This window comes from Spea bombifrons, chromosome 7 (genome assembly GCF_027358695.1).
Source record: "Spea bombifrons isolate aSpeBom1 chromosome 7, aSpeBom1.2.pri, whole genome shotgun sequence".
Classification (NCBI taxonomy): Eukaryota; Metazoa; Chordata; class Amphibia; order Anura; family Pelobatidae; genus Spea; species Spea bombifrons.
In genome coordinates this window covers 27,764,404-27,836,492 of record NC_071093.1, presented here as the reverse complement: position 1 = coordinate 27,836,492, position 72,089 = coordinate 27,764,404, and the positions used below count along the sequence as shown (strand labels likewise).

Below are 72,089 nucleotides of genomic sequence, written 5' to 3'. Positions count from 1 at the left end.
TGTATTATACATGTACATTGCCAATACTGTAGAAATGTTTTGGGCAGGTGTGACGAAATGGTGCAAAGTAATGAAGCTTTCGTAAATAGGGTTGTTAATAGTTTATTTTTATCACGTAACAAAATGTTAACAGTATTTTAAGGAACTTTGCAGGTAGGTTGTTCAAAACCTTTTTGGGGAACTAACCATGGTTTTTCTAGGAATTTTTGCAGCCTCAATTACGTCTCTTTCTTCATATAATCCCAGACAGACTTGATGACGTTGCGATCAGGGATCTGTGGGGGCCATAGCACCACTTCCAGGACTCCTTGTTCTTCTTTGCACCGAAAATAGTCCTTAATTACTTTACTTTAGGATACATTTGGGGCCGATAAGATGCCTCCCTGATGGTATTGTATGACAGATAAGTATCTGGCTGTACTTCTCAGCATTAAGAAAACCATTAATTCTGACCAAATCCCCAACTCCATTTGCAGAAATACAGCCCTAAACGTGCAAGAGAACTCCACAATGATTCATTGTTGCCTGCAAATATTCATTCTTGTACCCCTTCTGCTACAGCCAAACATTTCAAAATTGCACTTGTCATTGTAGCAGCAGCACCTGATGCTATTTTTCTGCACCCAGGTTCCTATGTTTTCATGAATATATGATTTGCCTGGCCTTGTTTCCATGATGGGAGTATGGCTTTTTGGCTGCAAGTCTTCCATGTAGACCACTTCTGACCAAACTTCTCTGGACAGTAGATCGCTGTACCAGTAAACCATTTTTTTTCTTCCAATGCTGAGCTGATGGCACTACTGACATCTTCCGATTGCAAAGGGAAGTAAGCATTATGTATCTTTTATCTGCCACATTGTTTCTTTGGACGACCACTGCATCTACGCTCCACAACATTGCCCTTTTATTTGTGTTTCTTCAAAAGAGCTTAGACAGAAAATCTGGAAAACCCTTTCTGCTTTGACATTTCCTCCTGTGAGAGACCTTGCTGATGCAGTATTTCCCATGTAGTCTTGCCTTGGTGTATAATTTTTGCAACCTCACCTTTTAAGTTAGTTCAGCTGTTCCTCACCCAATTGTTTCCTCCTACACAGCTGTTTCTGTTTCATTTAATGATTGTGTTTCAACTTACATATTAAAATGATTATCATTGGCACCAGTTTGGTATAATTATACAAGTATACACATACAAAATCATTGACGACATGCAAGTGTACCTAGACGAATTGATGCGTATTATGTTTATTAATAAATACACTTTTAACAGGTCTATTTTGAAAACATTCTTACCACCATACATTAACACACACAATAACACTATGTACATACACATTATCCCACTATGTTCCTGTGCCCCACTACCATCATCAATGTGATTCCTTTTCTCCCCATCCCATTTACCTTGTGAGGAGCCCTATCTTCAGTGCATCTGACTCTGTGCAAGCTGCAGTGCAATTGACATGTAGCCCATGGAACAGCACAGTTTAGGGGCCCTGACAGAGCTAGGATGAGGGCTTTCAGTGTGGGGTTTGGGATTGGTTGGGGTTAGGACTATGCAGGCTATTGTTATATATAGTTATATATATAGGTCAGACATTTTGAACGATTCCTATGAGTTGTTTGGGATATTTTTTCTATATCTTTGTTCTTCCTTCCACAGGTCTGGTTGCATGGATTTGGGCCACTCATTTGTGTCCTGGGCCAAGAGGAGAGCTGCAGTTTGTCTCAATGGTCAGCAGGTAGGCTTTCCCAAGGACCGTATTAGAGTGAAGTGATTTGGTTTTCGTGGTTATGTTTGGAAGTTTGGAAGTATATTTTCAGATTTGGCGTATGTTACCTGTTGACAGGTTGCCAGATTTTGTTTTATTTTATGCACGGGGTAATGTCAATTGGCTCAGGGAGCTGGTTATGGTTATTTGTTCTGAAATGGTCCCCAGGTTGAGTTGGAGGCACTCGAGGGACCATGCAGCCCTCGTGCATTGTAGGGGAAAGGTTTATAAGTTAATGGTGAATTTTACTAAAAAGGTTGGAGGAGTGGTGGTCAGACATAGGGAGCTTGAATCATTGTTGCCCGTATACGTTCAGAGAGACTACGTTCATCTGACAGGTGTGGGATTGGATTTTCTTAATCTGAGTTTTCAGGAAGGTCTTGTTATGGCTCTGTTTTTTGGTGTGGTGGTGCTTAGACGGCTTGAGGGTTCAAGGTCTGGATTGGTGGTGGGGCTGAATTGGTAAGGTGGGGGGTAGAATTGTTTTTCTTGACTATGAAGTGTTAGAAAACATGGTGTTCCTGCACACATATATTATTATTTTTGTTCAATAGCTGATTGTCCATTTTATTTCTCTCATGACAGCTCTGTCAAACCAGTGGGGAATCTTGCATAATGGCAAACTTCAATGGATCTTTCCCCCCCAGCCCTCGTTATTATGAACTAGGAAATTGCCTTGGCAAAGAAACAACTGGATTCATTGTTCCGTTCACAAACGTTTATGCTCTGTCCAAGCTAGAGAATCTCCCAAGCTAAAATCATCCAAAAAATGGCCCATGTGATCATTTGCCAAGGTTTGTCAAACCTTATTTCAACTTTTGTCTCTGTTAGATCATTCAATAAGCTTACCTAATATTAGTTTAATTACAGTAGTACAGTTCAAATAACAGGTGTTTTGGGGAAAAAAACTAGCATTCTGCTTAAACAACATATACAATGAAGCAATATTGTAAAATGTGTGCATTTTAGTTTGGCTACTGTATGTATGTATTTGTAATGTAACCTCAGATGGAATTTGCAGTTTTAAAGCCATACATCCGCTACCATTCAAAAGTTTGGGGTCACTTATCTGAACAGACCCAACCTTTCATTTAGGACTGGTTAGACGGCACTGCTTCTCCAGCGCATCTATCTGGAGGTGCCTCCTCTGCAGCGGACTGAACTCCCGTCAAGTGCACCGCAGAATAAGTGCCCCACGTAGATCTGTGCATTAGGCCGGCGCATTAGGTAACACTTGCCCTGTCTACTCCCGTTCTTTTTCTTTTGTATTTGTCCCACACACTTCTGTCTCTCTCCTCCCCTCACAATGGCCTCACACATATCTAATAGCTATAATGTTGTTAACAGGTTGCTCTATACAGTAACTTCTAATTAGAACTTATTGGAAGTGAATGTTACATGTTTATAACCACTATTGTGATTTACCAATGTCCCCAGGGTGATGATGTCTGCTACTGAAATAGAAAGCACTTTTTTTTTAATCAATTTTCATTTTATACATTGATCAAAAGGACATATGTTATTGCCTCTGTATCAAAGACTTGAACTACTAACATTTAAAATTTACATTTAAGATATTTTATTTTTGTGATAAAAATAAAAGCCATTTCAAGTATCAATTGTTATATTACATCCAGGGTAATGAAGGGATCAAAATCCGAAGAAGGTCCAAACCAGCTTGCCATGCTGCCATATATGGGCAGGTGTGTGCATATAAAGATAGGAGGTCTGGGGGCTTTTTAGTTGGCTTGGATTCCATTTGTACCCCTCTTTATGCTAAGCAAAATATTCTCATTGAACCGGACAAGATCATTTGCTTAGTTACATAGTAACACGGTAACATAATAAAGTCCATCAAGTTCAACCCTTCTACCTATCCTTCCTGCTTCTGATCCAAGTATTACCTAGAGGGTGTTACCAAAACCAAGCAAATGTTAATAACACTCAGCCACCATTAAGTCACTGTGATTTCACTCTAATGCACAGATGCATTAAAGAATATCTCCAGGACAGGCCATATATTACAGAGATCACTAGGTACACAGACTATTGACGCCCATCCATATGCTCTAGAAAACAATTCAATCAATAATCCAATTGATGGTGAGTCTTTGATTTAAGGTAATGGACATAACATGAAAAGATTTGGGTGGAAATTGCTTGAAAGTGGATGAAACATGGCCTGAAATAACTGCCTCTTGTGGCACCCCAAAAAATCAAGCTCTAGGAATGTGCGTTTTCTGCTTGTGGAAGATTCAGAGCAGAGTGCCTCATTCAACACACAGTAGCAAGAATGTGTACTCTGTTAAGAAGCTTCCGTATGCAGAGGTGCCTTGCATGGGCTTTCAGAAGAGGGAAAAAATCATATAAAGTCAATTTCGTATTCAATTATTGACCAAATGGTGGCATGGAGGTGGAATGGTCCTTATTTGGTATCCCAGTGGTCTATTTCCCCTGCCCCATATCATGATATATGTATTGCAGTAGCTGTCTTTACACTAAAAACATTGTGTGGCAATCATGTGTTCAATTCCTAGGAGTATGACAAAAGGCTAACAGATGGATCTCTGCTTAATAAAAATGAGCAATAATGTTATTTGAATGAATGTGAATAAATTGTGTTCTGACAGACTTTGTCAATTAGATGTCAGACGCATCGCAATCATTTTACCATTTTGTTTGGGAGTAGAAATTGCTCATAATCCTCATTTCGACAATGCACAATTCTACTTCCGTATAACAAGTATCCCATTAGGTTTTTAGTTTCACATTCTGATATTAAACTGTTTAAGCCATTCTGCTGTAAAAGACGAAGACCGCATTAGTATAAGTACAATATTTGATTGCAGCATTGTGAACATTAAAATAGCCAGAGAATAACTGAAATAAATGATTGCTTGAGCAGTCAAAACCCATATTTTGGGTTTATTAGCTGTCCTTATCTCTTGACCCCTTTTTATAAACTGCGGATATGTAATAGGAACTGTGATATGTGAATTACTATTATATGTTATTCTTTCATTGAACAATAAATTTCCTTTCCTTTGTCGAAGATATCGGAACAATATGTAGGTTGGTCAAAGCCAAGGCAAAGTACCTGCTGAAACTACTATTTTTCTTGTGTGTCAGTTAGATAAGCACATTGTCAGACATCTGCATGCACAGTGAATTTATGAGTATTAGAATAATAACAATACTCATTTATTCCTATAGTGATGACCAAGTTACTCTAACTTGGAGAATGTTAAATGCAGTTTCCTTTTGAATGAACTTGTATTACTACTGATAGCAGCATAATCAAATTGACAGGTTATGTCATCTAAAAACTCACACAGCCTCGCGCAATCCATCCTCTCACTAACCCTTTCAATGGCAATCAAGTTTGAACTAGTTGCGCTAGACACCTTCAGACCGTACTACAGGCTATAAGAATCCAGGACTACAAGGATGCAGACGCAAATACTGTCTACAGGATTTTCTATGGAAGACAAACAGGGTGGGAAGAAACATACAAGCACCATATGCTTAATTGTTGGGGATCACCTTGATCGTTTGATTGTTTATTATTTTGTTCTTTTGCATAGTTGGAGGGTATAGAGATGTATCACTGTCTTTGCATTCTTGCTTGGTACTGATGAATTAGTGATTAGAGGTGCTTGGGTATGATGCATCAGCAACCTTAGTAGCTTTAAGGATTGTCACAGAGGGGGTAAGGAAGAATGATGTTATCCTCAGACTAGTTTACTTGAACATGGGTATGAAGAGGAATCAGGTGCCATGCGTGCAATCTACCTAAACCTAAATATGGTACTTTAGTACTAGGCAGGGTACCAAATTATTGATCTAATTAATATGCATATACACTCAATTAACCAGAGAAAGGTTATAAATGTATAACAGCCTTACAGCCTGCTTCATTGCAGAACTGCAGCATTTATACAGAATTTAGACAGAAGATTAGGTTACTTATTGCATTAGCCATATTTGTTAACCTCCAGGGTTTGTGACAGATATGGGACTCGATCCCCCATAACAACCAGGGGGGCAATTGCCCCCAGGCCGCCCGAAATCTAATCTAAACGGCCGCAGGGTGCTGATGCCGCCGGCCGGCGCTACTTTAATACTTTTTTTTTACATTTAATATGTCAAGCCGGATCGGCTATTAAAGGAAAAAAAAATAGTATTAAAGCAGCGCCGGCCAGCGGCATCAGCACCCAGCGGCCGTATGCGATGGCCGCCAAGTGATGGGAGCAGCGTGAGGGGTGAAAGCTCCGCCCCCTCGCACTCACCTTTCACCCCTCACGCTGCTCCCATCACTATGCGGCCATCAGATTGCTGGAAATCGAATCTAAACGGCCGCTGGGTGCTGATGCTGCCGGCCGGCGCTACTTTAATACTTTATTTATTTATGTTTAATATGGCAAGCCAATCCGGCATATTAAATAAATAAAAAAAGGATTAAAGTAGCTCCGGCCGGTGGCATCAGCACCCAGTGGCCGTTTAGATCAGTTTTCCAGCAGTCTGATGGCCGCATAGTAATGGGAGCAGCGTGAGGGGTGAAAGGTGAGTGCGAGGGGGCGGAGCCACTTCACTTGACTTGCCCCCCAGGCCTTAGGCTGCCACCCCTCCCCTGATAACAACCAATGCTACATTGCTTTTCACAGAGATTATGTATGTTTATGGATACTTTGGCTATCCCTTCATTGTCTTTCCTTTCTGATTAACTGTGGTGTGAGACTTTGGGTGAACCCCCAGCACTGCATAGACCGAATATCTAAGTGCTTGAGGCACATGGTGCAACCAGAAATCCAATTTTAATAACTTATATATATCTGAATTTCCCTATTGGAGATGGGCACTAGGAATTCACCAGTACATTTACAGAAAAGAGTTTTAGAAACTCCATTCTCCTTTGTGGATCATATTTCATATTTCATATTTTTTTTTGCTTAGAAACATAATTCTTTACAAACGTGATCCAAGCTAATCTCTACCCAACACACACAGGACATGCAACAGATACCCATGTGTAGTAGATTACAATTTCCTTACGTAAAGTTTCTAATATATATTTATATTTATGCCCAGCTAAAAATTGTGCACATGGTCTACTGACTGCTTAGAAAGGAAATAATTACAAATAATAGTATATAATAATAAAAAGTAATAATAATTTTGCTGGTGTTGTTTCCAACTTCTTACTGCTCCTTGAATACTAATTAAATGCTGGACTACATAGTTGTTGATGTCTGTTTTTTTACACCAGGGAATTGGATTTCCCTTTACTATAATCACTATCTACGTCAAAGTTAGGTGTGGCTTCACGTAAAGGAAGTTAGAACAATAATCACAAGGTCACTTTTTTCTTTCCATTTCAGGAGCAGTCCTATTTTAATTTGTGTATATGTTTTTGCAGAAGAAACTCTGATATTATGTTTAAAAAAACTCCTTGCACTTAGTTGGACCATCTAATGCCCTATTTTTCTGCTGTATAAGCCCTTATAAGCCTTTTTGGTCCTGATTTTTTTTCTCCAAGGTTCAGGATAACCTTATGCCTACCCCATGCCTGTTTAAATATCCTCATTGTATTAGCCTCTACTAAGTCTGCTTTTTTTTTTTTTTTTTTTTTTTAAACCAACCTCTCTGTGAAATGAAACTGCCTTATATCACATCTAAGCCTCTAGTTTATACCATTGGAGAACCATTGTTATATGTAAACAAATGAGAAAAACATTTGGTATGAACTGTTTCTGGCTGCCTTTATTTGGCATTTTGGTACAGGTTACAGCTTACAGCCTAAAATGGAGTACAGGCTGGTCTATCATGCAATTTTCTCTACATCAAGCAAAGATTAACAGGCTGGGCCACCCGAAATGGCAGGAAAATCTAAGGCAGGGGCAAAGGGGATTTGGTAAATTAGAAGTCTATTTAACTTGACCCTCTGGGCCAGGTTTGTTATTACTCCCTTTGTTTGACACCCACCTATCCCATTGTGAGTGAAGTAGGAGCATTGGAAGCTGATCGGAAAAAATGCCAGAGAAGTCTCAAGCTACACAAAACTACTCACTTGTCAGCTGTAATGCGGCCTTCTGTCCTCCCAAGGGTGCAAGCAAACATCCTCTACAGTTTGGTTCTGGGCCAGAGCTGGGCACTGACTTTGCGGTGGGGCCTTGCAACGACATGTTGCTAGATGCAGGCGTACTCCGGTGATGTTATCAATGGCAAGCCTTGAGTTTGTGGTCTTTTGCAAGAGGCATGCCAGGTTGCGGATTTTGATAATGCCCTGGCAATCCTCCCTTATAGCAGCCCAGTGGGGTGGCCTTGCTCACTATGTGCTTATTTGGGGAGGGATGGATGGCTAGTTAAGCTCCTAGCCTACCTCTCAAACCCACGTGTCGTGCCAGATGCAGGATGATCTGAGTGCTGACTGTATGCTGAGCGCAGGTGACCCAGCAGCTTTCCTTGTGAGATAGGGAATGCTGCATTAGTTGGGGGGACTCCATTTCCCCAATTTTTTTTTCTCTTTGTTGTAAATAATAAAGACTTAATTTGGTACAATGTTGTTTTCAGTGTTTTTATTGTTATTAAAGTATGTTATGGTTACAATTAGGAACCGTGTCTAGTGAACATAGTGGGATATGGTCAAAAACCATAAGCTATAGGTGGTTTTCTCCACCTTAAATACAGAGGCTAGAATTGAAGAAGGGAGAACGCTTTGATTGATTGGCAGCTTTTGACACTGTATAGGCAGATATTTGTGCATAGTATTGGCTGCTAGCCACCATGGCAATGTGTGCACTAAATAAAATACCTGCATGTCGGCAGCTGATGTATTGCCTACCCTATGATGTGTTGTGTAATATCGCCCACATGGGATACAACTACAGTGGATACATTGTTGGTTGAAACATTTAAGAAAAATATATAATGATTATTTTTATTACGTAGTTTGGCAAGTATAGGAAAATAGTAACATTTTTTACCATTATATACCATTATATGATTTGATTTGCTACATGTCTTACAAACTAGGCATCAACGAATAACAAACTACAATGCAGGCATGTGTAGTTAACAGTAAAGTTATATCGTGCTACTAAATTATTTTTCATAAATTAACCATTTTCATTTTAAAAATGAAGCGTGTTTAAATGAAATAACATGCATTGCCATCTGTTGCTTCTTGTGCTGGTGTAGTAACTGTAGCAAAGCAGCTGACATCCCATCTGCTTCAATTGGCGTCCTTTTTCCTTGTGAGACAGATGATAGACTCAAGTGCAGTGGTTCCTTTTATTAGACAAAGGCCTGATATAAAGGTGAATTTTATTTTTAAATATACAGTAAATAGTGGACAGATGCAGAACTATTAAAACTTTTTTAATAATAATATTTACACATAAGGCTTTATATCAATATTATTCATTTATTGATTTATAAAGCGTCCTCACATTCCGTAGAACTGTATAATGGGACTTAACAAGGTATGGTACTATAAATGATACACATAGGTCAGATACAGTATCTAACAAAAGTGAGTACACTCCTCACATTTTTGTAAATATTTTATCATATCTTTTCATGTGACAACACTGGAGAAATGACGTTCTGCTACAATGTAAAGTAGTGAGTGTACAGCCTGTATAACAGTGTAAATTTGCTGTCCCCTCAAAATAACTCAACACACAGCCATTAATGTCCAAACCTTGGCAACAAAAGTGAGTACACCCCTAAGTGGAAATGTCCAAATTGGGCCCAATTAGCCATTTCCCCTCCCCGGTGTCATGTGACTCGTTAGTGTTACAAGGTATCAGGTGTGAATGGGGAGCAGGTGTGTTAAATTTGGTGTTATCGCTCTCACGCTCTCTAATACTGGTCACTGGAAGTTCAACATGGCACCTCATGGCAAAGAACTCTCTGACGATCTGAAAAAAAGAATTGTTGCTGTACATGACAGGTATCAAAACAGGCCTCGCTATGGTCGACCAAAGAAGTTGAGTGCACGTGCTCAGCGTCATACCCAGAGGTTGCCTTTGGACGTATGAGTGCTGCCAGCATTCCTGCAGAGGTTGAAGGGTTGGGGGGTCAGCCTGTCAGTGCTCAGACCATACGCCACACATTGCATCAAATTGGTCTGATGCAGAAGGAAGCCTCTTCTAAAGATGATGAACAAGAAAGCCCGTAAACAGTTTGCTGAAAACAAGCAGACTAAGGACATGGATTACTGAAACCATGTCCCGTGGTCCGATGAGACCAAGATAAACTTATTTGGTTCGGATGGTGTCAAGCGTGTGTGGCGGCAACCAGGTGAGGAGTACAAAGACAAGTGTGTCTTGCCTTCAGTCAAGCATAGTGATGGGAGTGTCATGGTGTGGGCCTACAGTTCATTGAGGGAACCATGAATGCCAACATGTACTGTGATATACCGAAGCAGAGCATGATCCCCTCCCTTCGGAGACTGGGCCGCAGGGCAGTTTTCCAATATGATAACGACCCCAAACACACCTCTAAGACGACCACTGCCTTCCTAAAGAACATGGGGGTAAAGGTGATGGACTGGCCAAGCATGTCTCCAGACCTAAAACTTTTTTAGTATCAGGATAGTTTGTTTCTATCCCATGCATGTTTTAATTTTGTTTATGTATTAGCTTCTATCACTTCTAATGGGAGGCTGTTCCATTTATCTACCACTTTCTAAGTAAAACTGGAATTGAGAGGCATGAGTTTCACATTGGGTTTTTTCAATACTTTCTTTTCCGTAACTCAAAATTACAATGTGCCTAATGTTCCATTATTTAGGGGAGGTATGATGGGATGGACTTATTTTCAAGTATGGAGAGGTGTTATATGCAAAACTGTTTGTAGAATGCAATAAATGTCTTTAATTTTTTTGGGATTTCTTACAAACCCTAAAGATTAAAGCATATTAATGTATAGGCTATATATAAGTGTGTTTGAAACAAAACACAAAAGGGTGAACTGTAAAAAAAGCAAATAGAGCAGAAGATTACAGTTCCATGGGAACTGTGCAGGCAAATTCTACCCAATGTGAATGATAGCTGAGTCAGCCACTAGCATGGGAAACAATACAACCAATACAATAGTTAGCACAGATGTGATAGAACAATGAGATCGGCTTCAGTCCAACTAATGCTTGTTTTGCTAAGGTGAACTCTGTTCATCTGCAACCCATAAAATAAATCATAATATATGGAAATGTTATCAGTCTGATAACACAGCTGCTGTTGAAAAAAAAACATCTCCCTGCTATCAAAGTCTGGATGTTTCAAGTATATGTGCATTTTGGACCCAAAGATCTGCACTTTTATGATAAAAACGATTCATCCTGTTAAATATCCTTGTTACATTTTCCTGAAATTTTGGTCATCATGTATTGCAATGGATTCTCGTCAGGTTTCAGGACCCGTCAGGACTCCCGTGTCCCCTCTGCTGCAGAGGTAAGGCAGTTGTGGATGGGTACATGAGAGAGCCCCCCCCAGCAAGTCCCCCCCCCCCCGGGAGCGACAACACGCAGGACAATGGGTATGAAATTCAAGGATGCAAGTGAATGAATGGGGCATATATCTCATCACAATACGTATGTAGCGGGCACTCTAAGAGTTAAACAAAATAGCTAATAGAGACAGTCTTTGTAAGGCACTATGGCAGAAACTAATCAGGAAGGGACCTATATTTTGAATGTAACTCCCGGAGATATTTAAATAGAAAACCAATGAAGATATAGTCGAGCCAAATACTATGGAAGTGACCGATCCCTAAAAGAGTCTATATTTTAAATGTAACTGGCAGGCCTTGGCCCCAGTGGGGCTTTAGGACGTGGAGGAAATATTGCACGCCAACAGTGCTATATGTTTACGGAGTGGAACACCTAAAACAAAGAACCAAAGACAGCACAAGATATATATATATATATATATATATATATATATATAGTAATAGTTCAACTGATTTAAAAAAAAAGTATAAGTATTCCAAAACAATAATGGTGAAGCCCCGATCCCTGGCATGTTAAGAGTCAAAGCAAAAAAAATTGAACTAATACAAATGGTTTCTCAACATAATTCTAAAAAAAATATATTAACATCAGAAAATAATAATTCTTTTTACAGCTTGAAGTGACATGAACTGAAAATAAATATGATCGTGTTTCCATCCCCCTTTGGCAGTAAAAACAAAGTTGTTAGCCCTTAGCTTTTTTCCTCATGGAAGAATGCCAGATAATTATCATACACATTTTTGAATTCCCCCGGTTGTACCAGCCTCAACTATCTCCCAGGCCCAACCCTATCTAGCTCAGCTACTTTATCATGAATACAATTTATATTTGTTCAGGATTTCCCTTGCTGAAAACAGCTGTGTGATCAAACTATATCCAATCACAATAACCAAGATCCAAATTAGAAAAACAATGGAAAACACTGCTAACAGATGAGGGGAAATAAAGGCCCTTTTGTTTTTTGCAATTCTTCCTGTGCTTGGGAGTAGGTCATTTTTATCCTGAGGTACAGAATGTGCAGTTTCGCACAGTTCCCCGTGCAAGTTCTGAAGATGCCTTTGGTATAAATCCAACGTTCCACTGAGCAGAATGTGAACTATCCACCTCTTAACATCACCAAGCTTTATTTTGGCAAAGTACAGAGAGTACTCTATTTATAACATTCATTTGTTTTGTTTTTTAAAAGAAGAAGGATGAGTGCTAAACTATGCTCTATTCTTGAAACAATCAATCTGCAAACTGGAAGAAAAAATTGGTGTTATTTCCATGTATTGGTAGTTCGCAAAATTCAGGTTACTCAGAAGGAATGCACTTTATATACATTATATGCTGATGAAGAAGTCGTGTGTTAAAATCACAATAAATCTCACCCCTAAAATTGCTTTCGAAACGTCCAATAAAGTTCAGCAGAACGCTGTTGCAAAACTAGTTTAATTTCAAGAACCTTAGCTGTATATGGCATTTCTTTCCACCACAGTATTACAGCAATTTCTAAATATAATAATAATCCAGAAACAAATACATGTACAGTCTGTGAATTACAGTTCATGTCTGGCTTGCTAGATATCACTGATAATGTACAATAATTAATTCTGAAATATTTTACTTTGGCTTTAATTCTGGATGTCATAAAAGGTCATATTTGATTGGGTGTCTATGTGGGATCTGCATAGTTTTTCTGCAGGCCTCCTTGGCAACCTTTTATTCAGTCACTTGTGTTAATAATAGCAAATGTCATTTTACTGCCATTTTGAGTAGATATAACAGTCATTTTGTCCGCACTTATAGTCGGGGCATTATGGTGGCGCTTGCATTGATGTCCTCAACGCTATTCTCCAGGCAGAGGAGAGCCAGTCACTGCAAGCGCTGCCATATTTCTCCGAATTCAAGGGAAGGCAAAATGAGTTATACCTTCACAAATGAGCTTGCCCTGGTCTGTAAATAACAAGCAAAGGTGTGTGTGTGTGTGTGTGTGGGGGGATGATCCAGCCCACTTATCCACTTAATACAGTGACCCATAACACAGTTGGTAGGCAAAAAGCTCAGGGCTCATTAGCCACTGCTGCCTGACAATGGACATTGTACTGAAAGGATTCAGTCAATGATGTCTAAATTCAACAGTAGAGACTAAATTCAATAGTAGAGGTAATTTTCCATTTTCCCTAGAGCCTACAAGATAAACATATGACCCCAATGGGCTTCCTTGTGATTTTTATAAATTGAATATTAAATTATTGGACTATCAAACATTGAATAGGAATTTCTATTGGACTTTTGATATTGTGTTAGCAAACAATTGTCAACTGATATTGAAGTTATTTGTAAATTGCAAATTGAAACTGCTTTGCTTCAGCACACAAACTCTTAATACAATCTGATATCACAATAAACATGGTGTCTTCTTTAAGTGATAATGTCAGTGATGCTCAATTCAGAATCAAAGCTGATTTAAACCTTCACAGCCCAGTCAGTATTGCATGCACTCTTTCAACTGGAGCTGCGTGGAACATTTGGTATGATATTGTCATGAATAAGTGACAGGCACATTTTAAAAACTATGTGTACAAATAAATCTTGGCGATTTACTTATTCATTTTGATAAAAGGAAAGGCAAACATTTTAACACAGTAAGTGTAACATGCACAGCAGGCAGAGCAACCAGCAACCCAGCGTATATAGTAGCATTGAATCTTAGCAACATTTTGACAGAATAGGGCAATTTGATCTGACCTATTAGAAGATCTATGAAAACACTATTTCAGAATATTACAGGAAATAAAAAAAAAAAACACTTTATGTGGGAATTTAGAAACAAAGATTACAAAGGTGTGGAGAAGAAATGGATGTGTCTTACTGTTAAATGTACATTATCACATTACAAATCTGTTCTAAAATATGATTATTTGGGGCTGTTTGGGGACAAAGATGTCGTATGCTGGGCTGTTTGGGGACAATGTTGACTCATGCTGGGCTGTTTGGGGACAAAGATGGCACATCCTATGTGTTTAATTTGGGTGCTGGTCAGGTTCTTTGTGGGGAGTGTGGATGCCAAGGCTGGCCTTTGGGGTGTGCAACCTGTGATCTATGTCTGTCATTTAGGGGTTTTTATCTATACCTTATAAGTGCTGAGTTTTTATGTGAATTCCAATTGATCTATACCTGCAAAGCTGTTTTTTTTGTTCTGTTGATCTATATCTGCTATGCTGTGTTTCCATACATTATTTATATACCTGCAAATACAGGGTTTGTATGTCTTATTCAGTTAATCAATACCTGCAGTGCTGTTTCCATGTGTTGTTTATTTGATCTATATCTTCAGTGCAGCATTTACATGTGATTTCCAGTTGATCTATACCTGCAATGCTATGTTTCCATATTTTTTTATGTATACCTGCAAATACAGTTTTTTTTCTCTTATTCAGTTGCATGTGCTGTTTATTTGATCTATACCTGAACTACAGGCAGGGGCGTACCTAGAGTATTTGGCACCTGGGGCGGATCCTGTATGTGGCACCCCCCCACACACACACACACTGCAAGCTGCATAGCTCCTATCGTTATATACTGGCATTGACGGTGGTATAGCATAACTGTTATCATTATATACTGGCGCAGACATTGATGGTGGTACAGCGTAATCTCTATCACTATACATTGAAGTCAGACACTGACAATAATGCAGCATAACCCTTATCACTATATACTAAGCTAAACATTTATGTGGAGTAGGCCTACCACTTCAGTGTCTGGCTTAAAGATGCACCGAAATGAAAATTCCGGACCGAAACCGAAAATTCAGCATTCGCTTGGCGGAAACCAAAACCAAAAATGACCCCCACCTTTAAAAAAAAAAAACACAACAAAAAACCCACACTTTTATTAAAAATAAGTAAAATTGGACAAAATTAATTCAATAACAATATTAATATATTGACTGACTTCAATGTACTGGCTGACTTGGCATGAGAGGAGTGTGATGTCTAATTTTGGTGTGTTCTCACACACTTACTAATCCACATTTACTAATCCACTCACTTAATGTTTTCCTACCCTTCCTCTATCACTGTCACTTTCCGCGCTACAGCTCCTTTTTCTCCTCCTCTTCACTCTCCCTCTTGGCTCTTCATCTGTGTCCTTCCGATGCAGTGAGCGCAGAAGGCGATGGGCACGGCTTCAGTGTTGTGCGCCAGGATATGACATCAAATCCCACTACACAGCATCAGTTGCCGTGCGCATCGCAAGGGAGCAGGATCGGATGTCTGCATTAACAGACCTCCCGCTCCATAGATTGTCTTTAAGCTGGTTAGAGGGAGATCAAGGATCTCCCCAACCAAGCCTGTTCCTCTAGCAGCGGACATTACTGTCCGTCTCTGGAGGGGTGGGGACGTGTTTGCACCACCCTGATGAGTGGCACCCGGGGCGGACTGGCCCTGTCCCCCGCTAGGTACGCTACTGACTACAGGGATTAAGTAAAAGAGAGGTGTGGTTTAGTGAATAAGGGGACAAATGGACTTTGGGGTTGATTACAGGGAAGATGACCTCTCAAAGTCACGGTAGGGTCAGAAGAGGGAAAGACTGCACTGACTCTCACAGTCTTCTAATCAGTGTGTGGTAGCGGAGGAATGATTACATGCTAGGGAGCGTGGAGTGGGGCCCAAGGAAATGCTTGGGTGGGGTACAATTTTATCATTATAAAATATATTGGCAATATGGTCCTATATTTATATATATTGGCAGCAGGATCTAATATGTATATATATTGGCACCAAGGGCTAATATTAATATATATAGGCAGCAGGGGCTAATATTTTTAGATATTGGCAGCAGCGGCTAACATTAATATACAATGGCAGCAGGGTCTAATATTTATATATGTTGGCTGCAGAGGCTAATATTAACATATATTGGCAGCAGGGGATAATATTTATATATATTGGCAGCAGGGTCAAATATTTTTATATATTGGCAGCAGGGGCTAATATTAATATATATCGGCAGCAGGGGCTAATCTTAATAAATATATATTGGCAGCAGGGGCTAACATTTATATATACTGGCAGCAGGGTCTAATATTAATATATATTGTCAGCAGGGGCTAATATTAATATATATTGGCAGCAGAGGTTGATAAATATATATATCGGCAGCAGGGTGTAATATTAATATATAATATATCGGCAGAAGGGGCTAATATTAAAGAATGAAAAATAACTGCCAGTTCAGCTGTTATTTTTAAATATTTTTTTAAATTTCAATCAAGATCTTTACTTCAAAGAGATAATTACTAGACTTGTGCATTCTTATTCGGGTGAACATAAACAATGAAACAAGAACACGAACGGTGTGTTTTCGTTGTTCAGCACGAATACCAAACATACGAACATGGCGGCGTCAAAACGTATATGAAAACTAAGACACACAACACGAAGAATCTTCGTGTTCATCTTCATTTACTAATCTCCTTGGTCCCTTCCCCATCTAGCCTACCTTATCTACACAGCATCACAGGGGTTAACGGGAGCGGAAATCTGTAGGTTCTGTAGGAAATCTGTAGGTTCGCTATCAGGAGTTAAAGGGCTGTGCGAGTGAGTCTATTGGTCGCCTGCAGGGGCCTCCTCTGGCATCAACCAATTGGTCGTTCGTACGGACCTTTAACTTTAACAGTGGTCTCCCCTGGCCAAGTTGTAAATTCGTAAAAGTCTGTACGAATGACTCTATTGGTTGCCGGCAAGGGGCTGGCTCGTCTGCCATCAACCAATTTCAGAGGAGCTCCCTGCTGGCAACCAATAGAGTCGATTGTACAGACCTTTTACTCTTGAGTGAACCGGCTACAGAGTCATTGGCAGTCAAGGATTATTGATGCAGTTAATGCTGGTTCTGATAGAAAGGTATCATTTAAGTTTGTTGCGTATGGGGTCACCTAGCCACAGACCAGTCAGGGTGCCCATGCTGACCCCTGTCCACTGCCTAAAGAGCCTACAATGGGCATGTGAGCATAATAACTAAATCACAGAGCAATGGAAGAAGGTGGCCTGGTCTACTGGCAAATCTTGGGTCCTGCCTTTGACATGTACCACCTACCATCCCTAAGGGATCTGCTGGACAAACAAGTCCGATCCATGGAGGCCCCACATCACAACTTAAAGGATCTGCTGCTAATGTCTTGATTCCAGATACCATAACACACCTTCAGACCTTCAGACCTCGAAGGGTCAGGGCTGTTTTGGCGGCAAAAGGGGGACCTACACAATATTAGTCAGGTGGTCATAATGTTATGGCTGATCGGTGTGTAAGTATATATTATATATATATATATGAAAATGTTCCTATGAGGAAAAATGTGCTCAAATGGTTCTTTAGTACAGTAACATTTTAAAAAATGTTTGTAAAAGTGGAGAGGCGTAATTTTTACAAACCTGAACTTATTTTTAAGTAAATATGATTACATTTTCTGTAAAAGGTTAAAAAATATTGCATTTTAGAAAAATAACAGTGATGAATAGGTTTGAAACTGGAAAGGCACAGGGACGAAAGAGCAAAGTAAATGTGCGTAGATTATTAAAACTGTGTCCATATACAGCTATATATACTACTAGCTGATCATCACAGTTTGATTTAATAAGTTAACTTTCGTCAAATGCACAATTGCTGATCAGTACATGAATAGGAACTGAACTAAACTTGGCTTTAAATATATTTTCACACAGTAAGGACCACTAAAGAATCGTTGAACTGCTGAAATCTAAAATTGTTTACATTCCTAGCTCCTCTGTGAGTAACTCTTATTAAACTCACCCACACCCTCCCACATATCTTCAAATCATAGTATGATTCATGAACATATGCCTCATATAACCATTGCTGGAAAATAGGGATGGGTGGAATTTTAATTTCCCAAAGCCAAACAAATTAAAAAAAAAATCTCTGCTAAAAAAAATATACCTGCACGGTGTGTGTATGCCCTGAGTTTGCATTTGCAATTCATTTGTAATAAAGCACATTATGTTAATAATATAGTTATTTACTGCGGATCTGTATATTTTCCCAAATCCTATATAATAGCACGGTACCTCATTTTCTTTCAGAACAAATAACAAGAAGAATGTTTGAAATGGAAAAATCTGTGGATGATCAAAATATTAAAGCAAATTCTAGCTAGAAAAAATATACAATAACCTTGGTTGGAGTATGGCAACCAAGCTGTTGTGTTTTGTTTTGATTGGGAATCTGTTACGCTATATGAAAGGAAATGTAATGAGAGTTAACCATGAACTGGAGATAAAAAGACAGATTTCTGCACAGAAAGTATGAGTCATAGTTTATCCTAATTAAATGTTGCCATGGAAAAGGTTCTTAATTCCACAGTCAACAGAATGTATTTTTGAAGAAAATAACAAATCAACTTCAAGCGTAGGTTTAAGCAGTTATTAAAGACACTCTTTTGTAACATTTATTCTCAAACAGCCTTTAAAATGTAGCCAACATTTTTTGCAATGCATGATTTTAACATTTCTAGACATAGATTTGGGTTATTGACACATTATCCGCAATTATATTGCAGCAACAGACTAATTTAGCAGTGTCTTTTTATATTTAATGCGACTATCATTATTAGCAGATAACAAACCATTCTTTACTTTATATACAGAAGTTTCTCATCCATCCATAAATTCATTCGTGTTTATGGCAACAATAAAACAAATAACAAAGTTTACTATTAGATGCCTTATTTAAGTGTGCTCCAAGATGGCCATTGGCAGGCGTCAATACACAGGGGTACCTTTAAGGTTTATTAGGCTGCACTGTATTGGCACAGCCAGCTTCTGTACTGCCAGAGAATGGCTCTGTAATGAAGAGCAGAAAGAAGGAATAAAGGAGTAAGGGAACATCAGCAGGTTCATTATGTGAGGTGTGTGTGGGGTCGCAATCAATTGGGCAACCCCTACTTTTGATTAATATTTTATTCAGGAGTGAAGAAGAAACCTTTATTGGTATTTTAAAAGGAACAATTATACAAAAACAAAACAATTATAATCATAATTATTTTTTAAGCAATCACACGAATAGTGATAGCCAATACGATGCATATTTTATGTGAAAATACATTAGTGATAAGAAATAACTTGCAAGTGTTGTAATAGGTAATTTACAGAAGTCAATAGTGCTAGATATAAAGTGCCCTATCATCATGGGAAATGTCATTCATGCTGAGTGACGCTTAAAGTAAGGTCCAATCAAAGCGCACTTGCACACCCTGATTGGGTCCTTCTCAGCATTTGAATTCCAACAGCAACAAGTGTTTTATATGTATTGCTCCTCCACTTCTCTAAGTTGTCAAGCTCTTACCTCCATTGCCCTCAGTATGTCTACTGCTCCCTTTGTTGCCCTCTGCTCCCCTCCATTGCCATCTGGCTAATCTCAGCCTCTCTTCTATATGTGAGTTGTTGGTAAGGAGAAGGGAGGAAAGGTGAGGTTAAGTGAGGTGAGGACACTTTAGGAGTGGGTAGACGAGGGGAGGGGTGGATAGGATAGGTAAGGGATAGAAAGGAAAGTTGAGGGTAGGTGATGAGAGGAGAGAGATTTCCAACAAATACTTAACACGAAGTCTAAAATAACATCAGACAATCAGAGTGAGGAAGGGAGAAGAGTGAAAGAAAAGAGACAGGACAGGGAAATAGAGAAAACACAGGAAGCGAGGGAGATATGGGGAAAGAGAAGGGAGAGAAAAGGGGAGAGGAAGAGAGAAGGGAGAGAAGAACCATGACATCCCTACATGTATGGTTATGATGTAGAGCAAAACAATTCTGATTGACCTTGAAAAAAGGAAATATGATGTATACGTACATATTAGAACTTTATCTCGTGTTAATTTAATCCATTGGATAACTTGGGTAAATATTAACTAGAGACAATATACTGCCAAAATAAATAGGCCTCAGATAAATCTGGGCCTTTGGGTGTAGTTTCTGTTTGTTTATATTTGGATATGATACTAGATGCATTCAAATGTCATCTGTATCACAATGTCATTTGCATTATTGATTTAAAACCATAATTTAACTAGACAATTTACATATACTATTCATTTTACATCTGTACTGCCTAAAACATCAGTTCCGTCGACACATTAAAATGAATGCTCATAAACAGCCATGCATCATTTTCATGTCCTAGATGCATGCAAATTATTAGGAAACAGAATGTGTTCCAATACACAATCAAAAACAAGAATATCAATGAGATAAACAGGATATCTAACAGATGCCTATGATGCAAGCAGAATTAAGGATGATGTCGAAATACATTAAGGAAAAATTAAGTTTTGATTAGCAGACCATGTATATAGATTTTGGTAGGTATATTTAACTAGGGATGGGCAATGGCAATAGGCAGCACTGTACTGAGGATGCTCCAAAGTGGTGCTTGTAGTGCCTGTGTGTAGGAGCGTACATATTAATTGCGGAAATGGGGGTTGTCTCATTGATGGTAATGGTTGTGAATGATGGGTCCAATGACCTAGGGGAGCTTTTATTCACTTTTTTCACTCTGGTCAATCAGCATTTACAAGGGAAAGGGACAAACATTATATATATAAGTGTGCTGATGCCTTTTTAACTTGTCAATAGCAGCAGTTACAGACTGATGAGAGTCGGAGTGCATGACAGTGACAGCTTAGCAGAGGGTGAGCTTAATGCTCATTACTCACCTACTATACCGCAAGTTAATAGTTTATTTTAGTGCAGAAAATGTACTGTTGTGGGGTGGATTGGGGAAGCTGTAGTGACTACAGACAGGGACTGCACCAGACATTTCCCCTCTGTTCCTGAGAAGAGCTTAGTTGATTAACACAGCATGCAATCCTGCTTTCTTGCCAAGCTCTACCTCTTTCCCAAAAAGTGGGACAGGGGTAGAGCTTGGAGGGACAGTGGGACAGAGTCACATAATCGTGACAGTTGGGAGGCATGTCATTTTGTACCACAGCTCAGGCAACTATTGAAGAACTTGTTCTCCACAACCCCCTCTTCACAGACCATGTTTGTTTGTCTGTTTATCTCTCCATCCATACACCAACCCATTTATAATAAGTAAAATAATTTTAAAATTTGTTTTTTATAAATATACTTGTGCTATGGATGGAGCTCCAGAGACTTACTTTATTTAGGAGGCCAGTAGGCCTATGGTCAGCCCTGTTAAAGTACTACTTATGCTTACAAAGTTTTTCCCCATAGACTTTAGAATTACTCCTTTTTTTGATCATATCATATAATAAAACAAAATATGGTGAAAGCCAAAAAAATATTTTTTTTCTGACTTTTATTTGAAAAATCTTGTAACAAGCTAATGGAAATGGCTAAATAGATTTCTCCTGAATTTAGAAATACACAATTTTTTTGTGTGCAAGTTATAGGGCATTGCTATTTCAGAAGGGTGTAAAATTCCCCCTTATAGGTTTGATTAATGTATATTTCTAGCAGGAAGGGGCATGAGGTGCTTGGGCACCTATTTTAAAATTTACTTACTTTTCAATTTTGTTTATTTATTTACATATTCTTGGAACTTGATTGTTCCCCTTAGGATATCATGGTGACATAACTGAAGTCCTTGTTATTTCATTGATCACTTTGTAAGCTCTTTCCTGCATCATATTTTATTTGGTGTTGTCGGATGCCCCAAGGTACGTAAATTGTTGTTAACAGCATCACAGTTTCCATAATGTGTCTGCCCTGCCGATTGTCACAAAGGGGTTAATGTAGGTGTATATATTTGATGAAACCAACTGAACGGATATGACCATATCTGCCAACTGTCCCAATTTTCCAGAGTTAGCCCCAGGATCTGGGAGCTTGTCCCGGTACTTTCATGTCCTGGGATGTGTCCCAGGAAATTGGCAGTTGTGGGTTTTGTCCAGGTGCAGGGCCAATTGGGGAGATCGTGGATCTTCGCCTAACTGGCTCTAAACACTGGCTTTTCAAAAAGTATTTTTAATGCTTTGCCATTTGTTAATATAGGTATTGTTGTGTATATCCAGTAACCGGAGAAAGGACCGGAGGTGGTCCGAAATGTTGGCCGTGCGGATTTAAATAAATTGGTGTTAAACACACTTGACTACAAAGACCCGTGAGTGCCAGGAAACGTAGAAACCTAGAACCTGCACCTGCTAAAAACTTCCTCTAAAACTGAAGTGGCAAGTCCTGCAGGTGCAATGGCAAGTCAGTTTGTGAATTTGGTGATCTGCACCATAACTAGGTGGCGCTAAATTATGTGGGTTGGATATAGTGGGTGGAGCTTTGAGGCAGTGGGTGTGTAAGTATTTGATAATTGTTCTGCAAAGTGTCCTGGAAATTGGTTTCAGGTATGGGCAACTATGCTGTATAATATTGTGAAATAAAAGTATTGTGAAAGTTAAGTACCTCCATGTTTATATTTTACTGATGTGTTTTTAGAATAAACTTTGAGTCTAAACTTTGAACTCTGCAACCTGCCTATCCAACTAGCGTGTTATCTTGCTAGATAGACTAAAGTGCCATCAAATAAATTCCCAGTGCTTTGGCTTCCTTCCAAATGTATCACATGGAACATCTGCAGGGCATTTGAAGGCTGGGGGAAGATCATTGTCATCAAAAGGAATTGATATGTTAAAAGATGTTTTTATTACTTTTTTAAAACATATTTATGTTATTTGAAAGCGTGGGCAATCATATTTAAATATCTTCTCCTTTCATTTTTTGAGCATATCCACACCTGTATACTTCCAGTGTTGGGGTAGAGTATACAAAAACAAATATACAGCATCTCACCATTTTAAGGGACATTTATTCACATGTTTGCTTGTTACAACGGCAGAGTGATGATCAAACTATTGTCGATACAAACATCAAACCTCTTCTTTTCAGGAGATATAGTGTGATTTTTACCAGATCTGGACTCGACACTCACAACTATGTTTAAATCCTAATATGATCTCTCCAATACAACCAGTTTATACCAAATACACATGCAATAGTCTGATTCTTAGCTGCCTCTAAGGTTTCACATATATGTATATCAAATAGCAATATATATCAAATAAAGCCAAAGTTTTAGTTTCCACTCCAATACATAATAAACCCAACGATGCCTGCATATACCAGAATATATGAATGCATTTATATTTTACACTGAATTCCAAAAGTATAACGCTAACTCTACATGCTTACGTCTAATGTAAGTAGGTTTTAATGTAGAATTCAGAAAGGAAAGATCACATATTTGTGGAAGAATGCAATGTCATGGAATAGGCATATAGCTCTAGCTTTGAAGGGGCCACAAGCAAAAAGCAGATTCACAAAAAAATACAATCTGCAGTTTAATTCTTGTTTTGTATAAACCAGAACATTATAGTTATGTACAAATTACTATCTGTGACAAATGTGAATAGGTCTCTACGCACGCATCTCATGAAAATATTCTGTTGTAGGAAGGGCTTCTAAGCAGTTTTTCTTCAGTTGCTTACATAGCAACACTGACATTCAAGGTCAATAAAGAGCCATCAAATTAGACAGATGTCTCTGCAAGTACAACTGTACCCAATTTGCTCCTGGTGGCAAGAACTAGAATTTGAAAATACAGTAAGCTAAATTACCTGCTGTTTAATAGTGATTAGAATAATTTATCTCTTCTGATAATTACTTAATATTCTCCGGTATACACTGTGTCATTGTGTCCTCTTTAGCCACTCATTTTATGTCCTTGGTTCAGAAAATAGGAAATGAGAAAGAGGTTTTTCTTGGGTAGTTCACAATTCACTGCAGAACTAGATTCACAGCTGAACTGCTTAACCTTTTTAATCATGTCAGCACATATGTAAACATTTATAAGCTTTTTTTCATTTATATATATATGTTCAATGAATTAATATGTTTTTGGTGAAAAGTTTGCTTTAATGAGTGGCGCACTGGAAAAAACCTCTTTGGATGGTCTTATGGATAAAATATTTAGAATGTATTGCTCTCCCATGATTAAAAGCATTCCAGCACATCCTTCCATTGTATATCATGTATATGCGTCAGTCTCAAATCATATAATTGTATCATAGCAGGCATGGCTTCTGAGTCATGCTGGTAATATGCAGGAATGTGTTACGGAATGACAGTGGCAGTAAGCAGATATTACTAGACTTGTGCATTTGTATTCGGACCAACATGAAAACGAACACGAAGAGTGCGTTTTTATGTACATCTCGAAGAAACAAAGAAGCGAAGATAGCAGCGGTAAAACTAACACGAAGACGAAGATGCATAAAACAAAGAATCTTCGTCTACTAATCTCCCTGGTCCCTTCTCCATCTAGCCTACCGTATCCACGCAGCATCACAGGGGTTGAAGGAAGCAGAAGGTTCACCGTCAGGGGTTAAGGGGCTGTGCGAACGACTCTATTGGTCGCCTGCAGGTTGATGCCAGAGGAGGACCCTGCAGGTGACCAATAGGCTCACTCGCACGGCCTTTTTAACTCCTGATGGCGAACCTACGGATTTCCGCTCCTATAGGTTCGCCGTCAGGGGTTGATTGGTCCAACTTGGCCGACAGAGACCACTGGTCTCCCTGCTCCAATAAAGTTGCTTGTACGGACCTTTAACTGTTGCAGCAGGGAGACCAGTGGTCTCTGCTGGCCAAGTTGCTGGACCAGGATGTTAAAAGTTTGTACAAGCGTCTCTATTGGTCGCAAGTAGGGGGCTTGTCTGCCATCAACCAGGTGTACTTCATTGGTTGATGGCAGAGGAGGCCCCTGCAGGCGACCAATAGAGTTGCTTGTATGGACATTTAAAATCCTGGCGCCAAAGCTGCTGCGTAGTCCGTGCACAAAGCATGTACACGAATATTCGCCCAAACCGAACACAAGAATGGGCGAATATTTGCAGAATACGAAGATTTTTCCCCCCACGAAGACGAACACGAAGAGTTGGCCAGCGCCCAAGTCTAGATATTACTACATTTGACCAGAAATTATTTTGTGAAACGAGTTTATTTGCTAACGCACTCTAGTTTAAAGGTTTGCACTTACTTTTATTTGTTTTTTCTTAGTGCATAGTCTACTAGCTAATGTCTCACACTTGCCACCAAAAGTTCAAAATGACCAAAGCTATCAAAAATTGTAAAAGACAAAGTTTTAATGATCCAAGAAATTACATAACTGCTAATACATGCTCAACAGAGTTGAATAAGTCTACTTCCTTTCCACACTGACTTTCAGTTGACTTACATGATCTTCTCTTAAACACATTCCTACTCATTTTTTTTAGACATTGTCAAGTTGCATAATTCTCATATACCCAAATCCCATGCTATTCACAACGTGAATGTCTGGACTACATGTTTGGTTATCATGGCTTGTAAATCCTCCCCCTGACTTCTGTAATGTGTCCACTTTCCTCGCACATACAACCCATCCTCCAGCCAGATCCACCAATTTCTGCTTTCATTATTCAGGTAATGATCCCATCACAGGACATTGACCAATGCATCCAAATAAACACAGGTATTCAATAGAATATATTACATATATTGAACCATAATGTAAAATGTTTCTTTTTATATATATATTTTTTTATTATGGATTTACTTGGATTATATTACAATACAGAAATTGAATTTTCTTTAACCTCCATTAGCTTTTAGACATAAATTGATGAAACAAATAATATAGATTTTGGCCAGGAAATATAAAAACTGGCTAGATCGAGGTTTGTTTTTAGTTTATATGGTGAACAAAGTGAGTATGTAAAACAAAGAAGACTCTATGAAAGTGAAAAAAGTGATAAATGATGAATATAACACCGACTAGCATAAATAATGTGAAAAACAAGTACAAATTGTGAAGAATTTACAATGAAGTGAGCAGGATATCTCCAACATCATTATTTAGGCTTTGCAGGTAGCTGGAAAGTTTGGCTAGGTGGCCTCCTTCAACAACATATCTACATATGATTATCCAGTTGGATATGCGCATTATTTCACATGCTTTTTTTGGTGTTCTTGTCCCAGACTTTGAGTGCCCTTCTAATCACATCTCTTAATTATCACAAAACACGGCATAATTCAATTGCAATACCAGTTCATCACTAAGCTTAATAGGAATTTAACATAGTTAACATGCGTTTTTAATACCATGGTGAAACGTTTCTGGCAAAATAAGCCAGGTTATATCTAAAGAGACAATCTGGTCCCCATTCCTTTCAAAATTTTGAATGCATACTGGAATTCTTTTTTTTATGGAGTTATGCAGAAGAGGAAAAGTAGACTGAAGTCTCATTTCATAACTCCAACAAGACATGTGCGCTTATTTCTTGGTCCAGGAAAATGTTATTCAAATGGACACTGGACTAGTGCTTTAAGATGCATAGACTGGTAAATTCAGCTCCTTCATAACTTACTTCCTAAGCTCAGGGATCAGTGAATAACGCCCTCAGTGAATATTTACATCTTATGTCCTACCAAAACTTATTAACAAGCATTTGCTTGCAGTGTTACAAGATGCAATTGAGTCTTATCAGTGTTCCACAAGTAGCTTGGACAAGTGAAATAGCTTTTCAGAACATTTCAAATGCTCGGTTGCTCGAAAAATCAAAAGCAAATCTATAGGATAATTTAGGACTACTTACTAAATGCCACCTGCTACTACCTACTTTACAATGTAAAAATATTATTTATTCCTATTTTGTGATAATTCATCAAATGCCTCATATTTAGTTCCATCAAAGATGCTGTTTCACTTACATAAAGCATAAACTGAACACTATACTCTTTTAAGCAAATCAACATGAATAATAATGTTGTGCTGCACATGTATACATTATTGGATGGTGCAGCGTGTTATTATTAGTATTGTGTGTGTATGCTTTGGGGGCTAACCGATTGAGCGTGCACCCTTTCTTTTCTTCTTGTGCCAGTGAGACAGTTTTGTTTAACCACATAAACATGAGCAAGTTTGCTCTAATGGATTCATATTTTTTTTAAAAAAACAAACAGGGATTTTTTTCCCTGGAAAAAATATTAATGAGGCAAATTGTTGCATAACTAAATAATTATTTCTTTGAATGGTTTGGACATTTAATGGTTTTGGGAAAGATGTTTTTAATGCTGTATTTTAAACAATGATGCTTGTCTGCTTCACAGATGTTTCTTATTTTTTATATGTTCATTAAATATACAAGAAGCTTCTGACCACGAGTGCAGGCAATATAATTGTGATCATTCTAACAAAATGTTAGTTAATTCATTTCATTAAAGAAAACATTAAGTATTACTACTAACTGTATATATTATAATCTGTTGTAAGATACAATATCATGCCCATTCAAAAAAGGACACAGCCAGCTTGATGCATACTGCTAAAAATCAACCTCAGTCAGTTCCCAACAGAATACACCAAAATTCCTTACTAAAAGAAAGTAAAAAAACTACAGTAGTTAACAGAAGATGTAACATTTACTGAACAAGATACATAAATATATATATATTTGTATATCAAGTATATAAATTCTGGTGTTTAATTAAAACGCTCATTAATACAAAGCAGTGAAGGTTCGGGGATGTGTCTATTTAAAAATAATGTGTTTTGTTATTTCCTTTCTTTCTTTATACTTTTCTATTGTTCATATCTTATATATTTTTTTCTGTACAACTATTAAAATAAAAAGTGTACAGCCTTGTTATTGTACTAGAGAAATACATTGTCATAAGACAAATAGAAAGGATCACAGCTCATGTATTTATACGGAAAATCTGTCTGTTGAAGAAGCAAAGAGGCCATAGCTGTTACTGGGTTCGTCGGTAATGAATACTTTAATTGGTTATAAAAGATACTTAAAAATCCCAACCCAATTATCAATGTAAGAGATAAAATAGCCATGTTATTTTGAATATTGGTCCCAGTTTTTGTGCTGAATTAATGCCATCAAGGTCAATACTGCTGTAAGGTAGACATTGACCTTAACTTCAGGATGTCCTTGGTCTGAAAGTCAGCTTTTTATGCTTGAATGTTAAATCTTGCTTATTTTTAAAACCATATACTCTGTTGTCATTGTTAAATACGAAGATGTAAGGTCTCTGTGCAAAAATGAATACGCAATACATGAAAAAGAAATTATCTAAGATATAAACAGCTTTGAAAAGTATTTTTATGAATAGGAAGAAAATCAGTGTGACCGACTTCCAATTACCAAAGTGTTGTTTATGTTGTAGTGACAATAGTAGCGTAATGCACTTTTGGTTATTGTAACTACTGTTAAGTGGTTGTTACAGATTCTCATCTAAATATTTCTTCCCATCTAAAATGTGCTGTTTGCTTCTATAACATGCACATCACCTCTAGTTCAACAAAAAAATTGCAAAAAGACAACATTCTTATGTGATTTAGCAAATTGAGTTAGATACATGGACACTGAGACCACTTTTAGGCACTTTGGTCTATCTGAAGTGCAGTTGAATGTTTGGGTTCTTCATAAGTTTCTTCCATTTCTTCGGGTGCTGGCTTATATTCAGAGCTAAATGGATTCTCACTGTCAAGTTCCAGTTCCTTTTCATCATCATCATCTTCAATTATAGACAGCTCAATGCTGTTATTCACTACTTGATGTTCTTCAGACTTGGATTCTTTTTCTGTTGAATCAACCACTGCTTTTATTTCTTCACTTGGTGAAACCTCAGGTGTCTTCTCATTTGAAAGATCTACATCAACTGCATTCACATCTTGTTCTGATATAACTTCTTCAGATGGCTTTTCTTCACCCTCTCCGGGAGTCTCTTCCTCATTATGTTTTTTCTTCACATTAAAAGTGATCGGCACAACTTTGAATGATGAACCTTTTGAAGATTTATTATGGGAGGGAGTGAAAGACTTCTTGATTTTTTCTCTCCTTTCTGGTGACACAATCTTGGTGCTGATCTTGTTCATCTTCTTCTCAATATTTTGACGTGAAAATGCCTTTTTCAGACAATCAACTTTTTTGAGACTGGATCTTTTTATTTTCTCAGCTCTGGTTTTCTCCAACTTTTCATCTATGATTTCATCATCTTCCTCTAGGTTGACTTCATCATCAGATGACAGATCGATTGTGTGCATGGTCTCCTCTTGTGATTTGTTTGGGTCAGTGGGCTCTTCATGCCCTTCAGTTATGCTGGGAACAGGTGTTGGCTCTTTCACAAAGACATTTGCTGGTATTTCATTTTCTTCCTGAAATAGAAATAAGACAAATATATTTATATAAAGATTATTAAAAAGAATAGTTCTTAAAACACATCAACGAATTAATTGGCTAATGAATTACAGAGTTTATCTATTTATTCAGAGAAGTAATTGCTTTCCTTACATCTTTAACCCCTTTGTGACCAATGATATACCAAGTATGTCATAAAAACTACAGGATCCATGACGTGCCTGGTACATCATCAATTAAAATCGCTATCACCTGCAAAACTGAATAAATGTCTTTTTTATATTTATCCATAAAATCTTACGCCTATGAATATGATTAAAAAAAGCCCTACTTGTCCAGACAAAAATGATATATTACTTGTGTGGGAACACCAAATAAGAAGGAGGGAAATACCAGTTGAAGAAAGAAATAGCAAAAACACCAAAGTTGCTCTGGCCCTGTAGTGTAAAACAGCCCCTTCCCCTACACATTACACTGACATCCTTTCAACCAGGTACACAACACTATCCAGCAGTCAACACTAACATCCAGAGCCTTGTTAATGCAAAGCCCTGATCAAGCTAGACAGGACATAAGGCATAAACAATCATAGTACACTTTGATTCAAGCCCTGCTCAGCGAAACCAAGGACTACCAATGTGACAAAGATTTTACATGTATAAAGATAGCTATCTCTTCTCTCTGCTGCTCCATGGGCAGCTGTCCCATAAACCACCTCTAGATTCTTTTTTGCACACAAGCCCCCTAAGTATATTAACTCACTGACAGGGGCCGAAAAAGAACAGTGGAGTCTTGGGACAGGGTGATCACAAATAGCTCCTTCAGAATAATAAAAAAATAAAAATCTACTAATATTAAAATTCTGTGCATACACAATTTGAGCCCTGTAGGATAAAAATACATCAAAGTACACTGCAGATACTGCTGAGCCTGTTCTTTTAGAGGCCCTATAATACTAAGGTAAGCACAGGGGGATGAAACACTTATGGTGATCTGCTGGAACAGTTGACCATGAGTCTTACTGTCCTAAACAAATCAGGACTATTGGAACTTATTTACCCTGACACTGCTTACTTAACCTGTGGCTAGTCCTTCCTCTCTTTCTTTGTGTTTGCTAGCAATACAGCTCACAAAGTGCTTCTGTCAATATGTCCTAAACACTAGTACGGAGGCTGGTACATTTTAAATTTGATTAATTTGTAGAATTGCATTTTTTAACACAATAAACCTTGGACCTTGTAAAACAATTTTGCTGATTTCTTTAGTACTAAGGAATAAAGAATGTGGCTGTATCTAGAAAAGAAAAAGCATTGTTCATATAGCAACACAATGTCAGTGTCAATATGGAACATGCTGACCAAGGTCATTTCTGGTTACTTGACCAAGAGGTAAACAAACATCCACACAGATACAATAGCTATTATGTTTTACAGGTTATGCACAATCCATTATGATTGAAAAAAGGCAGTTAAGAGTTTATCCTAAATTAGTATCCACAATAAATTAGAGTGGAATACTTAATACCCTCATTATGGTCTTTGGAACTTAACTCAACACCTGGACATTTAAACCCTTCTTTACTAAGGGTGTTGTGTTACCTAAAACCTGGAACTTTTTTCACGTTTTGACCAAATGCTTGTTCAACCACAATTCCCTTTTATTTCCATGAATCACCAGAATATATAAATTTTATGAAAAACCTAGACCCACCAAGCAGCATTTGTTACTATGGTAGTGAGCAGCCATATTAGTCTGCCTGTTATATTTGCCAATTGTTGCCTATTTTTGTTTCATAGTCTATGACTGACCTGCAGCTGTTCTTATTATCCTCTGGCTTAATCTTTTGGCTGCATCTCCCAGTATTCATTGTCCCATCCTTTGGCTTTTCAGACTATGTTACTGGCTGACATCTGGACTGACCTTTTGGCTACCTTTCTGACTACACCACTTGCCTTAACCCTTGGCTGTTCTGACCCAGTTCCTGATTGATGTCCAGCTAGACCTATTTGGCTGTTGTTGACCTTGTCCCAGCCTCCCATACCTGCTTGACTCTCTACTGCCTGTTCTGTCGGTGGTGTGCTAAGAAATACTGAACTGTTGCTGTTCGGGTGGTCATTCCTCTGACCCTGGAAGAATTCTGTCTACTCAGTTCCCTTGGATTTATGGTTCTACCTGTTCTATCTGTTGATTTCAGGAGTGCTAAAACTAGATTGCATTCCCTACTAGAGACACTCAACTCTAGTTATCAGGTACTCCTGCATAGCTGCCATGTTGACTGTGCTCACATTGGACGGTAAATGATATATAGATGATACATTTTTCATTACTTCTTTCGACCATTCTTCCTAAAATTCACTGACACAGAATGTTGTTTTCAAAATGTAAAATACCCTGTATGAAAGATTACTTTACATTTAGCCTTTGCCAGTCATATAAGAATACTGTGAAAATATCTCCTTACACATCACACTAAGTCTGCATGTCTGTGTGATTATGTACGGTGTTGTTGAACAATAAGTTCTAAAACCCTGAGGCTAGCTATGAAGTTTTGGGTATTATTTGCACATGTTATGACTAATTTGTCCAAACCCACCATGCATTATAATACCAGACATATTTAGAGAACCACAATTATTTTAAATAGTAATAAGAAAGTAATTCCCGAGTTTCATTAACATATAAATCCTCTCATATAACACTTAACACAAAATAGAAAAAATATACTAAAATGATAACATTTTATTTACCAAATATATGGGAGAAGACCATCAAACCATGCAAATTAATTTTACTGTATAATCAATTTATTTCCAGAAACAAATATTCCAGGGTCAGATGGCCCCATTTGGGCATCAGTTCAAGGGGCTTTTTTATATGTGCCCATAAGGCACAGTGAAGGTCTGCACTATGTGGGTTAATTGACATGGGGGAAAGGGTTGAAATGAAGACAGGATGAAAAAGTATTAAAGAAGAGACATTGGAGAGAAGCTTACAGAAATGTTGATGGTATGGTAGAGGAGAGAAAAGGAAGAGTCAAGAAAAAGTTAGGCAAAGAAATAGGTTAAGAGGGAAAAAATGGGTTAACCAGTGACAAAGGTCAATAATACTGTATTAACTATGGAGATGGAGAATGAGACAAAAGGACTGAGAGTAGCATAGAACAGACTGGGACAGCGATGATAGAATGAGCACATATAAGCATCTAGTATTTCTGCTGTAAGATATTACCCCACAAAGTCATTTTTTGGCTCGGATCCATCACTATTTAGTTCTTTTTGTTTGATTAGGGAATACTTCACAATACCCATCTATGACTAATAAGTATACTATTCCACTGTTTGTTTTAGTCTAAATTTAGATACAATCTTGTTGAGATGTGCTTTGGCATGTTGTATAGAGGAGGAACAGTTTAGTACAATGAGGTGGAAGAAAATGTTTAGTGCAATAGTTTTACAGATACACATATAGTAGATGATAGTGGGTAAAGAAAGAGATAAGGTCAATGCTACTAGATACGAGCAGGGCCCTGTATGTGGTGTAAGCCATAAGTGTAATTTTTGTTAAGAACATTTTTCAGTTATTATAGAATGAGTCATGGATGTTCATTTACATAAAGTTCTTATGTTTTTATTGACTTAAATATGGACAAAAGTATTGGGACACATCTTAATTATTTAATGCAGGTGTTTCAATCAGACCCATTGCCACAGGCGTTTAAACTAAAGCACCTAGCCATGCAGTCTGCATTTACAAACATTTGTGAAAAAATGGGTCGTTCTGAAGAGCTCAGTGAATTCAACTATGGTATTGTGATAGGATGCCACTTTTGTAATAAGTCAGTTTGTGAAATTTTATCTGTGCTAGATATTCCACAGTCAACCGTAAGTGGTATTTCTGGGAAGTGGAAGGGTTCAGAAACAGCAGCAACTCTGCCACAAAGCGGAAGACCCCATAAAGTTACAATGCCAAGCTTAGGATCGAGTGGTGTAAAGCACGCCACAACTGGACTCTGGAGCAGCGGAAGTGTGTTCTGTGGAGCAACAAATCACGTTTCTTTGTTTAGCAGTCTGATGGGTTTGGCGGATGCCAAGATAACGTTACCTGCCTGACTGCATTGTGCTAACTGTAAAGTTTGGTGGAGGAAGGATAATGGTATGGGGCTGTTTTTCAGGGGTTAGGCCCCTTATTTCCAGTGAACGGAAATCTTATAAGACATTGTGGACAATGCTATGCTTCCTACTTTGTGGGAACAGTTTGAAGGAGAGCATTCTCTATTCTAGCATGACTGTGCCCCAGTGTACAAAGCTAGGTCCATAAAGGCATGGTTGGATGTGTTTGGTGTGGAAGAACCTACTGGCCCAAACAGGGCCTTGACCTCAACCTCATCACAGGTAACCTTGAATACATTTGTTGATACAAATACTGTAGAACGTTTTGTTTTGAAATTATGTTATTTTTTGTGTCTGCTCATTTTTCCTGACTCAGACCTTAATTAGTCCTTGGCCAATTCCCACAGTTTAGGAACGGGCTGTCCAACAAAAGCTCCGGTTAGATGGTTACATATTATGTAAAACACCTGTTTTGCTGGGTGTGTGAGAAGCAGCAGGATGGGGTAAGGCTGGCAACTGAACTGGGCAGGGAGGGACAGGGCTGACCTCAGAAGTGAGTGTCACTGAGGGCATGACCACAGCACCCAAAAATAGCCAAATATTCAAATAGCCGATTTCCACCCCTGCCACGTCCCGATCCTGCCACGTCCCGATCCTTCTTTGCTATTCCTGTTGTGACCATATTTGGATAGATTAATTCTTTCCCTTGTAATGATTCAAGGATTTTAGGCCATTGTCTCAAGTTTTGGCTAGTAAATTAACTTGTAATTTAACATACAGCCACCAGAGCATCTAGCGTACACAGAACATTAGGCAGCCTTCATTCAAAATTTGAATAATTTTATGCTGCTATCATGGTTTCTCTAGACATTCCTTTTAGGTAAACGTGTTTTGGACTAGATTGGACAGTGCATGTTGAATATGCCATCTGCTTATTGTGTCTTGGGGTTTTTAGTACTGTGCTTTTTAGGTAGACTTGCTTCTCAGGATGAATGTTGCTGGCTCTACTATGCATATCTAGCAGCTCTCCAAGTTTCTTCTTTCTCCTTGCAAGGAAGCATTGTTTGGCCATGCCTATTCTTCACATACTCCACACCCATATCACCACAACTCCAAACCTGCATGGGGTAGCTCCGTCCCTCTAATTTTAGCACTGGTTCCCCCAGATGAGGTAGAGCTCTGGGTAGCCTACTCTGTGGGTTTATGACCCTCACTTACATACAAACACGCACAAGCAGTCTCTGATACAATATAGGTATAACTTAAGAATTCCTTATCTGCAGAGTACTGAAAGACAAGTGCCATATTTATATCAGAGATCAGTTATGAGGCAACACCCTTTATGTGGGGCATTCTCTTTAGTGACAAATTGCTTTTTCCTGATGATTGCTCCACAATTTCCCCGAAAATTATACTTAATAAAAATGACTCTGTATTACCTTAATTGGCATACAATATATATACATTCTTAAAAGGTTTCCCAAAACAGCAGAGGCCACATACTTGACAATGTCAATAATTAATTTGTGCTACATGTGTGTTATATTCTTTTAATTAAATGAAAATGATACTACAATGATTTTAGTTTATTTAGCAACATAGAAATGTGAATTAAGATCTTATAATTTTGGTGATTTGTCCAATGCGTTATCACAAATCCCTTTCCCCTTCACCTTATTTCACACGGTGAATTTATAAAGAATCTAAAAGGAAGCTTACTTTTAGCATGTAAACACATTAACTTCCTCTTCTATTTTAGTGCAATTCTACACAATTGTACAAGGTGAGCTATTATAGTTCTGAAATACTTTTGAATCAATCATTATTCAGAACAACACTTAAGAACCCAGATTGTGTTATTGTGGCTGCACTGCAAGCTGAGTCAATTTACATCCTTGTTTGGTTCACCAGGTTTTAAACCAGCCAAGGAATTTTCAAAATGATTTACAAGACATTATCACAGTTAGTATTTCCAATTACGCCTCAAAAGAAACCTATACAGCACTGCAATCCCATCAGAAATAACTCCTTTTCATCTGGTGTACCATCAGGTAGAAATAGCAAGGTAATTAATTAAGCACTATTCGAAGAGTCACTTTACCCTAGGGTAGGAAAGCTTAATGAGATTACTCCTATTTGCTGATGTTTGGCTGGCTCAAGTTCAAAAGTTAATGACCAGAAAAATGGACAGAGGAAAGGTTCAGTAACCGATAAACTGTGAACCAATTTATTAAGACTAACTTGGAGGTAATGCTAGATTGACAAAAAAACCTTTATATTGAAAATGTAAGGATATTTAATTGCACAGAGTGTTTTCAAGAAGTATGCCTATTGTACATCTTCTTTCGATACAGTCATTTTATTATTTTGTTAGTGTTCTTTCTGTATTATTTTTCCAAATAAAGCCTCTCCTGTGTTTCAACATCTTGCATAGGGTTGGCACAGCCAGTAATCGGTCCTTTGAAGCTAGTACCGGCATAAGTAAAATATGTGAGGGATCATCTAGCCGTCTACCACCTCTCTCATTCTCCCAGCCAATTCCCCAGTCCTCATCTATTCCGTTCCTGATTCCTCTGGTCTGGACAACCTCTTTTGTATTTGCTGGAGCTCTGGTCAAGGTCAAGGGGAGCGTGTGTCATAGATGGATGTAAGTTTCTGTAGAAGAAAGAATAAAAAGAGGGGGAGAGAAAAGAAGATTCAGAGATGAAAGAGGTAGTGAAAATGAAGAGGGAGAGAAAAGAAACAACCGGGAAAAGAATGACAGAAAGAGGGAAAGAGAGTATGCTATGAGGTGTGATAACTAGGTGTTTGCAGGCAGTGATACTAAAAAAAGAAGAAAGAAACTCTAAAGAAAAAAGGCAGGGGTATGAAGCAGTCGGTGTAAGAGAGAGTAAGAGTGAGTGAGCATTTAAGAGTGAGAGTAAGTGAAAAAGCAAAGAAATGCAAACAAAAATGATGATGATGGGAGTTATACTGTACCACTGTCAATGTCTCACTCAGTTTATATTGATGACACATATGCCACTTATGGTGCACCACAATCAGTGCCTGGCTCAATTTATAATGATGGGAGTTATGCTGTACCAGTGAAATTGGAGGGTCTCGGGTAATTTTTTGCACTAGAGCCCTGCAGTTTAATTTTAGGGCCCTGTCTAGGGCAGCCAAAATCATCCAAAATACAGTCTATCTAGGAAATATGCAACGCCAAGATTATTTTAGCTCGCAAACAAAAAGAAGACCCTACAGCTCTACATGATATAGGACGCAGGCACACTGAAATGTTTTACCTGCTAAGCTGCAGAAAAATGATCCATAAGAAAAGCCACTTGTTCAATAGGAATACTTCTTTAAACTTAAATTTCATTTTGCATGAACAATGGATGATGCGATTTTAAAGGAGAAAATAGTATAATGCCCTATGTTTTAGTTATTTAATGAAAGTTGAGAGAAAACTCTAACAGTAAGTTTCTAATAGAGATATACGAGCTATTTAATCAGCAAACATTATCCAGGGCTAGCTCTGCCATTTAAGCAAACTAGGCACTAGACGTTAGGCGGTTGTGGGTGCTGCTGTGAGGTTCTTTCCTATGTTACCAAGCAAGTGCATGTGGGTAGGGGGCCCTGAAGACATAGCTGGCCTGAAGACATAGCTGGCCTGGAAACGCTAAAAGTAGCCTAAAAATTGGTTAATTTAGTGCACTAAAATATAAAATTCAACATTTGGATGATGACATTTCTGGTTTAAGCATAAATTAAATTAACATTAACATGTCTTAAACATTGTATCACAATCCATTGTGGGAAGAATAAAGATTCCAGAACGTGTGTCATGATGTATTGGAGTATATCTGTATGAAGTCGGTTTACTATTTGGATTGTGTGCGCTACAATACAATGGGACTCTGCTCATTTACTTGGTGTAAGGAAGATTAATTGTTTTCATTACGTTTTGTTTCAAAGACTACTGCAGGATTAACAGCAGGATGTGGTTGCATAACTGAGTTTCTTGAAAGCGAGACACAAAATGTGTGCAACTTGTAGTGCATAACAAGAATGTCATTAGTGTCATCAAACAGATTTAATGACCATTCTGTAACATTCGAATTTATGTTAACTTGCTTGGGAATTAAATAATTCTGTTTTAAAATTGTGTTTTTGTAAACAATGTAACAGGTAATCTCAAAGGCAAGACCAGTGTTTGAGGATACCCTTATTTACAACAGGGACAGGATATGAATATTTAAATGTATTTTCTCATTTAGGTAGATTATATTATATCAGATACCTACATTTGTTGAAATAACCATTGTTAATGGATAAATAGAAATGGAAAACACAAGTTCCTTTGTGGCAACCAGAAATTACACTCTTTAGAGGACCATAAGCCTGATTTCTTACCATTTCTATTGGACCTACAATTTTGCCAACTTTACCAGAAATACAACGCTTATATTTTTGTCATTGATGAGTTCAAACTTTATTCATTTATGGAAATGAATGTATCGAGCTACAGATATTAAGAAGTGTTTCTCTTCAGTAGTAAATACAAATTGTTTTTCTCAGGGGTATAGATCTTAGGTCAGACTACTGATCTGAGATCAATACTCATAACAAAGGCAGCTTTCAAGCCACAATGTGCTTTGATCTGAATCACACAGCAACAACTTTGCCAGTTGCTTTGTTGCTCTTTTTATTTTGACTTTTATAGGTAGGGACTTCATATCTTCATATACTGTATATTTCTTTGCTTGGCCGTATTTAGTTATACAGTTGGCTTGCACATGCCAACAGAATTTATGATTTTGCCTGGGGGGGCAAATATAAACCTTTAGAGCTATTTAGGCGTTCGTAGATTTGTCTTTCTATTAAAAGTAGTGAGTAGGTACCGCAGCAAATGCCTTTTGCTTACTGTTATCCTACCAGTGATGTGGTTCTAAATCCCAAGGAATCAAAGCAATGACAAAACTATGAAAAACAGAAAATACTGAAGAATCTTTATGCAACAATAATTATGTCATGCACATAATATAAAAAAAATTGCAACATGAATCTCCCAGTGACAAAGCTATAACAAGACATGTTTCTGTCTGACATGCTGTTCTGATTTATGGATATGAAAACTGACTTTCGGTGAGCATGATAATCAAATTACTTCTCATAGATTTGGAATTCTAGGGTTGCAGAAATGATTGATTGTTCAATTTTGGAATATTATGATACTCCCATACTTTTTAATCTCTGCAAGCCTACACAAACATTGTTTGGCTAATTAAAATAAAAGCTCCCGTCCACAGGTATTCAGGCATATTTCAGTATTGAGTTAAAAAATGTGTATATATATATATATATATATATATATATATATATATATATATTCATGGATCACAGGACTCTGACCTAGAATTTAAATAAAATGCTGGTAAATTAAAATACTCTAATGTGTATTGGAAGCTTCCCACGGCAGGTTCATTGAAGTTGTCTCTTTTCATTTCCTTATGAGGTGGGAGTGCGGTTAGCCATGGATATGAGCAGGGATAGATTTACATTTGCCCCCCCCCCCAGGCAAAATCATAAATTCTGTTGACATGTGCAAGCTAACTGTATAACAAAATATGGCCAAGCAAAGAAATATACAGTATATGAAGATGAAGTGCCTACCTATAAAAGTCAAAATTAAAAGAGCAACAAAGCAACTGGCAAAGTTGTTGCTGTGTGATTCAGATCAAAGCACATTGTGGCTTTGTTATGAGTATTGATCTCAGATCAGTAGTCTGACCTAAGATCTATACCCCTGAGAAAAACAATTTGTATTTACTGCTGAAGAGAAACACTTCCTAATATTTGTAGCTCGATACATTCATTTCCATAAATGACAAAAACATAAGAGTTGTATTTCTGGTAAAGTTGGCAAAAATGTAGGTCCAATAGAAATGGTAAGAAATCAGGCTTATGGTCCTCAGTGTAATTTCTGGTTGCCGCAAAGGTGAGGCTAGAACCAGCAATATACTTGAAGGGGAAGGGGAATGGGCTGAATGTGGGGTGGGAGTTGGAGTTAAATGCTATACTGTATGTCTGGGATGGCTCCTGCTCAATAGTGCTTACAAGCCATCCCAGCCAGCACAGGTCCCATAGACTACAGGCTTTTAAGTCACAGAGTCTGTATTCCGGACGGCTGCTGTAGACGAAAGAGATAGGGTGCTGCTCTAGGTCAGGCCTAGGGCAGCTCTCAAGTGAAATACCGTACCGTACAAGGGCCTAGGAAGTAAGCTCTGTTTCCTGGAATTTCTGGGCAAGAATAAAACAGGACACAAAGCCAGAATGGACCAGGCTTGACCTGATAACATAATCCAGACCTGAACTATACCACCTCTCCCCTTTCTACATTTGGGGAGTATAGTCAGGCAAGCTGGGCACAGGGTTTGTTTCATACTGATCCATGAACAGCATGGGTACCTTTACACCAGGGTTCATGTGATAGGTTTTGTTAGATGTTTTGGAGCTCATATGTCTCTTTAGGGACACAGTGACAACATTTTATAATTCCATACAATTAGATCACTTTTCTAGGAAGGTGACTTTTTATTTTTGTAGTGGAGATACATCAGAAAAAAATGGTCCAATGCCATCTGTCATCAACTGTTTCTTTGAGCTCCTTTGCGGTAATAATTATATACATGCATGGTAGTTCTTAATAGATTGCAACAATATACCTTTTGACACTTTTTGACATCTCATTACAAGTTTCCATGGCATTGCATATTTCAAGAGAAAACTAAGTAGAACTTATACCACATTGCAATATTTATATGGCTATAAGTTCATTAGACTTGTTTTTCCCTAACTCATTGGTTTTCTTTGTCTTGTATCTAGTGAGCTCTAGTACTAATAATGTAATATGGCTGCTCAGGGGGTGTTGTGTTTGCAACAGAAATGGCACCAGTGTAGTTAAATAGCACGGATATTGTTTTCACATAGAATTAGAAGAAGGGATGTTTGATAAATGAATAGCTCTAAAATAAATAGAGAACCAAGTTAAGGTGAAATTGAATAAGGGAGGCAGTGAGCGAAAAAAGTGGCATAGAATTATCACTTTTAGTTAGCTTTGTCCGGGGACATTATTCTGTGGACAAGCTTTAATGAGGCTAAGCACCTGTATAATCTATCTCTAACAATACACATTAAAGTTAAGCTAAGGTTAACTTCAATTAACCTTTTAATGAGAAAGAAAAAAAACTAGAACAAAAGTCAGCACAGAAAAAAATCAAAACAAAAGCTACCGTATTTGCTCGATTATAAGACGACCCTGATTATAAGACGACCCCCCAAAATCTGAATATTAACTTAGGAAAAAAAGAAAAAGCCTGAATATAAGACGACCCCAAAGGAAAAAAGTTTTACCAGTAAATGTTAATTCATGTAAACTATTTTTTTTAATAAAAGCTATGATTGAGAAAAAGATTTTTTTTGTTTTTATTTCTTGTATTTTCCAACCTGTCCCCCAGTTACGCACATCTGCCCCCAGGCTTGCCACTCCAATATGGCACTGTGGCCCATGATATGCCTTTTAACCCTCTATATGCCACTGTGCCCCATGGTATGCCTTTTGACCCCCCTATGTTCCACTCTGCCTCCAGAAATGCCTTATACCCCTATATCCCATTCTGGCATTTAGGGGGTTAAAATGCATATTATGGGGCAGAGTGGCATATAGGAAGGTATAAGGCATTTCAGGAGGCAGAGTGGCATTAAGGGAGTTAAAAGGCATTGTATAGAGCACTCTGCCTCCAGAAATGCCTTATACCCCTATATGCCACTCTGCCAATTAGGGGGTTAAAAGGCATATTATGGGGCAGAGTGGCATATAGGGAGGTATAAGGCATTTCAGGAGGCAGAGTGCTCTATTAAATGCCCCCTTAACGCCACTCCAGAAATGCCCTATGCCCATTTAACACACACACACACACCCTATACCCCCATTTAACTAACTAACACACACACACACACACACACACTCTCTCTCTCTCTCCCCCCCTCTCTCACCCCCCTTCCCCCGCTCTCCCCCCTCTCTTACCGGTGCTTCCAGTCGGGGCAGCGGGTTGACGTCGCCTTCTGCTGCAGCCGGAAGGAGGTGTGGCTAGCAGCGGGGGTTTGTATGCGTCCGTCGCGTATACTTTCCCCGGCTGTCAGAGATCAGACTTCCCCGCACCGGTGCGGCACCGGTGCGGGGAAGTCTGATCTCTGACAGTCGGGGAAGGTGTATGCGACGGACGCAGACAACCCCCGCTGCTAGCCACACCTCCTTCCGGCTGCAGCGGACGTTGTCTACGCGGATCGCGTAGACGTCAACCCGCTGCCCCGGCAACACATCAGGAAGCACCGGTAAGTGTGTATGATGGGGGGGGGTCGGGTGAGACAGGAGGATCCAGGTCCCCTGCAGCGGTGCGGGGGATCTGGATCTTAGTCCCCTAATCAGACCTCTATTTGAGGTCTGATTAGAAGACGACCCCGATTAGAAGACGAGGGGTTTTTTTCAGAGCATTTGCTCTGAAAAAAACCTCGTCTTATAATCGAGCAAATACGGTAATTGCAACCATTCTTTCAGTGATATACTTTAACAGAATAAATGCGTGTACAATGAAGTCGTATTCTTGTGCTGAAAACAATTGATATCCATGGGAAAATAAACTGTTGACATACAATTACAAATGAGTAATTAGAAGCATACTTAAATGGATGAAAAATGAATGTATCAACATATTCTTAATTAGTAGTACATTAGATTAGTTACCTTTCCCAATGAAATCTGTAAGTATATATATACAGTAATACAAATTATTATTAACTTATAATAATAATATATGCATCTGTATTTTAACTATGTAAATACAAGTTTCAGATGTATTACTTAGATTATTTGTTTAAATTTGCATAATGTCAGTCTTTTGTTTCTTTAGGAAACAAGGGGCTATGTGAGGGTGAATTGGAATGGTAGGGATCAAGACACATGTGATGTATGTATGATGATCTCACCATAAGCGCACAGTCCTGAGATACATAAAGACCATCAGAATGAGGCAACATGTGTGAATAAGGATTTGAATAATAATGCAAAACATGCAATATTAGCTTTCTAGTACTGTTTTTTTTAGAACCAATAAAAGATAAAAATCATGCTTGAAAAGGGACAATAGGGAATGGAAAGAGGGAAAAAGGGAAAAGGAAAAAAATAGTTCCCCTGGCTAAACTGGTGATATCCTTCCTGTACCTACTGTATCGAGTGATATACCTAGCATAATAATTGTTGCACACGTATGGGTCTATGGTAAAATTTTTAGATTTTGTGGTAATCTAATTCAAATTGTGTTGAGTAGCCTCTTTAAAAGCTGACACATTAATAAATGAACCTCAAGTTAATCACAGCGGATAATTTCTCATTGAAAACATAAAATAACTGCAATTATCAGAAAAAAAGCTGGTTATGTTTCTGAAAAGCACTCTGTCAGAAGCCATCAAAATCACACATATTGTGGAACTAAATAATATGCACTTTAGATAGAGCCATCTTAATAATAATTATATTAGATGTAATGACATAATAATCCTAGTTTGATAACATAATGAATACTGTTGAGGATTAATTTATAAAGCCTTTTGTGATTTACAAAAGAAGAAAATACAATATTTAACAGATTTGGAGACACATAATATATTTTATTTGCTGCTGCGTCTGCACCTTTTACCAATGAGCTCTGCTAGGGTGGTACTTTTATTTATGTAGGGGAGCCTTAGCCTCTCTAATGTCTCTTTCCTGCACTGCATGTGCTGCGGAGTGAAGAGCAGACATTGTTATATTTTTTATTTATATAGCACCAGCAATTTAGGCAGTGCTTAATACAGTGGCGACTCTAGAAACAATATATAGGGGGGCACACAAGATACCACAGTCAAACTGGGGGGGCATTCATAATTTCCAAAAGTAATGTGCTATGGAATTATACTTTTGTTATTGGGCTAAAATAATACTTGATCATTCAACATGGGAAGCCTGAAACCACAATTGAGTGCGACTAATCCTTGAAATAAATATTATAACACAATAAATAACTTTTCCACTAAATGATTTCAGGGTCTTGAACGTTTTGTCCCCTGAAGTCACTACAACTTCAGGAGGGCATTTTATCTCTGGATAAATATAAATTAAATAATTCCTACTGTAAGTTAAGTGCCAGGAAACAGATGACCAAACACACACACCAGGACAGGCTCTGCCACACAGACACCCACACACATCAGGACAGGCTCTGCCACACCCACATCCAAACACACACACACACACCAGGACAGGCTCTGCCACACCAACACCCAAACACACACCAGGACAGGCTCTGCCACACCAACACCTATACACACACACCCGAGGACAGGCTCTGCTACACTGATAACCAAAAACACACAAACAGCAGGACACAATCTACGTCACAGACGTCTACATCAGGATGGATTTTTCACACGGCATTGTCGTTTATACCCCCCTTAGTGTATTGATGCCCCTACTGCCCATATATATTAATATTAGCCCCAGTTGACGATAGCAGGTATAGATCAACACATTAACACACAAACCAAGCTTTGCATGTATAGATCAACTGAAATTCACTTGTGATCTCAGCACTGAAGATCACTGTTTATCACTGAAGATGTTCTGTTTATCAAATAAACAGAATCAGACATACAAATCCTGTATTTGCAGGTATACAATAGTATATGAAACTTAGTATTGCAGGTATAGATCAAATAAATACATGGAAACAGCATTGCGGGTATTAATCAACTGAATAAAACATACAAACACATTGCAGGTATACATAAATAATGTATGGAAATATATAGATATGGATCTACAGAATAACGCAAAAACCCAGCTTTGCAGGTATAGATCAATTGGAATTCACATAAAAACACGTCATTAAAAGGTATATTTAAAACCCCCTAAATTACATGCATAGATCACAAGTTGCACACCCCAAAGCCAGCTGGTACCTAGGCATGATGGGTCTGTGCTTGCTGTGATTGCTGTTAGCAATCACACTCCTATCATGCCAGGTCAGCCAGTACATGCTGGTACAGGGTGGCTGTAAGTGATGTGTAGACCCCATACTGCTGGCAGCATCAATACACAAGGGGGGCAGCTAGCTAGGTTTCAGCATGTACTGGCTGACTTGGCATGATAGGAGTGTGATTGCTAACAGCAATCAAAGTCCTATCATGCCTAGGTTCCAGCACTTACACATCCAACCAGTAAATGCTGGAACCTAGGCATGATGGGACTGTGATTGCTGTTAGCAATCACACTCCTATCATGCCAAGTCAGCCAGTACATGCTGGTACAGGGTGGCTGTAAGTGATGTGCAGACCCCATACTCATGACAGCATCAATACACAAGGGGGGCAGCTAGCAAGGTTGCAGCATGTACTGGCTGACTTGGCATGATAGGAGTGTGATTGCTAACAGCAATCACAGTCCCATCATGCCTAGGTTCCAGCATTTACACATCCATGCTATCACACACACACTCATTCATTCATATACTCATTCATTCACAGATTAATTCCCTCAATCACGCATACTCATTCAAACACCCTCCCCACCCGCTTACCTGCACTGCAGCTCCTCAATGCTGCTCACAGACTTCAGCAGAGGGCGCGGCCTCCCTCTGCGTTCTCTGGTACTGCACAGAGGAAGCAGGACTGGAGCAGAGTAAGGTGATGTCACGTGAACTCTGCTAGGTTCCGCTTCCTCTATGCAGTACAGAAGACCCCCCCCACAGGTAAGTAGCAGGGTTCGAGGTGCGGCACGCGTAAGATCGGTTGCCCTGGCTGCCGATCTTACGCGGGCCGCACCCTCTCTCTCCTCCGCATTAAAAAAAAAAAAGACGGGATTTAAAGTCGCATTGATTCCAAATTCGGCAGGGGGGCAACAGGGGGGGGCAAGGATTCACGTGGGGGGGGGTAATTGCCCCCCCCTTGCCCCCCCTGTAGCGACGCCACTGGCTTCATACAATACATATATTCAAGGGGTATGACAAGACTAGGATTGACAGACTAAGGCCTCTTATCCCAGCATTCATGGAGGATGTGTGGTACCAAGCAGTGGAGACACAGCTGCAGCTAGATCTTAGGACACTGACCTCAGTCAGGCCTAATGCAGTGCCCTAGATAAATACCACCACTAATATATACCAGCTGTAAATTGTACTACTTAGGGCTACCCCTAGAATTCCTGGCACCATTGGTGAAGTATGTTTTCAATAGACTCCTCCTGCATGTACTTGCTTATTTCAGGACCAATGCTGATGCCCCTACCAGCTCAGGCTGGCACTGGTACTAAAGCAAACATTATTTTAATTGTGATTTAGCAATATATAGGGTTAAGGTTTAATATACAGCAATAATTGCATTTTGTCAATTAGATGGTTAATAGAACGGGTAATTTGTTTAGCTCTTCTACAAAAAAATGGTTACTATATGCTCCCTTATAATTCATCAGAAAAGAGTGATATTTATGCGCATATTTTTTTTTATAAAACATTAGGTTTGAAAAGCTTGGCATAAGTGATGAACAAGTTTTGCTTGGCAAAAAATAGTTTTCATATCAATTCACAAAAATGTCATCACAACAGACATCATAAATGTTTTGAATGCAAGCAATACATACTGAGTATAGCTTGAATCAAAAGGCAGTACAACATTATAAGTAAAACAGCATAAGCTTAAAAGATTATTTAACATGAGTGTTGCTGAAGGCTTTATTATAAAACTGCCTGGGAACATAATCTGTTATTATTATCTCTCTGTCCAATCTGGAATATCTGCTTATTTTACTTGACAGTACGCATTGGAGACTTATGCTCAATGTCAGAATTCTTCTGATACACTGTACAACTGGAGGGCAGCTGTTAGGCAGTGCATTCCTCTGTTATTCTTCTGCCAAATTCATGATGAAGTGCTGTACATACTGCTTTTTACTAAACTACCACAATATAAACAAAGAAATATGTCATTCACAGCTAGATATTGTCCTCTGATGGGGTTGGGAGATAACAAGAGAACCTTACAGAAAAAAAGAATCATATAATATACTTATATACTTGGAGTCTTATCATCTAAATTGTACTACAGGCATGCTCAGAGTCCATTTGAGAAAAGTCATGCATTATGCTTCATTCCATAAACATGCTCTGTTTGTGGCTTTTGAAAACAAAGCTACAGTCATGTCATTTTTTTTGTACATACCTCCTTGACTCATTGTGGGGGAGCAGGGCTGCATGCCATTGGCATAACCCTTTGTACATATTTCCTCCATTGATGACCCTCTTTTCTAGGATCTCAGATTGTTTACTGGGCATGAATGTATCATGGTGCGCTATATCCCTAAAACTCATAATAATAATATGTACATAAACATAAATTGTGTTTATACACAAATAGTAAAGTAATAAAATAAAATTGATTATTCTTCTTGAAAATACCTTATAAATCACAACCAATAAATCATAATGGCACATACAAAGTCTAGATAAAGCCCATTCCATATTCACATATTCTACCACATTACTTAAGGCAACATTTAGCTGCTAGATTCAATATCAAACACTGCCACTAGGGGACATTGGGGACAATATTATTATTATTATTATTTATTGTTTTATATAGTGCCATCAAATTCTCTAGCGCTGTACAATGGGTAGACAGGACATAACAAGTAGTATGTAACATAACAATTTGACTTACAGAGACAACAGGTGAGGAGGGCCCTGCTCAAACAAGCTTACAATCTAGACAATAATAATATTTTTACATATGCCAAGGCCCAGCAATGTTGCCTGAGCAATGTTACAAAAAGTCCTGAAATATCACACGTTTAATGTGAAGTAAGTGTTTCCATTCTAAGGCACATAAAAGTAAGGAACTGACCTCAAAACTAACAGATTCATTATTTTCTATACATTTGACTATAAAATAGATTTTGCTACAAATGAATGAGAACAGCTAGCTCTTTAAGTGTTGTTGAGCTAAAACTCCCACTGTAATCCAGCAGAGATATCCTAAAAATCCTGGATTGCTAGTTGTTGGCTGCCAATATACAGTCTCTCTTGACTGTGAAATTCTGTTTGGCTGTTCTCACATTTATAGAGAGCAAGGTTCTTCTCCAATATCATTTACAACATTGAAGTCTGTACAATCCAACTAGGGCTAGGCTAAGCATGAAAAGTGACTGATATCCAAGTAGCCACATGGATAAAGGTAAGTATGGGGTTCTACCGACCAGTGGTCTAACAAACATTTGTGCCAGATGGGCAATCTGAGCCTGAATCCAACTCTTGTAAAGAAAACAACTAATTACACAATGACAACTAGTTACAGTAACCTCAAGCCAGTCATCACACCTAACATACTTACCACTCCACAGTAAAACAACTTTAAAGAGCATAAAGCAAAAGAACAATATATACAATATATAGTGATATTGTAAATGTTAGTTATCTCCGGTCCAGCCCTGTGTAAAAAAGTATGTCAAGACTTTTGTTTTCAATTTCTTGCATTTTTTATTGTTTTAGCTTTTTAAATAACTTTATTGTCCAGTGTTATACCATCAAAATAGTACAGACTGCAATGGTATGCCCTGCATTCTCAAGGGGTCAAGACATCCAATTATGTCATATGTCCTGAAGTGGTTAAGAGGACTGAAAAAATACAACTTATCACTTTAAACCCAAAAGTGCATATGTGTACTCCCCCAAGACAGCTCTTCAATACAGATAAATCAGACCATAAGATAATCACTATAATATCAGAAATTGACCTTAACCTATCAAACTACCAAATTCCATACTAATTCCTCAGGGATTTCAGACAAATATCAAGTTTTCCACATCTGGTAGGAATACCTATTCATATTTCGCATAAAGTATAGCAACTTGGAAGTCTGTTAGGCAAGAAGGTGGGCTAACATTTAGTCAATAGTTGAAATTCCTCAGATTGGTCCCCCAAAAAAGTATCTAAATACTTGTTTGCCAAGTTGAATTTGTTTGTTAAATGCAAGTATTTTCTTTAAAATTCCTCCTGCGTACATAATGAAAAAACACAGATGAAAGGCCTGAATTTCTCATCTGTCCCATGTTTAATCCTTATATTCATTAAGTTATGAATCCACATATGCCATCACACATGGGGTGGGGTTTTTATAATGCCCACATTATATGCAATAACTATGTTTATATGCATAGCATTTGAATGTTTTCCCACAATCTATATGATTATTACTATTATCTCCTTTGTTAAAGTAGTGATTGTTGTTGTTGGTTGTTTTGACAGCCTTTCTAAGGATCAAGTGAGAAAAAGGAAAGAACCTTAGGACACAAAATTTTTTACATATTGCCACTATGTCATTTGTCTAGTCATGAACTCTGACGCAATTGTTTTTTCTGCTCTAGAAATCATCCCCATGGATATATATTTCCTGCACTAAAACTTTCCATTAATAAGCTCTGTGAGTCTAGGGCTATGTATGCAATTAAGGTCCTTTTCTGGAAACTACGCAGTTAGCTACACTAATGGTGCCTGTTACTATTTTTAGTTGAACTTGCAAACAAAATATACATTATTTTCGTTTCAGATCCCATCACACGGGCCTGTTAACTTTCTGAGCGTTCTAGCAGAGCCATCTGTATTAAAACCGCCTTGCTTCTAATTGACTCGGTGCTTTGGGTGCGGTCTGGCAGCGGTTATCAAACTATTCCACACAAGACGTAGGAAAATGTAGCACTTCCATGAAAGGCTGCAAGAAGCCTGGTTACCAGCTGATTGTCAATACAACAGCATTGCAGCTTCATGCCTGGCTCTGGTCAGGACACACAAAAGAATCTAAAGTATTTAAAGCTTGGATTCTACACTACAGACAGAAATGTGACACAAGACAACATTTTCCGAAGCCTAACGGAAACATTTCCCACACAGATGTTTGATATAAATTCTGTCTCAACCATCACTAGGCAAAGGATACACCTTCCATTATATCTACTAACTTCACCTTTACAAGCTGTGTGTGTGTTACCTCCTTAAACCAAAAAAGGGAATATTTGTAATGTTCATGTTCTAAGTTATAACAGTAGTGATACTTTGTATTAACTACATGATCCTTTACAGTTGCAACATAAATGTGTTTAATAATATCTTGTTATGGACATTACAGAGAGTTTGATTTTGTTGTAAGCGTAGCACCATACAGAATGTAAAATTATTATTGCCTTTTATTAAGCCATCTATGTAACCCTTTTTGGACACACAAATGGTTAACTTCAAAAGTTTCTCATCCATAAATGCATAGTAAACATTTATAATGTCATCTTTAGTCGTGAACAACAACATAATATAAAAATATAATCAAGGTTTTATAACTATTTTATATACTATTTAAATACTAATTTTTGCATTTTGTAACTACATAAAATTAATGGTGCATTTAAGATACTAACCAAGGAAGACTAATGCAGATTTTACTAATTAAGTTTAACAAAAATATTATGGATTATGCATTTTGAGAATTAATGACATGGACAGAAAAAAACAAGCCGAATAATTAATGCATCCAATTCAGGAAGACAAAACTTAAATACCTACCACACCAATACATATAAAAATGGAACCTTCTCAAACATAATCACAAATGTAATTTAACGGAACATAAGTAACTGCGTGTATGGCATGTTTACATGTTTGAAATATTAAGTTATGCAGAGAAATGTATTAATACAGTTTAACCTGTACTTAAGATTCACTCAGGCATCTCAGGCACACAACGCTCCTCATACTGCCTGATTCCAGCACCAGCTATAAATATATTCCATAACAAGATTGATTTCAATTACTTGAAGATGCGTTGAAAGGTAAAGGTAATTAAGATACAAAGATGATATAAAAAATTATTTAACTGAATCTGAATACCAAACAGAGTTTAACAGCTAAAGTTAAGTGGAGACAAATTCACAGTCATCTCAATAAACATAAAAATATATATATATATATATATATATATATATATATATATATATATATATATATATATATTGTTGCCAGTATAAAGTTGACTTTTCCCAAAAGTGGGGATGACAAGGTCCTCTACCGCCATATTGCACTTGCATATACATTGTAGTAATTTTATTGCACGTAAATACTGCTGGTGCATTTACCTACAGCCACTATAGTCTCTGTTCAGACTTTTCATTTGTGGCCAGCACAATGCATGACATTTTGTCCTCTACTAAGTGGCAACCTGTAACTTGTTAAATGTAAATTGAAATGACTAGCCTCCAGAGAGTTCATTTGGCATGATAATTAATTGCTCATGCGGTAAGATGAAAGCTGTAATCTTACAGCAGATCAACAATTTGCAATTTAATGGAAAAAAAACCCTTTCTTTATAATAATATCCTAAATAGTTACTTTTAGGGTCTAGTTTTTATTTTAAGCCCAGAGGGTCTTAGATTAGAAAAAGTGAAAAACTAGTGCAACAAATGTGTCCATTTAAGGGCCACAGTAAGCAGCAGATCCTCCATTCTTCTTTCACCTGGGACCACACTCCCAGAAAATGTATATGTGACCCCTTCCTTCCCTCCTTGGCCAAAAAACCTGCAGGAGGGCTGAATCTTTCTTGGTCCCAACCCGCAAGGGGAAAAGACCACTGGAAATGCCATTTGAGGAAGAGGGCCAACTGTAAGAGCTAACATGCCTGCCTAGAGGCAGGGGCTTTCCTGGTTACAGGGCCACAGATTCCAGGAGGATCATCCTGCTGCACCCCATGCAGCTCCTCTCACTAATGGAATGGAAGTAACAAGAAGAGCTGCACCATTAGCAAAGGTATCTTATTTTTCCTCTATGTATATTATGGGTGACTGTGGGTGCCGGCATGTGATGTCACTATCCTGGTATCCTTACTTACCATGCAGGTATAATAGTAGGAGAATATGACCTTGTCATGGCCTATCATGTTAATATAGAAAAAATGGCCACCTGTTAAAAGCACACATCATTTTTCCATGGACCACAATTTTAAAGAAGTACAGTGTCTCCATATCTTTAAAAAATGCATTTGTATTTAGGATAGAGATGTGTGGGAAGTACACCAGTGTGGGATTATAGTCCCAGGGCCCTCCAGAAGTTGTGTCCCACACAACTGTACTGGCTTCCCCCAGTAGGAAAACTTGAAGTAGAAAAACACTTCTCCCAGAAGGTGTAGGGAACAAACAGGTTTTTATTTATGCACAAATATGTATACATATGTATATCTACATCTGTAACATGTTTTAATAATAAATGTTTATGTTCTTTAGTCAACTTGAAAAGATCCACACCTACTTCTGATTACCTGCTGTATGCGCATGGGTATGTGTGGTTATTCACAAAGGATATAATATAAACTCTTTTTATAGTATACATTGTGGGGGGGGGGTCCCCTTTTTTCACATGTTGTGCAGGAATTACTTTTTATTTGTAATAAGCTGGATAAAAACAAATGTGTGGAACTCAAGTAAACCATTGTGGCAAATTTCAGGCTGTAACATTTACAGTATTGCTGTATAAAACAAAAACACATATAGTGAATATTATCAATGGCAGATACTTTTTAATGTCATTTAATGATCCTAGAAAAACCTGTCATTACATTACTAAAGCTCCCCCATTGAACCTAAGGTAGAATGAGATAGTTGTTACTGAATTACTAAATAACCTTTATAAAAAGATTTTTCTGAAATTTACAACAAATCTGTAGGTTTCCCTCAACCACCTAATTTACTATATATATATATATATATATATGAAGTCAGTGTTTAGGTATATTTATATGATAAGGTATTTCACAATCTTCCCTTGTATTGACAAATACTAAATAGTACAAAAAGATGTTTTTAACAATAAATGCATATTTATCAGCTGCCTCATGTGAAAGCAACATACATTATAATTAAAATACATCTCAAATGTCAGCTATTACATTGGTTGCATTATGTTGCTTGTATTAATAAGATATCTTTAATGCTGCAAACTTGGAATGATGATGTTTGCTTATTTCCACTACACAGAAAATGAGTAAGATGTGACATGTCAGAAACATGGAGGGGTTGATGAAGAAATAGTATCATGCAGATCTCTAGCAGGAGTTCGTGGGAAAAGTTAATTTTAACCAAATAAGGCTTGATGGAGTGATGCTCGCTTGGGTAAGGAGGGGTTAGATGCAATGTAACTTACCTGGAAGATGAGGACTTTAAAGTTGTTTCTTCTGAGCAGCTGGGTGTGGTTGTTCTCCAATTTCTTCACCTGAATGCTCTGCTTGTCCATGCGATCCTTGACATCCCTCATGTTAGCGCTGACCTTGCGAGACTTCTCCAGGAGTTTGCTCACAGTGTTGCTGGTGGAGGTGTGACTCTTTGACAGCTTGGTGATATCATTCTGGATACCCTTCACCGAGTTTTCTATGTCAATCTGCCTTTTTTCCATTTTTTGCTGATTCTCTTGCACCGAATCCAGCATGTTCACCAGTTTGTCCAGCAGGGTGAGGACGGTGATGGCGTTGACCTGATTGCTGTCCTTGATGGGGTCCACCGCATGCTGCTGGGGTGTAGGACTGGAACTTGGAGACTCTGCAGGACTGTGGCCAGGTGCTACCAACTCCTGACTTTCGTGCTCATCGCTCTTTTGAAACTCCTCATTGTTCTTTTCTACATGAACTGCATCTTCCTCCATAGTTGCAACCCTCACTACGATCTGTGGTCCGACTCCTTAAACTTTTTTTTGCTTTTTATAGCACTAAATTGTTCCAGAGGCAGCCGTTGATCCCTTGTACAGCTTGTTTTCCCCTTTCACCAGCCTTCGCTTGGTAGAGACACAGCAGTCTGCAGCAAAACACTGCCAGCAACTACATTCCACTTTGTCTTTTAAGCCTCTACTCCACCCAGTGGGAGGTGAAAGTTGAACTATCCAAACTGCAATCACTAACTTTCATATTCAGGGGAGTGCAGTTTTTACCTCCCTTTTATGCCACTCCTAGATATGCAGGGGTACATATTTTAAAACATGCCATAGTTCAGAAATGACTTCATTCAGGCACAGAAAACACCCTATGTTGGCCAAAAGCCATCTCCTCTTGTGTTGGCTGCAGGGGAAAAACTTTTGGCTGGCTGCTATGATACACTGGAACACATAGCATGTTTTTTTCCTGGATGAAATTATTTTCAGAGGAAAGTATTGTTTCAATTTGCCAAGGGAATAACTCATGATTTCTTTCACATCTATTTCTCTCTTTTTTGCCTTTAAAGTGCAAACTAAAGGTTAGAGATTTCGGTTTCCATAGAATTCATTATTTTTTGGAAAGGCAGTCTGGTCCTTCCATAACAATTAACTTTTCAGCATGGAATCCGTCTCTTAGTTTCCATTATCTTTTAATTATGCAGCTTTCAGGAGAGGTTCAATACAAAAACAACCTAAGCGATCCTGGATCAAAAGCTGTAACGACTGCTCCACTGCTTACCTTTTACAAACCTACTACTTTACAAAATTAGTTATGCATAGTATATGTCGAATTTATTATGGGATATGTATACTTATGTGTTTAACAATAAGGTTTGAGAAATTATTTACATTAATAATAATAATAATAATAATAATAATAAATGGAACAAGGACATGATAATTATACACAAAGGATAATACAAAGTGTTTTAGGAAAAAATGCCAGTTCATAATAAAATAGTTATGACTTATAGGCTGGTAATACCTAATACACAGTATATTTTAGTTTATATATATATATATATATATATATATATATATATATATATATATATATATATATATATATATATATATATATATATATATATATATATATATATATATATATGTTCTCCTTGCCATGGTGGTGTAGATCATATCCACACTGCACTTTATAATTTGTTCATGGTCTACCTGGCTGAGGCAAAAAAAAAAAGTTGATGTGTCCCTATCATATTTAGGCATATAACATTGCATCTTGGTACTTGGCTTCAGTTACCATTTAGATGGAGAAAGTAGTAAACATTAAAAATGTGTGGCCCCCCTAACTGTAGGGCCTGGCATTAAAACATTGCATGTCCTTCTAATGGCATCCCTGTATGGTATGATATTTCTATTATGATAGTTAATAACAGTAAGAAGCTCATTGTTATACATACAGTTGTGTACCCCTTGGTACTCAAAATATTATGTGGTTCAGTTCACGCATCTTGTGTTGACCTTTGAGATTTCATAAAATCAAAAAGTAGAATTGTTATACAGTTACATTTCTCCAAATTTCCCTTTTGGTAGTAGTCTTAACATACAGTAGCCCAACCCTATCTCTTGGCCTCAGCTTCAAGACTTCTTCCCAAGAAAAGAAGGGCCCCCTCAGAGAATATAGGGTATATCACTATAATTGACCTTACTTATTAAAATAACTTGTATTATGTCTCATTATTTATGCATACTTATCAATTTTCATAAAATATACCCCAAACTCTTTTTACTGAGGCTCCCTAAAAACCTAGAGTCACTCCCTTTCACAACTAAAAGGTCTTTGAAGCTCACTGACTTAACAATAGTAAAACATACAGCTTTTAATGAATTTTAACATCCTAAAATTTGCATCTTTTCACATTCAGGGTCTGACTGGGGACAAAAGTAGGCAATTAACCCTTTTCCTTCAACTAGTATTTCCATCTTTCTCATTTTGTGGACCCACACAAATTATATATTCTTGGGACAAGTAGGGCTTTTTAAAAAAAACATATTCATATATGTAAGTCTTTTTAATGAATAACATTTTAAAAACACATTTATTCAAAGTTTTGCAGTTATACACAGTATACATAGCTAAACATTTCTGAACTTGCCATGATTTAAAAGCCCCCTATATTCATATATAAAGTTTTCTAATTTTTGGATAAAAAATGTAATAATCCCGACCAAACACAGCTACACAATATTAACTTAAAAACTTTATATGAAAAAAATAATCCCTTAGAGTCAGGTAAAAATAATAAAATCTTGGGCATGCGATTGGCTGTAGAAGCTATCACATACATGGAAGTGCAGATAATCTGGACACAGAAAGGTCATCAATAGGGGTGACCTCACAGTCACTGCGACTTGAGACCGTTTTTAACCCATGACATTCCACATGTGTCATTGGTCCTCTAGAGACATCTTTTCAAGACATACAGGGTACATCATTGGTTACAAATGGGTTAAAGGACACCAGCCAGTGCTTACTTTCTCTTAATATTCCAAATGCATAGCAAATGTGCGCACTGCTAAATATGATCACTACACAAAGTAGTGTGTTAAACAACTCATTAATATTCAATAGATTCCATAAGCATTATTCCATAGATGTGACAGGATAATTCCGCAAGGGTTTATACCCCACATTTTAATGCGAGGGTCAGGTGCTATAGTGCTTATGCAAAGTTTATGAAAAGGTTCAAGTAAACTCAGTGTTCAAACTGAAGACAACAGGACAACTGAAGGCCCATAATTAGGAAGTGTGCCCCAGTAGAAATTCAACAGTTAAAAATAAAACCTAGATAGTTCAGAGACTGAATTGATACGAAAATGTAGTATGGCATCATGACACTTACCACCTCATAATTACTGGCATCTTAGCTTTGCCTTCTGCTCTGTATTCTGCCCTCTCCTGTGGTGGCAGGAATTCAATAAACAGAGCACCCTCTGCCATATCGGCTCTAGCGTATATCTGCCACCTGAAAACTAAACTCATCGCTCACAGCTGTTTTAAAAGTTGCTGATGGGGGAACCGGGCAAGATGATGGGCCTTCTCCAAAACATGGTCCAAATCATGAATTTATTCATAGCAATCCAGGGCCTGCAATTAGCTGATCTGCATTTAGCAATGGAATATACAAGTCTTTCAGCGGACACGCAGCACCGAGTTAATATAATTACATTTAATCTATTTAAAAAACAAAGAATGTATTCACAATTCATTTAAAAATGTATTAAAAAGACATGCTTTTTTAACTCTTCCAATGACATTCAATATACGCTATACGACAGGGGCGTCCAACCTGCGGCCCTCCAGCTGCTGCAGGACTACATCTCCCATCCTCCTCAGCCAGCCTCTTAGCTGAAAGAGCATTATGGGAGATGTAGTCCTGCAGCAGCTGGAGGGCCGCAGGTTGGACGCCCCTGCTATATGACCAAGAGTATGCAGACATCTGATGATTACACCTGTATGAGTTTGTTGGATATCCAATTCCAAAACCATATGCATTAATATAGTGTTAAGTTAACCCCCTCTCCATTTGTGGCTATAACAGCCTCCACTATCCTGCAAGATTTCGGAATGTGTCTGTGGAAATTTGTGCCCAATTTGTGACGAAAGAGCAATGATGTTGGATGTGAAAGCCTGTTTCGCAGTTAATGTTCCAATTCATCTCATAGGTTTTCAATGGGGTTAAGGTCAGGGCTCATTGCAGACATTCAAGTTCCTCCACACCAGGCTCATCAAACTATTTCTTTATGGACCTTGCTTTTGTGCAGATGGAACAGTTAAAGACCTTCCTCAAACATGTTCCACAAAGTTGGAAGCATGCAATTGTCTAAAATGTCTTTGTATGCTGTATCATTAGCATTACCCTTCACTGGAATTAATGGACCTATCCCAAACCCAAAAAAGTAACACCAGACAAATTTCCCTTCTCCACTGTACAGTAGGCACTATGCATTCTGTGAGCACGTGTGGTCTGTGCGATGTGGCTGAGCTGTTGTAGCTCAATACTATCACTTACAGCAGGGCAGACATAGAAATAGAAATTTCACAAACAGACTTGCGGCATTCTACTGCCAATGTTTGTCTATGGAGATGGCAAGCATTTGTGCTTTTTTCATACACCTGTTAGACAACAGGTGTTGCTGAAACACCTAAACTCAATAATTAGGATGAGTGTCCACATACTTTTGGTCATATAGTGTATGTCCTCATGATCAAGTTAAATGTATTAATGAGCACTGCCTAACATTTGCTCTATTGGATAATCTTAATGGTGGCATTCATGAACAGCAAAAGTCGCTTTCACATGAAACTTTTAGTGTAACTGAAGTTTAAACATTTATCAAAACAAGCATGTCCCGTACTAAAGGGATCTCTCTTCTGCTCAGTCCAGGCTTACAAAGACTGTATAAAATCAACAAAAACGAAGTAATACTTAATCAATTCTCTGTGTTTTGCAGAAAGTATATGGACATAAAATAAGACATTTGATGTATCATTTACATAGGCAAATATAAATGTGTCATCAATGGAACTGGGCATATTGTATACAGTAGTCAATTGGCCATATCACATAGAACACATGCTTCTCCATAGGGAATGTACACAAAGTATACAGAGAATGACAGTAAAATGAAACATTGTAAATACAACATGTGAAAGAAAGACATAAACCAAATTCCAGTGCAAATGTGTTGCCATTAAAAAGCTGAAAAAAAGTAGCTAAGAAGATATGACATATATCTATCGGATTTTCCCTGTCAAGGATGGAAGTGAGATTGAACAAATATATAAACGCTATGGTCATTAAATTGACTAGGAACCCAGTGGAACTTGATCCCTCACAATGATATGGAAAGACGCAAATGTTATAAATTCTTTTGAGGGGAGCCATTTAACCTTGTTTTGGTGCCCCAAACCCCTAGCGGACATAAAATAAATTCCTAAGACAAGCATTAAGCAGTGTGGTGTCTGCTGTCCTCCAGTATCTCAGAACTACAGTTTTGGATATTAAAAGTAAGGGCTGCATAACGGGGCCTATAGCGACAGTAAGTGTGATACAGTTTAAGTAGGTAAAGGGTTACATGGAGGTGACTGGCAATGTTGCCTGGCCTATTGGGAGGGGTCATGGTGGCTATTTATGTCATTTTCCCGCCACTGGGTTAGATGGAATTTATGTTACAATGAATTCCCGCCCTCCTTTCCCCTTTTTTATCTCAAATTCTTATGGAGATAGGGTATATGCAATGTTTTAATTGGTTTTCCACCTGGTATGACCATAACATATTTCATCTGAACCCCTCATCTTCTGCTGTTACCCCTGTTTTTCACCAGGTATGTCTTTATCCTGCATGTCTCCACACCCTGCTGCTCTCAAATGGTTAAATTTGGTGCCCTCAAGTCTAGCTTAATTGCATTTGTTAGCCAAGGTGTGAAACATCTGCCTCCTGTATGCAATCACATTATCTGACCACTTGTGAGGCAGCCCTATAAATTACCAGGCCTCACTTGGAAACACGCTTACTTGGCCTTACCCCAGTTAAGAGTTACACTGGAGTTAAACAGGAGGGAAACAACATACCAAGCACCACTGCTGAAAACTGGATTACACCCCCGCTGCACCCCTCCTGTGAAATTCCCTTCCCAGTTCCGTTCAGACTTTCTGCCTCATACGCAACTTTCTAAACCTCTCTGAATACCCACCTGTTCAGGGAAGCGTACAACATTCCTTCCCAGTACTCCCAACCATCATAATCAAGCCATCTGAACAATCAACAACTTTAACACATCATTGGAACCAGATCAACTCATCCCCATCCAAGCAGTCCTCTCCTATTGTCTCACTCCCCTCAACCAACGACTAGATTGTAAGCTCGCAAGAGCAGGACCCTCCTCTCCTTTGCACCAGTTTGTCATTGTATGTGTTTTTGTATGTGAAATTGTTCTACTGACTGTAACAGCGCTGCGGAATTTGCCTGCGCTTTATAAATAAATCTAATGTAATGTAATTGGTTGTTACACCAATATTCAGTTCTGGTTTGTCACTCCATGGGTTCTGTCCCTGGGGGTTCCAACCCGATGGATTCCATTGGTATTTTACGGGATATCCCTACAGAATGTTGTTACTTGATTGATACGGTTTTACATGTATGTTAGCATACCCTATCTCTTGTTATCTGCCTGTCAGTTGCTTTTAAGTTTTGGGAAACTTTTGTTTTGTATGAACATGTTTATTTGCATGTGTAATAATTTATTTTGTTCTATGATAATTCGTCACAGTAATAATGCACTGTGGCCTTACACTTTCCAACGCCCTCATGTTGTGTGTACCTGGGGATAAGGACATAAGCTGTACCATGGGTTAAGTTGTGTCACCTAAGCTGCTGTTAAATATGTATCAACAGAGCATGTATTATTATTATCTTTTATTTTTATAGTGCAAACAAGTTATGCAGTACTTCTCATAACACATATACTATCTGGACAAAAGTATTGGGACACCTGACCATTATACCAACAGGGAATTTTATGATATTGCATTCTAAATACATAGAAATCTATATGTAGACCCCCCTTTATAAAAGAGAGAAGATAGAAGAAAATTCAGAAAAAGATAAGGCAGTGGTCAGCAGAGAAGGTAGGGAAACACATAGAGAGTGTGAGAGAAAGTGAACAAGAAAGTAAGAGAGTAAGAGTGTGAGAGTGGATGTGGGCACCAGGCAACAAATTTAATTATCAAATTAAAAATGCCCTAAAATTTTCAGCAGGGAGCGAAAATTGTTGCTCGAAAACAAATGGGCCAAAAAAATTTCAGCAGGGAGTAAAAAATTGTTGCTCGAAAACGAATAGGCCTTTGTTTTTGGCCCATATGCACATATCTAATGTACAGTATATGACTAGAAGTGGTACACTTAGACAATTTGATATATTAGTTAAACAGGACCCTGCTTGCAAGCATACAATCTAAAGTGAACTACAGAGTAGTACTAAGTGCTTGGTTATCTGTGATCTTCTCAAAATGGCCACACCAGACATACACAAAAAATAACATTCACTGTGACACACTAAAAGAAGCACTGCATTAACATTTTTGTTAAATGTATTATGATTTTAAAAAATATTTTTTTTGTAAAATAAAACATTTAACTTGATTTCATTTTAGATTATCCATAAAATTAAATATGTGAGAGGCAGTTAGATATTGTTCATAGTCTGCAATACTGTTTGCCAGGGAATTACCCAGATACAAGTTTAAGCATGTGCAGAAGGCTGCATTCATTCACTTTTTAAACAAAGTGTGTGAGTTACAATTATTTTCCAGTATAGGTAATGGCTTACTACTATTCCTTTTAACTTTCACATATGAGGAAGCCACATACCTAAGTTGACCTTTTGTATAATACCTCTACTTTAAAGCTAACACTTCAGTAATACTCCAAGTAATAGAGCTATTGTGTCAAAAGTCAAAACAACACAAAGCACAGAAAAAGAATGCAGTTTGCTTGTATTTCCTGAAGAGATTTATAACTTCATTAACTGTGGCATTGTGCTAGTTGGGATAAGATTTTCCACTTATTTTTCTGACCCCATGCAGTACAACACATCCCAATGTTTAGTTTCCCTTAAAGCCACACTGTTCTATATACACATCAGTGTGAAGAGCACAGGCATGGAAAGAAGTTGACCTGTTTTAAAAGGGTTGATTCACAACGTTCCAAAAAATATGACTCATATTCTTTTCATTCCAAAACTGAAGCATGAAAGGAAAAAAAATAACCTGTTTAAGAAATCTATTTTTCCTTCAAACCTTTTATGGTTCGTGCACCATCATCTGATTGAAATGAAAGGTTGTAATAAAAAAAAATCTACTGAAAATCCAGATAGACTTATTTACAGTTGTCTTGGTCAACCCACAAATGTCACCTATGCCCTTCTAATAATAGACATACTGTGGTGAGACACTCTATGATAAACAGCTAGCCAAATAGTATCAAATGGCCAGAAAAGGTCTGTCCTTTCTGCTGTTTACCCACTTCTTGGTCCAAATCTTTTCCCATTCTCCAATTCCTATACACTATATCCCATCCACTCTCTGCACCCCAAAGTATTTTCTAAACATGGATGCTGTGGGACTCATGTGGATCCATGAGTCCAGTGTTCCCAAGCATGTTTATGGACTCGTGTTTGGAAATGTTTGGAGCATGGGGCAACCGATCCCCCACCTGCTTAATTTCATTCCCCAAAGAATTTGAATGGGAAATTTTTAGTATTTATCACAATTGTATTTTGTAAGGAGACTGCAGTATGAAATCAGTTTTCTTCTTTTTTTTTATTTAAGTCTTTTTTTCCATTTTGGCCACCTGTGTTGGATTTAGTCAAATATACCGCTAAGCTATTTTATTGTTATGAAAGATTTATGTCTCATTTATGTAAGCAGTGGAAAGAGGTTCACGTTTTTCCTAGTAAATAGACAAAAGCTTTTTAAACGTAAGCCAAAAAGTTATTGCAGAGTACATTGACATTACATGCTAAGAACTAGATTAGTCAGTGGCCAACAATACAGAACAGGATAAGGTTAAAAAGTGTTCTTTGTTTTCTCATGCTGTTTTTTTAATTAAAAGATGGCTATCGTGTAACCTTGGTTTATGTTACTCTTCAGGAAGCTCTCTAAGCTAACACCCATTTATTTCCTAAAAGGAAACTACCACAATTGTAATCCAAGATCACTCACTATTAAAACCTTGAGCATGTTATCCCTTCAAAGCATACTTGATTATGAAAAATTACATCTGAACAAAAATATTGCGTTTATTTAATGATGTCATTCGTATTGCAAAAAGTAAACTACTTAGTTAAGTAATTACATTTAGAAATATAGAAACATGGAACTTGATGACAAAAATGAACTCTGGCCCATTTACAATTTAAAGACTCAAATTATAATCTCATCTTATATTTAGGATATACCATATACCTATCCCATGCATGTTTAAATTACCTCATTGTATTTAACAATTCTGCTGGGAGGCTGTTCTATATTATAACTACCACCCTCTCAGCAAAGTGTAACTTCTTTACATTACATTGACATTTTAGATTATGATCTTATGAAATAAACCTTCCTCCTGTGCTTTGCTAAATTATTTTTTAAGCACATCTCCTATCACTCCTCACCTCCTCACCTCCAAGCTATATGTTGAGATCCCTTAGTATTTCCTGATAATTTTTTTTTTTCAGTTCACCGTTTATTGCAAGTAAGATATGACAGAGCACAAAATCTCAGCAACAGTATCATACAATCAGGAAATACACTGTACATGGTAAGGGATGGGTCGTCTCCCACAGGACGCATACTGATAAACTGTTACCACAGACATATATGTACAGGTTCCATGAAGGGCGAACAGGCATATGTGCTACATAACATCCGCATCCGATAAACAGTGGCTGAAGGCGGAATGCCAATACTAACAACAACAACGAAAGTACCTGGAGGAAACGTACAGCATAGGGATGAGACGGAGGCCTGGCCAGGACACCGGTCAGCCCCAAGCCATAGGTAAGTTAGGTACAGAAACATATCGTGTGAAAACAAACATAATGTGAGTGTGAACCACAAAGGAAATAAAAACAAAAATTAAATGGACTGAAAGTGGAAGTAGACCCGAAGTAGAAGTAAGAGGCAGGTAAGAACTCAAGGCACCAGAGAGTCTGGACGGTCAGCAAGGGAGGAAACATACGTGCGCCAGTGAAACCACTGGAGCTCGACCGAGTGTTCCTGGACCTTAGCGGCCCCCTTGAGGACCTCCATCTGGTAGATAGATTCGACGTGCCGGAACCAGGCAGACAAAGAGGGGGGCTGGCGGACTTACAGGATCTAGGAAGGGTGGTGAGGGCAGCATTAATTAAATTAAATTTGATGGAACCTTTGTAGGACTTGTATGGGATAGTGTTGAGGTGCAGAAGCATGGATGCCGGGGTAGCTATGAACGTCTGGTCAGCCACCTCCCGGATTACTGAGGACACCTTGTCCCAAAAGGGTTGGATTGCCGGGCACGACCACCAAATATGGTAGAGGGAGCCCGGGGAGGCATTGCAGTGCCAGCATGTGGGGGGAATCTGGGGCAGAAACCTGTGACGGTCAAGGGGGACCTTGTACCAGCGGGTAACGATTTTAAAGAGCGTTTCCTGCACTCTGCTGGAGATGGTCCCCTTGTGCACAATCACAAGCATCCTCTCCCACTCCTTGAGGGAAAAAGAGATCCCTAGGTCCCCCTCCCAGAGACTAAAGTAATAGGGTTTAGTGAGCACCGCCAGAGTGAGCTGTATGGCGTAGAGGGCAGAGAGGAGGTGTGAAGGCTCCTTGTCCGCTAAGCAAAGCTGTTCAAACGCGGTAGGGGCACGAGCCCCACCAGCAAGGGCACCGGAGGAAGTGAGAAAGTGCTTAATTTGGTGGGAGGAAAGACAGTCGGGAAGGGGTTAGTCGGGTTCCCTGTCAATTCCGCCAACGGTTTAAAGGTGGAGCCATGGGACACATGGCAGACCCTAAGTACAGAGACAGTAGGGAGGTGAAGTGACGACATACGACTGGCATCCCCCCCTGGTGTAAAATCAGGATGCCCTGAAATAGGAAATACGGCAGAGGGTTCCATCAAGATACCGCCAGCTCGTACAGCCCCTTTGAATGCTTTAAGGGGTGAGGCGCATGTACGACACACCGCTGCGGTTCAGAGATCCAGGGAAGAACACCGAGGGGGCAGGAGAGGGCCGCAGCCTCAACCTGGAGCCAGGGTCAGTTAGAGCCAACAGTCCATTCAACTATGCGGCGGAGGTGAGCAGCCCTCCAGTATAACTCCAGGTTGGGGAGACCCATCCCCCCCCGACGTCTTTGGCCTAGTCAGGTAAGAGAAGGAGAGCCTAGGGGGTTTACCCTTCCAGATATACCGAAGGAATAAATGTGTAAGGTGTAGTGCGTGAGTCTCGGATAGGCCGGTAACCAGCCTAATGCAGCGCCACAGAGTGTCAAGAACATATGAGCTGTGGGAAAGCAGAGAGTCCCTAGGTCACTGTCCATAGAGGACAGGGGAGCTCAGGGGGGAGGTGGCTCGCGGAACAGGTATAGGGGGAAAGAGGTGAAGGGGGTGAGAGAGCAGAGAGAGAAATAGGTGGGAGAGTAGGAAAAGAGAAAGAAAGCAACTACTGCGCCATCCGCCTAGGAAGCAGAAAACTCCCCACAGGTCCCAAAGGACGGGGAGGCAGGACGAGAAGGTGATGGGGTCTCAGAGGGGGCATCTAGTGGCAGGCACCGCGTCTAGGAGGCACATGCCGGTGGCTGTGGCGTAGAGGAAAAAGCGGCACCGCATGCCAGTTAAAGTCGTGGCACCCCTGACATCAGTCCCGACGTGCATAATAAAAATTATAAATTGGACTATAAAATCACAAGAGATATAGAATAAATGAAAAAGTAAACATAACGACAGCCCCAGGCTTGTGTAGTGTGTGTGCAGTGAGTAGGCGAGGGTTGACAAGGGTCAGTCCCACAGGGCACCAGGGCAAGAGTGAGAGCACAGTAACGGGCCACCAGGGAGAGGTAGGTTAGCGGGCGCACAGGTCAAACATCTGGGACATGGACCCAGGCTTGTGAGGTGTGCGTGCATGGTCGGGAGGAAGAGACCGGGCATGAGACCTAGAAACCAGGGCCCCCGGCGTACGTGATCGTGTCTGGTGCATGCGCGATAAGAAGTGTATGAGTGGGTGCAAGGAGATCAGTATGAGTAAACAAAATAAACACGTGAGAATCCAAAACCGCATAAAAAAAACATAACATAAAGCAGAACAAAATACCCAGTCAGAGGTCTACAAGTCCCGGACTACGATGCTCCCGTCTAGAAGGTTGATTGGTGGGCTCGAGCACCGGCAGAGACGGACAGAGTCCAGCAGGAGCGCGTCCATTATCAAACCGGAGTCAGAGATGGCCACACCGGGAGACGCAGCGTTGAGGGCGGTGAAGGAGGCAGATTCAACCGGTGGCTGGAGCAGTCGAAGGGGCATGCCGGGTCCTCTTCCTCCGGCTGGTGTGCGGGATCCAGGAGCCGGCTGGGTCGGAGAGAGGTTGCAGAGCCGGTGGAGCAGCCTCCCAGTCAGGAACATCAATGGGGGGTAAGTCCAGCTCCTCCAAGAAGAACTTCAATTCGCCGAGGTGTCTCAGGGTGGAGGTGTCTCCATTCTGTCTCGCGATGAGCACAAATGGAAAACCCCATTGGTATGGGATCCCAGCATCACGGAGTGCCGAAGTGACGGGCCGCAGCGCCCTACGCTTCTGGAGGGTAAGTGGAGACAAATCCTGGAAGACAGAGATCTTTTCTCCTTCAAATTCCACGGTACTAGCCGAACGGCATGCCTTGAGAATCGCCTCCTTGACCGTGTACTCATGCAAACAACAGACCACGTCTCTTGGCGGGGAAGACGGGGAGCCCCTCGGGCGGACAGCATGGTGGGCTCAGTCTAAATGGATGGGAGTGTCGTCTGGTTGTTTGAGCAGCGAGTTGAAGAGGGTTTGCAGGGTCGAGCGGAGTTTCTCTGGCGGTATCGATTCAGATAAGCCTCGCACCCGGAGGTTGTTCCTTCTGCCTCGATTATCGAGGTCCTCGAGTTGTTGCCGCAGCTGGTGTTATGAGTCCGTGTGTGTGTGTGGAGGAGAGGTGATCTATCCGCTCGCAGGTGGCCTTCTTCCAGCGTCACCACGCGATCTCCAATCTGTTTCAGGTCATGCTTGATATCCACGAGGTCGGCCCGAACGCCATGGAGGGCATGTTACAACGAGGAATCGATTACTGCCACTAGATCCGCTTTAGTTGGAAGCGACTTGAGGGCTTCCCGCCACGAGGAATCAGAGGAGGTCAAGGAAGGTAAGTGGCTCTTGATATAGGAGGCCTTCCTCTGAGCATTCGCTGGCCTGGCTTGCAGGAGAGGGCGCCATCTTGGCCTCAGAATCCCGTGAATCTTGGTCAGGCGTGCCGTGAAAATATGGCCGCACGGACGGATTAGATGACTTGTCACGGGTCCCCAGTGCCCTGGGGGTACCCCCAACACGGTTAGTTTTCCCCATGAGCGGGGTAGAGCAGAATGAAGCGTAAATTAAGCCGGACCGCGAGCAGAGCTGACGGCTTAAGCAGCCATCTTCATTGAGCGCTGGCTCCGCCCCCCCTTCCTGATAATTTTTATCCTGCATACCATTCACCATTTTAGTAGACATTCTGTCAACTCTCTCATTTATACCTATACAAGTTATATGTTATTTTCAGGACAAGAAGGGATTTCTTTAGATAACAACAATCGTATCATATAACTTACTTAAAAAAGTATAAAATATGGTAAAAAATTTTGAATTTTTTTTACTCATCTAGGAAAGCTAATGAGAAAGCCTACTAAATAGAATCTGTTTGTCCTGGAAATACCCAATGTGTTTGTTTTCTTTTTTTTATAGGGCAATAAGTACAAGTCGCATGTTTTTTCAAATATGGTCATACTGCCCCCATGTCCTATTTGGGACATCTTTGAGGCCAGCCACTTCAATTAACCCCATCAAACTATATATGTTTGGAAACTAGACACCCCAGGATATTTCAAATGTTAGTATTTTAACATGCACTAAGTCTACTTTCACCCTTTGTCAAACTTTGTGGTAGTAATTTCTTTTCTTTTTTTATCACACAAATAGTATGAATACATATAGCCGGTCAATCTGGTGAATATGACCGCTCCTCACACCAGCACAAGCAGCCACAACAACACTAACACACACAGCCAGACACTCAAACTAACATACCTTTGAAAGCAAGCAGACACACACATACTAAGACACACTAACACGCACACGTTAACATACCTAGACACACACAGCCCCACACACACTAACATACCTTTGAAAGCAAGCAGACACACACATACTAAGACACACTAACACGGTTTAGTGTGGAACTCTCAACAAAACACTCCAGCCAAACAAAATAAATCCAGCAAGGTTTTTGTCCATCAGCTTTCTTGGCTGGAATAAGAAGGTGGGAGTGAATTGCACCAAGCCGGTCTTTTTAAACCCTCCTGATTAGACCAGGTGAGCTGTAGTTAGTCACCTATAAGTCCAGGTTTGGATTTTAAAAGGCTGTTGGAGCACCACCCTGATCTTCTGAATACTAGACCCCTGGGACCTATTACACAATTTATGTGTTACACTTACATTTTAATTATTTATTAAAAAGTAGGCCATATATACCGCCCGTCCACTGCTGTACCAACCTTTCTATCACAACTGACACACACTCATTAACCAGGGATAGGCCCGGACATGTCTCATGGAGGACATTTTCACGGTTCCTGGATTTTAACCCCTTAAGGACAATAGGGGTTATTACTCGTAGTATATTGTGGGACAATGGCTATTTTAACATTTTTCGGTGTTCCTGTTTAGCTGTGATTTTCTTCTTTCTCATTTCGTGCTCCCACACATATTATATATTGTTTTTTTCAGGACAAACAGGGCTTTCTTTAGATACCATTAATTTTATCATATCATCTAATTTACTATAAAAAAAAATGATAAAATATGGGGATTTTTTGTTAAAAAATTACTTTTTCTCACTTTTTAAACAAAAAACTTTTACTCATCTGCAAAAACGAATGAAAAAACCTGCTAAATAGATTCTACTATTTGTCCTGAGTTTAGAAATACCCAATGTTTTTATGTTTTTTTGCTTTTTTCTGCACGTTATGGGGCAATAAGTACAGGTAGCGTTTTGCTATTTCAAAACCTTTTTTTCCAAATCTGGTAATTCTTCCTCCCATGTGCCATTTCGGGTATCTTTGAAGCCAGCCAATGTAATTTACCCCATCAAGTCATATATTTTTAAAAACTAGACACCCCAAGGTATTTCAAATGCTGGTAATTTAACCCTTTCCATGCACTAATTTTACCACCAGCCTTTGTGAAACTTTATGGTAGTATATTTTTTTGTATTTTTTTCACACACGTTGTACTTCAGGTATAAATTTATCGCTCCTGGTATATGTCCCTGTCAAACAACACCCCAATATGTGTTCAGTAACATCTCCTGAGCGCAGTGATACCCCACATGCATGGGTTTGTTGGGTTATTTGGGAGGTAAAAGGCTGTCTTTGTGAGGTGTGTATTTTTTGGCCATTTAGACATCTGATCCTACTGCCCCCATGTCCCATATTTGGGACACCTTTGAACCCGGCCAATTCAATTTATCCCATCCACTCATGCATTTTTTATTACGAGACACCCTATGGGCATTTGTAATGCCAATATTTTAACTCTTTCCATGCTGGAATTTTTGTAAAGATAAAGAATTTTAGGACTTGCTTATTAATTTTTTATTTTTTGGTGACAGTGGGGATTTTTATATGTTACCATATTATTTTTATTTTTTTAAAACATTTTTTTAATTTTTTTTTTTTTTTTTTTTTTTTACTAATCACTCATTAGTGAGCTGGGCTCCATTGACCTTGCATGGTTGGATGCAGTACCGGCATTCAACCTGCAGGAGGAGCTCGAGAGTTCACAAGAGGGTCTGGATAGACCCTCTGTGAACTCATATCTATTGTTGATGCCATCCTGTGAATGACGGCAACGTCATTTACAGGATGGCACTTGTGGTTGCTCTTCGGAGCAATCACAAGGTGATCGGGGTAGTGGGGTAGGGTTACTGACATGCCTCGATATCGAGGCATGTCAGTAACACCGTTTATGCTTAGGAAGCGATTCCGATCGCTTCCTAAGCTGTTTTAGCCGGGCGCCGCCGCGATCTTTGATGATCGGTGCGGCGGTGGCCATTTTTCTTACGGGGAGGGCTGCCCTCCCCGGATCCACGGTCAGCCTCACTTGGGAGGCTTCCGTGGATGCTGCAAAGCCGCCGGTCGCGGCGAAAACGCCGCGATCGCGGCAATGCAGCTATTTAACGGCAGCCCGTACATGTACGGGTATTGTCGTTATCTCGTTGCACGGCAACCCCGTACATGTACGGGGATTGTCGTTAAGGGGTTAAACAATACTAAATAGTGTCCCTAAACATGTGTTAGAGTGAATAATTATAGTCCCTTAGGCACAAAACAGTAATAGTATGGATAGACAAATAGTAATGGCAAAATACACACAGATACACATACACTGTGCTTACAAATGCCTGCCCTCACACACACATTCATGCTTTTTCAATACTTTTTCATACTTGCCCTTGCAGCCACGTGCCTATTGGCCCAGCCATACTTGCCCTAACATGCACATAGTTTGAAAATGCAAACTTTTTCTTTATCCCTCTCGCTCCTTATCTCTCCTATTCATTAACCTCCGCCTATCTCTCTTACTATACACCGTTTTCATCATCTCCTCCTTTTTCCTCATCTCTCTCTTTCTCATTATCTCTTTCTCACATTCTCTCTCATTTATCTTTATCTCTCCTCATTTTCTCTCTCATTTTTCTTTATCTCTCGCTTTTCTCACCTACATCATTGTGGTACACCACAGATGTGTTACATATACAAAGGAGAAAATTGCATTTAGGATCCATAAGCAGGTTTAAAAAGCATTATAAGATAGAACAAAACACACACTGATGAAAATATGACCATGTTAATAAAAGGGCCATTAAACTATATATATATCTACCTTATTGGCTCGATTATAGGCCGCACCCGAATATAGGACGCACCCTAAAAGTTAGGTGCTTTTTTAAAGAAAAAATGTTCTTAGTAAAAAAAAAACACTTAGTGGAATAGATACACTGCCACTCTGCCCCCCGAGATATGCTGCCACTCCCCAGTGTCTTGTGTTAAAGCACATCAAGCAGACGTGCCGGCAGCGGAGGTTGTTTACGCGCATCGCCGCAGCCGGTGAACGTCTGCGCGATGCGCTTAGACAATCTACCATGGCGGCACTCCTCCCCTGGAAAGTGCTGGCAGGGGAGGCTGTCTCAGCGTATCTGAGAGTAGGATGCAGCGCTGCGGGAGATCTGTATCCTAACCCTGCTGCCTGCCCGGCACCCGGAACTGCATGTCCCGGGCGTCGGGCGATACGAATTGCGCATTCCTGCGCTAGACCACGAATATAGTCCGCACCCCCACTTTAAATACTTAAAGTGGGGGAAAAAATATATATATTGATAACCCATAACATTATGACCACTAACACTGATAATCCTGTTGTCGGGGCTCGGGTAAGCAGGTCGGGTAGGAGCCCAGTTGCAGGGGATACCAGAGGCTCAGCTTGTATCCCACGGTGCATTATTACCAGAAGGAAGGTATAGACAGGTGAAATGAAACACACCACAGGCTGAATAGTAATACGATATGGTCTGTATTGGAGAAGCTGGCAAGACTGGCAAGTACAGGCTGTAAGTCTCTTGACAGGATGCTGTGGCTGGAATGTTAACACGTTCGGGGACAGGCGCTTCGGACTCGAATAGGGGACAGGCGCCTCGCCCTCGGATAGGGCACAGGCGCCTCGGACTCGGATAGGGGACAGGCGCCTTGGACTTGGATAGGGGACAGGTGCCTCGGACTCGGATAGAGGACAGGCGCCTCGGACTCACATAGGGCATAGGTGCCTCGGACTTGGATAGGGGACAGGCACCTCGGACTCATGGCTGGAAGGTCCTCAGACAGGGAGCCCAACACACGGCTGGAAGGTCCTCAGACAGGGAACCGGACACAGGGATGGAAGGTCCTCAGACAGGGAACCGGACTCATGGCTGGAAAGTACTCAGACAGGGAACTGGACACATGGCAGGGCACATGACACACAGCAGGGAGAACTCAAGCAGGGCACACAGCAAGGAGCCCTCAGGCAGGGCACATGCTCTGGCAGAGCAGATGTAGTCAGGCAGGCCGGGTCAGAACCAGAAGGACAGTATCAAAGCCAAATCGGAATCCAGGAGGGGAGTAAGAACAAGCCGGGTCAAATCCAACAGACAAGCTACTGTAGCTCAAATTGCTGAAAAAGTTAATGCTGGATCCCCTGTTTCTGAGTAGAGTTTAGTTGATTAAGACAGTTGCCCATTTATGCTACTAGCCAAAACTGTAATTTGTGGACACATTTTTTTTTTTTATTGTTTTATCATATTATTCATCATTTCTCATTGATAAATGGATATTGGTGACAAAATCAGGTAATATAAAACTTATATTAGCAAGGGGGTAGATAAGAAGAACAGCCTCCTAGCAGACAAGTCATATGCTAAAACAGGGAATTTAAACATTTAATTCTATGTTTATATTTTCTATACATACTGTAGTGGTATCTCTGAACCATGTCACAGATTTATAGACTTTTTGTTATTTTCTATTGAAATGTCTTGCCTTAGATTAAATTATGTTGACTGTAGATGTATTAAATCAAAATCACAGTTTCATCAATGCATTCAGAAGGGATGCTGAAGCTCTGAATTTCAACCATCATATTCAAAAACCAAGTTTGCTCTGAATTTCAACCATCATATTCAAAAACCAAGTTTGTTTCTGAAAGGTTACAAAGCATGGAATGACAAACCGTGGATAGAATGCACCCTTGTCTAAATATAGTCAATATGTCAGTAATATAGATAGGACTTGCTGATCTATTACTGGGATC

At 39.1% G+C, this 72,089-nt stretch overlaps 1 protein-coding gene across 1 annotated transcript; it reads right to left on the bottom strand.

Annotated features, from left to right (window-relative positions):
• Window positions 1-25,411: 25,411 nt before the first annotated feature.
• Window positions 25,412-53,625, bottom strand: CAVIN2 (caveolae associated protein 2). The gene is made up of 2 exons (XM_053471804.1): window positions 52,891-53,625; window positions 25,412-29,493 (listed from the first exon to the last, which is right to left on the bottom strand). The coding sequence occupies exons 1-2, from the start codon at window positions 53,383-53,385 to the stop codon at window positions 28,714-28,716; spliced, it is 1,275 nt and encodes a 424-aa protein (XP_053327779.1). The 5' UTR covers window positions 53,386-53,625; the 3' UTR covers window positions 25,412-28,713.
• Window positions 53,626-72,089: the final 18,464 nt, after the last annotated feature.

What these genes read in the sequence shown, in the direction of transcription:
- CAVIN2 (XM_053471804.1), bottom strand. Translation starts at nt 53,385, where the DNA reads ATGGAGGAAGATGCAGTTCATGTAGAAAAGAACAATGAGGAGTTTCAA. An exon ending in TTAAAGTCCTCATCTTCCAG is followed by an intron (nt 29,494 to 52,890) that starts GTAAGTTACATT and finishes TTTCTATTTCAG; the next exon opens with GAAGAAAATGAAATACCAGC.